The 60,948-nt window shown below is 45.0% G+C and overlaps 1 protein-coding gene and 1 pseudogene across 2 annotated transcripts; both read right to left on the reverse strand.

Annotated features, from left to right (window-relative positions):
- Positions 1-8,080: 8,080 nt before the first annotated feature.
- LOC148517860 (G protein-coupled receptor 61-like) lies at positions 8,081-12,516 on the reverse strand (annotated as a pseudogene).
- Positions 12,517-40,991: 28,475 nt separating this feature from the next.
- On the reverse strand, positions 40,992-57,713 carry LOC148517861 (mitochondrial inner membrane protease ATP23 homolog). Of its 2 annotated transcripts, XM_088478125.1 has the most exons (6): positions 57,385-57,713; positions 50,675-50,720; positions 49,693-49,774; positions 47,449-47,586; positions 44,625-44,708; positions 40,992-41,350 (listed from the first exon to the last, which is right to left on the reverse strand). In XM_088478125.1, exons 1-6 carry the CDS (start codon positions 57,533-57,535, stop codon positions 41,147-41,149), a joined length of 705 nt encoding a protein of 234 aa, XP_088334251.1. In that variant the 5' UTR covers positions 57,536-57,713; the 3' UTR covers positions 40,992-41,146. The 2 variants fall into 2 exon arrangements, with proteins under 2 accessions (XP_088334251.1, XP_088334252.1); XM_088478126.1 differs by lacking the exons at positions 49,693-49,774; positions 57,385-57,713.
- Positions 57,714-60,948: the final 3,235 nt, after the last annotated feature.

The raw sequence follows: 60,948 nt of genomic DNA on the forward strand, positions 1-60,948 counted from the left end.
CATAAAAAGCATACACGTGAATCACTGTTCTTTTCAATGAGGAGTAATAAAGCAGCAAAGTTAACTGAACTGATTACATCACCTGTGCATGATTAAAGAAATCCACAAAACCTGACCTGTTGGTGGTGCTTGAGGATTGGAGTTGAGAACCCCTAGTTTAGAACAATAATAATGACAGTCTTGCAAAACTTAGTTGGCTCTCACTTCTCTGCATCAGCCATAAACTGTGCATGCAGGGGTGCCATCACAAAATGTGGAGCCCAGTACAGATGAAACAGGCAGGGAAAGAGATATTCTCACACATCCACTTAGGCTCTCACCATTAAATAATATCTGTCATTTTTGCTCTAAAGCAATAATATATACACTGCTAACTACTAATAATTACTGGGCACTGCATTAGTGACTTAAATGTGGAAAAACAATTCAATTATCTTTGTTGCTTTATTCTCCTCATTGAAAATAGTGTTGTATATGTGTATGCTTTTATGCCCATACTTATTTAAATGTTTTTAATTTGTGTACTACTAACAAAATGTAATAATTCTGCTTTATGCTCCCCAAAACAGGAATAAGCAGGGAGCCCAGTGGACATGTGCCACGGTCCTCCCTTTTCCAGTGCCTCCACCCTGGCTTCTGGTCTCTAGAGACTTATTTCCAGCAAGGAAACAGGACCAATGTATGTAAAAAGGGGCAGAGGCTGAAGTGCATGGCCCTTCCCTCCTTTATAGGTTTTTCCCCTCACACACATGGGACCTGCTTCCTACTGTTGCTGTGGGAGCAGCATCTCGCTGTGTTGGCAGTAAATGCAAGGGAGAAAGTATGTGTCTGAGTGCTGCTGGAGTGTAGGCAGTGAAAGCAGGGGGAGGAGAGTGTGTGATTGGGTGCTGCTGGGGTGTAGGCAGTGAATGCAAGGGGAGGAGAGCAGTGCTGGATTACCAACATAGGAAGAGTAGGCACCGGTCTATGGGCCCACGCCTTTTAGGGGCCCCACAACAACGGATCAAATTAATATTGATTTATTTTTTAAAGAAAATACAATCAAGCTTTCTTAAATTGCTTCCAAATTATAGAAAAAAATAATCAACTCAAATAAACTAAAACTTGACATTAAAGACTATAGAGAAAACACTGTATTAATGTATTGTACCTATTAACTTAAAGTACATAAACCATAGACATCAGATCACAGTTTGTCTCTTAAAAGCTCATCTTCTGTCAGCTGTCATTTTGGTTTAATCCGACACTGGAGGAGAGTGTGTGTCTAGGTGCTGCTGGGGTTTTGCCAGTGAATGCAGCGGAAGGAGAGTAGATGTCTTGGTGCTGCTGGGGTGTTGGCAATGAATGCAAGGGGAGGAGAGAGTTTGTCTAGGTGCTGCTAGGGTGTTGGCAGTAAATTCAGGGAAAGAATTGTATGTGTCTGGGTGTTGGAAGTGAATGTGGAGGGGGGTGAGAGTGTTTCTGGATGCTGCTGGGGTGTTAACGGTGAATAAGGAGGATGTGGTGTGTGTCTGGGTGCTGCTGGGGTGTTGGTAGTGAATGTGAGTGGAGGGAAGCACCAACAACTATTTTGCCCCCAGGCCCTTGGTATGAGCTTACGCCATGGGCGGGCTGGGCCGGGGGACAGGGTGCCATATGCCCCCCCGGGCCGGTACACTTTTCCTTCAGTGAGGGCCGCTGTCACACACTGCACATGCAGGACTGATGGCTGGGTGACAGGCAGAAAGTGCTCTGCAGTCGCTCAGACAATAGAACCATCAGAGCGACTGGGCAGCATTCTCTGCCTGTTACCCGGCTGTCTGTCACATCCATGCACCTTGTACTCCTTCCGAAGTCCGCTCCGCAGAAGGGGCTGTGCAGTGTGCACTGGTACACTACATTCTTCCTGTCTAATACGAGTCTGTGTCAGTCCCTCCCTGCTTGAGACTCCTGAGCCTCCACCCCACCCCACTGCTATCCCCTGTCTGTCACTACTCTGACGCCACCCTCTACTCTACACCCCAATATGACAGCACTCTAAATAACACTATAAATTATTTTGTGGGTCTTCATTTGCTGCGAGTCTGACTGTTTAACTCCATTACATGTGCGTGCATAAATTAGCCATTGTGATCTCCTTCACAGCATTAGAGCTCGCAGCATGTCAGGAGAGATGCTTTGAGGCAGGGCAGACTTACTTAATGGCTATTACAGATGTTTACACTGGTGCGAGACGTCGGACTGATGTGAGAAGGCAGAGACGGCATTTCTATGCTCGGGCTTTGAAAACATTAGCATATTTTCGCTATTGCGGACCGTTCAAATTTGCAGCTGCGATTGCATTAGCATATATCATTGAATCATGCCCAATGTCTTCATAGTGCCATAGAAATGGTTGGAATGCCAGCACTTTGCAATTACCAACATAGTCACTGTCCCCTTTGCATCCAAGAGGTAGATATTAAAATTAATGATGCTGGGTTACAGTATACTACCACGATGGGTGCTGCTGAACATTACAGGGATTGAATACTCCGGAGAGAAAATGACATGGAACAATATACATCCAGTCCAACAATTAAGAGACATTTTGGAGGGCCCTTTTTGTCTAAAATCTTGTAGAGATTGTATAAAGTTTTGTAAGTAGAGTGCATTAATTTTCATGGTCTCTGAAAAAATAGAAATATCCAAATACTGTTACTGGATTTTTTTCTGTAAACTTATTCCCGTCTCTGTTCTCCTAAGTTAAACCTCATTTTTTAGAATTGGCTTTGCTGCCTTGACATGAAAGGCTCTGCAGATCCTATCATTGTAGTATCAAAGCTAGTTCCATTAGTGATTATGGGCCTGATTCAGCTTGGTACGCAGTTGCTAATGCGCACGCTATTGGTCAATTGTTGCATACTGCGCATGCATCACAGTGCGTGTGCGCGAACTCGCCATTGTGAACGCAAGGACACCACGGACCCCACACAGTGCATTAGCAGATTGATTGACAGGCAGAGAGTTTTTGGGGGTGGTGACGGGGGGTGGTCGGGGAAACACATGCGTGCCTGTGCGTTTGACCGCTGGCCACTGGTCACATGACCGCATCCCTTGTCAGGTACTATGCTATGCAGTGTACAGTGTAAAAACATTACTCTGTACATTATGCAGGAGGGAACACAGATCATGTGAAGTTAGTGAAATGTAATTTGTAAATGGATGTCTTTTTTTTCGTTTAAGCTTCTTATCATAATAATCTGTGAAATCACAATATACGTAAATTGTGTATGTGTGTAATGTACAACGTGACATGTAAATAAAATGACCAGTGATGGTTAAATTAATTATTACATAATATTGTTATTAATAACATTAAGAAGGACTTGTCCAATAATTTTACATATTAACCAGAGGTTTCTGTTGTGATTCACAATGTGCGCTGTGTCTGCAAGTGTATTCAGCTACATATTCGCTAAGTTGTTTGAAGTGCACATAGAAACAAAATCTCATAATAGTCATTATTCCTACATTGTCTTTACCTTTGTCTCTCCAGGGGACCAATTTCCATTTCTATGACTTTATATAGCCCTCTCTCAACCACTACAATGCAATTTATTGCAGAAGTGTAAAGCTGCATACACACACAATGATTTTGTAAATGAACAATTTTACTAAATGTAATGAACAATTTTTTTGAACTAGAAACAATTTTTGCATATTACTGATAATCGTTGAGTTGGTCAGTCTGACTGAACTACAAACGTGAATGCGCATGAACGATAATTGTTCATCGTTTTAACTCAGAAAGTAAACAATTTTTTCAACGATTGAACGATAAACTATATTGTTATCGATAATCGTTCAAAAAAATCATTGTGTGTGTATGCACCTTAAGTGCTCTGATCTGATCAAACCATGTAAAGGCAAGCATGGGTGGAGGGCTTAAAGGAATCACCACTGTAAACTATAAAGCCTATGGAAAATATTAAGAAAACCTGTAGCACTCCTATTTTTAGTACTGTACAATATAAACACAGACATGGGCTCATCTTCAAAGATTTGTAGACTTTTCCAGAACATAGAAATTGCACAGTGTGAAAATCCTGCAATATATCACATTTCAGTACTGGATAAACATGAAAGTATTATATTAAACTTAACAAAGCTAATATATTTTGTTGCAGTCCTTTATTGCAATTTTGTGCTTGATGTGTATTTAGAGAACGCAGAAGAGCATCCCATATACATTTCACAATTGGACAAGAGGTTCTTAATATCATACATGTAAATCCTTAGGATTGATTCATACTTTTAATGTAATTCTCAACAAATTCTAAATACTGCATTAGAATATTGATATAGAATAAAATGTATCCAGTAACAGTGATCTCTACATGAGTGTCCATGATATGAAAGCAGTACATTTTGCCATAGTCCTTGTTTGTCTGTAAAAAGTGCTTGTTATGCCTTTGTTGTAGTAATGAGCGGGTTCGGATTTCTGAAATCCGAACCCCCCGAGCACCCCCAATCCGAGTCATATCCGAGTCAGGCTCGACTTTTCCCGCCTGACTCGGATCTGAAATCGAGGCAAAACGTCATCATCCCGCCTTCCGGATCTTGCGGGTTTTGGACTCTATAAAAGGTCCCCGCGTCGGTGCCATTTCTCACTCTGGCTGTGGACAGTGAAGAGGGAGGGTGGGAGCTAGGGCTGGCTGGGCTGTGTTGTGCTGCTGTTGTCCACAGGGGCTGGCTGGGCTGTGTTGTGCTGCTGTTGTCCATAGGGGCTGGCTGGGCTGTGTTGTGCTGCTGTCATAGGGGCTGGCTGGGCTGTGTTGTGCAGTCAGTTGCAGTCATAGGGGCTTTCTCCACTCCAAAGTCTATAGGGGCTGGCTGGACTGTGTTGTGCAGTGTCCCATAAAGGCTGTAGTCCTAGAGGGGTGCTGTAGTGTTGTCCAGGGGGTGATCTGTGCATCAGGGGTGCTCCCCCAAAGTGCACTCCAAAAAATTTTTTTTTTTTCTGTGTTTGTGAATTGTGTGCGCAGTAGCCGCACGTGCATCAACAAAGTAACGCCAACCGTGCGTCTGTGTCATAAGTAAAGGGACGTCTGGCATGATCGTTAAAGGGTGCTGTAACCCCCAAAGTGCATTCCAAAAAAAAATAAAATATATATTTTTTTGTGTTTGTGAATTGTGTGCAGAGTAGCCGCACGTGCATCAACAAAGTAGCGTCAAGCTTGCGCCTGTGTCATAAGTAAAGGGCCGGCTGGCTTGACCGTTAAAGGGTGCTGTAACCCCCAAAGTGCACTCCAAACAAAATAAAAAAATATTTTCTGTGTTTGTGAATTGTGTGCACTGTGGCCGCACGTGCATCAACAAAGTAGTGCCAAGCGTGTGCCTGTGTCATAAGTAAAGGGCCGGCTGGCTCATCTGTTAAAGGGTGCTGTACCCCCAAAGTGCACTCCAAAAAAAATAAAAATATATATTTTTTTGTGTTTGTGAATTGTGTGCGCAGTAGCCGCACGTGCATCAACAAAATAGTGCCAAGCGTGCGCCTGTGTCATAAGTAAAGGGCCGGCTGGCTTGACCGTTAAAGGGTGCTGTAACCCCCAAAGTACACTCCAAACAAAATAAAAAAATATTTTCTGTGTTTGTGAATTGTGTGCGCAGTAGCCGCACGTGCATCAACAAAGTAACGCCAACTGTGCGTCTGTGTCATAAGTAAAGTGCCGGCTGGCATGATCATTAAAGGGTGCTGTAACCCCCAAAGTGCACTCCAAAAAAAATAAAAATCTATATTTTTTTGTGTTTGTGAAATGTGTGCAGAGTAGCCGCACGTGCATCAACAAAGTAGCGTCAAGCGTGCGCCTGTGTCATAAGTAAAGGGCCAGCTGGCTTGACCGTTAAAGGGTGCTGTAACCCCCAAAGTGCACTCCAAACAAAATAAAAAAATATTTTCTGTGTTTGTGAATTGTGTGCACTGTGGCCGCACGTGCATCAACAAAGTAGTGCCAAGCGTGTGCCTGTGTCATAAGTAAAGGGCCGGCTGGCTCATCTGTTAAAGGGTGCTGTAACCCCCAAAGTGCACTCCAAAAAAAATAAAAATATATATTTTTTTGTGTTTGTGAATTGTGTGCACTGTGGCCGCACGTGCATGAACAAAGTAGCGCCAAGCGTGCGCCTGTGTCATAAGTAAAAGCCGGATGGCTTGTCCGTTAAAGGGTGCTGTAACCCCAAAAGTGCGCTCCACAAAAAATAAAAAATTCTTCTTTTTTTTCTGTCTTTGAGAATTGTGTGGGCTGTAGCCACTCCTGCATCCTCAAAGCAGCAGCGACAAGCATGCGTCTGTCTGTTAAAGGGTGGTGTAACCCCCAAAGTGCGCTCCAACCAAAATAAAATAATCTTTTTTCTGTGTTTGTGTGTGAAATGTATGCGCAGTAGCCGCACCTGCATCCTCAAAGCAGCAGTGACAAGCATGCGTCTGTCTGTTTAAAGGGTGGTGTAACCCTCAAAGTGCGCTCCACAAAAAATAAAAAATTCTTCTATTTTTTTCTGTCTTTGTGAATTGTGTGGGCTGTGCCGCACCTGCATCCTCAAAGCAGCAGCGACAAGCGTGCGTCTGTCTGTTAAAGAGTGGTGTAACCCCCAAAGTGCGTTCCAACCAAAATAAAATAATCTTCTTTTTTACTGTGTTTGTGTGTGAAATGTATGCGCAGTAGCCGCACCTGCATCCTCAAAACAGCAGCGACAAGCGTGCATCTGTCTGTTAAAGGGTGGGGTAACCCTCAAAGTGCGCTCCACAAAAAATAAAAATTTTTCTGTCTTTGTGAATTGTGTGGGCTGTAGCCGCACCTGCATCCTCAAAGCAGCAGCGACAAGCGTGCGTCTGTCTGTTAAAGGATTACATCGGTGACAGCATCCAAGTAGGCATGTCAGACAGTCTGTACCTGTACTGGCAGGAAAACGAGGCAATTTGGAGGCCCCTGTACAAACTGGCTCTATTTTACCTGAGTTGCCCTCCCTCCAGTGTGTACTCCGAAAGAGTGTTTAGTGCAGCCGGGAACCTTGTCAGCGAAAGGCGTAGGAGGTTGCTTCCACAAAATGTGGAGAAGATGATGTTCATAAAAATGAATTATCAACTCTTCCAGGGAGACCAGCCTCCAGAACGTACAGAGGGACCTGTGGTGGTGGATTCCAGCGGGGACGAATTAATACTCTGTGAGGATGAGGATGTACACAACACTGAAGAGGGTGAGGAGTCGGTGGATGAGGAGGATGAGGACGACATCTTGCCTCCGTAGAGCCAGTTTGTGCAGGGACAGATTAATTGCCAGCTTGTTTGTGGGGGCCCAAACGAACCAATAATTTCAGCCACAGTCGTGTGGCAGACCCTGGCGCTGAAATAATTGGTTTGCTAAAGTGTGCATGTCCTGTTTATACAACATAAGGGTGGGTGGGAGGGCCCAAGGACAATTCCATCTTGCACCTCTTTTTTTTCTTTGCATTATGTACTGTTTGGGGCCTAGTTTTTCAAACTACCATCCTGTCTGCCACTGCAGTGTCACTCCTAGATGGGCCACGTTTTTGTGCTGCCCACTCGTGTAGCATAGGCCTCCAGCTACCTCGGTGCAACCTTTTGGACATAAAAACACTATTGTGAGGTGTGAGGTGTTCAGAATAGACTGGAAATGAGTGGAAATTAAGGTTATTGAGGTTAATAATAGCATAGGAGCAGAAAAACCCACAAATTCTGTGATTTTAGCTGTTTTTATGCTTTTTTAAAAAAAAATACAGATCCAAAACACAAAACGCAGAACCCAAAACACGGAAGGGTGGTTTTGGCAAAACCAATCCAGATCCAAAACACAAAGAAAGATCCAGATCCAAAACCAAAACATGAAAAGTGGCTGGTGCACAACCCTACTTTGTTTTAGTAAACATTTTATATTCACACTATATCCATCATCAATTCAGTATCACACATTTGTATAGATTTTTTTTTTTCCTACATTGTTTTTTTTTTTTTATTAGAGCGCTTATATAAGCTACTTTTTACATGATGCGCCCCACGCTATAATTTAACACTTGTTATTTTTAAGGAATTTGTCAGTAGATGTGTTCATTTTGGTGCTGCCAGATTGTTTCCCTGTCTAGAACACATCTCTATACTTTTAAACCCTTCTTTTAAATTATGTTCCAGTTACTCTGGGGTTTCTACCATTATTTGCCCTGGTATTCTGAAGCTCAGTGTACTTTGATTAACCAGTAGTCTAGAAGTAGAAGATGTAGGAATACTGTTCCACCTGTCCACCACGCAACTAGTTCTTTGAAGGAACTGGTGGAAGTTCTCCTCTACTGAGCCCTCATGACTGGAGAGGCCCAGCTTCTAACCTGTCCACCACGCAACTAGTTCTTTGAAGGAACTGGTGGAAGTTCTCCTCTACTGAGCCCTCATAACTGGAGAGGCCCAGCTGCTCATCCAGATACTGCTTTAGGAAACATTTTGGAATCCTGGTCAACTCAGTTCTTATTTGTCTGCTCAGACATCTATAGAAGAAGGGATTGACAGTAAATGATGAGTAGGCCAGCCATTTAACTATGCTCTCCCATTTGCCTCCTGCTGCTTTATAAGAACTGTTCTATAGAGCACTGTGCTCATGATACACAAAATAAGGAAACCAGCACATAACAAACTGCCCAGCAATGATCATCAAAGTAAAGGCTGCTTTCGCTCCCCCCAAGGTCCTGTCTGGTGATTCCCTATGAGACCTGTTCTCTGGCATAATATTGGTCTGGCCGCCGGTGGAGTTAGACCTTTGGCAAGAACTTGCTGCTGCCCAGGAGGACATTGGCCCATGTTACAGAGCAGCTATTCGTGCCACCTTGAAGACATTGCAGTACACTGTCAGTAATGATGATGAGGGGCAGCGCGAAGTACACCAAAACAAAGAAGCTGACAAAGACTTTTCTGTGGCCCCCGGCATTCCTCTGCAGCGAGTGGCATCCACCAGGCTGGCATTGCTGGGGCTGTACCAAGGTGGCGTCAGGAAGGGCACAGTGGATGTTAAGGACATCCTTGACCCAAATGAAGATGAGGACGGAGACGGCAAGACCCAAGGCCATCCTGACTTGGTAGCTCATGGGGTGCAGGATGTAGTAGTAGCACTCTATGTGGATGGTGGACACGGTGAGGATGGACGCTCTGCTGAAGCAGACCTCCAGGGAGTGGGGTGTATCTATAATGGGTGCAGGGTGTGTGGTGCACACATGCCCGCACCGCACCCATATTATCTATAACTTACCTCTCCAAGGTCCCGCGTCAGGTCTCTCAGCGCATGATCAAAACGCTGCAAAATGGCCGTGGTGGCCATTTTCCAGTGTTTTACGCATGCGTTGTGAGGAAATCACCGGGAAAATGGTGGCTGTGCCATTTCCCCGGTGATCTTTAGTGCCCGGAGTCTAAACTTGATGCAGTGGCCGGCCAGCTGTGTCAGTTGGCTGCCGGCTGGTGGGGTGAGAGGAGGGGGCCTGACGGGAAATGCGCACGGGCCCCCTCCTCTGTTAAGACGCCGCATTAGTAAACACACAAAAGACAGATTGATATCCAGATTGATATACCAGCCATTCCCAAACATCTGTGTAAATTTAAATCTCAGAGTTTATCATTTAATTTCAGTTGTTTACATTGTTGTAAATCTATGATATGTGACTGGCTCCCTCTTTAAGCAGTACAGAAATAGATTTAGTATGCATATAAGAAAATTCATTATGCTTTGACACTTCCCTTGTTTCGAAATTAACATTTGTGCCCCAGGCTATTAAACATCAATGGGCAAAATTATTCACAAAGGGTTTAAGGTTCAAGTGGTAAATTCAGTAATTTGCTAAATGTTGAACCCTGTGAGTCAGAACAGTGAGTTTGATCTTTCAATACGATGAAAATGTAATTTTATAGATGCCAAAGCAAAATTCAAAAGTGACAACGAATGTCATCCTGATTAGCAGTTTTGCCGATAGCAATGCCACACTTCATAAGCACATTTTAGGCTAATGCTACCTATCAGAGGACAGCTATCCCAAAATAAATATTTTATAAGTGGCTCTCCTTGTGGCACCCTAGTTTGCCATTACTTGCTTCATCCATCTGTCAACAGGATTATTTAAATGTTTAAAACCATGTTGATGAATTGCAATAAATTCATTTATACTTTTTCAAATTATTAAGATTTTGATTCAGTTTAATTTTTGTCATAAAAATTTTAGAAGAAATCAATTTTGACAGATAATGAAATGAAATAAAATAGAAATGATTATAAATAAATGAAATATGTTGTACATATTATAGATATTTGCTAGGGTTTTATCTAGTGTAAGTGTAACACCTTTGGTGGTTACCTACAAATTATAATACATTGAAATGTGGGGAGGCAAAGGTAGATATATAATGTAATTGGTATAGTTATGCTTCCCTGAGCAGGGAAAATGATGATTAAATGTAAATATTAAATTTAGCATGAATTACTTATATAGTAATATAGGAGTAAGTGCATTGAAATTTCCGATAATTAATGTTCTGAAAAGAGTTTTGTAGTTCATGATATGCATAACTGTATTTTATAGTATGGTAAATGTGTAGACACTGCTGTGGATATTCTACATGTGAAAAAGAATATATGTTTCATATATTTACATAACAGTTTACATTTACAGTTTATAGGGTAGTTGGGAGTTGTTTGGTTCCTGTCAGGGAAAAGAAGGTCCGGTTTGGAGATAAGGAGCAGTGCAAACAGCAGCAGGGGCTGGAAGTCAGATGATGTGGTGCCAGTGAGGGCTGTATGGGAGGGACGGAGGGTGTTCTTGGCGAGTGGTCCGCCTCATATTCTGCCTCTGCTCCACTCACAGTCTGCGGCTACTATGTGCTAGGAGACCTGCAGGTCGTGAGTGGAGCAGAGGCAGTATATGAGGCAGAAGGGAGAGGAGGTCTCCTGTGGGGGAAGGGACAGTAGCAGATAGGAGGTGGGCCTGATGACACTGAAGTAGGAAGGAGGCTGTCAGTGAATGGAGAAACACTGAACAGCCATCAGCAGTGGTGAGCCCATAATCTGCAGTGAGTGTACTGTATACACACAGCACCTGGCAGCAGTTATCAAAGAGAGAGAGAGAAGTGCAGGGAAGATAGGGAACCTAGGAGCTATTGCAGCTGACACTGGTGAAGGACTGGATGGTCTTCTAATACCCATGAACAACAGCCCTTATGTACATTCCCCTCAGTCCATAGCTGCAGAGAAAAGTTGGGGGAGGATTAATTAAGCAACTTTATGCTGAGCGACATTAACTCTTCATCTCTAATAGATAAAGATATTATTTATAACTACAGCTTAAATTGAAGTATACTAAAGTCTTATATTACACTGACACCTCGATTAAAGTAACCAGATAGTTTGTCCTCTCTTAGCAAATCCAATGGAGAGGAAGTGTGAATAATAAAAGGGCATCCCTCAACTCTGACATTTGAATCTGCCTTTCCACTAATCAGGTAGCCATTTACTACCATCTGTTATGCAAGTAGACATCAATTACAGTGTTTTTCATCTAACTCAATGAGACTAGAACGTTACTATCACATAAGATTATATAGAAGGAAGTATTCAGTACTATACCCACTATAAGTTTCCAGGAACTTTACTCATCTCTATATAAAGCACATATTACAGATAGTCTGCTAAAATCTGAGTCCTGGAGGAGGATCTGCATTAGGGTCGGCCTGGATTCCTGACTGAACCTTACACTTCATTTGGCTACGTACTTTGCTCTAATCCTAATGCTACAGAATAGGATGTATGTTATGTACTAACAGATGCATATACTGTATGTGTATATATATTAATGTCTTGTATGAGTTATAGTGTCACATTGTTCAGTTAAACTTGAATTTATCCATTGTAACCTGGATGTAAGTGTTTAAATATGGTGAGTTGAAACTATAAACCTTTGCATATTCATTCAGCTAAAGAGAAAGATTAAACGGCATGTGAAGTTATATTACTTTCCAGGGGGAGAAATTTAAGGTATCCGAAGGTGGTGGAATCTGCAAAGCATAAAGAACAGATATATTATTAAACTACTCCATCTTTATTGAGATTATTCAACCACACCCTACATTTTAAAAGTACAGTGGAATTCACCTTAAGGTTTAAGAGTCTTACCCAAGAAAGCCTCTAGGGAATATAGCTTTCCCTATGTGTTCAGCTTGGGTAGAGGCACTGGAAGAATAATAGTAGGTACACCACTTAGTAGTAGTGTAAGGGAGTGTACAATAGCTTACATTGCAGTTAGTAACCTGGTGTCCCCTTTAGAGGTTAAAGAGGGGTTACATAAGGAACGTGACTTTTGTAAAGTCAATTTAATGAATAAGGAAAGTGATTGACAGGCAGGGGCATTTTTATGGGAGATAATGGGGAGTGGGAAGAAAATCATGAAATTGTCACAACCATTTTTGGGGTGTCTACCAGCCTCCGACTGCACTTCTGTTTGCAGGAAACATTGCTCCGGCATCTCAGTTATAGTGGCAATTCTGTGTGACCATAGACTCACTCAGGAAGTCAATGTTTACATGATCTGTGTCTGACGTTGTGTATGTTTACGCAGTTGCATACAACTACAATGGCTCAGGTGGGCATCTCAGTGAGATGCCCACCTGAGCCATTGTAGCTGTACGCAACTGCGTAAACATACACCGTCAGATACAGATCATGTAAACATCGACTTCCTGTAGGTTACCACCTACAGCTTAACGACCGACCAGGTTGATGGTCGCGATGGTGATCACCATCGCGACCATCGGGGCTTACGACCATACCCTTGGGTAGGGTCTGGGCACTCGTAAGCCCTAGGGAGCTTTCTGCTCTGATGGAGCAGGAAGCTCCCCACTGACATCACTGATGATGTCAGTGTGGCCGCCCACAAAACAGCATGCGTTCGTAAAGGAAAGCCTCCGTTTTGGAAACCACCCCCCCAGCCCGCCTACCAAACAGGGGCAGCTGTCGATCAACATCGACAGCCGCCCCTTTGGTAACGAGCTCCAGAGCGACAGAGTTTATCTGTCGCTCCGGAGCTTGCGCACGCGCAGTGCGGCCGCTGTGCATGCGCAGGCCAAACCATCGAGTCAGTTACGAGCGCATCGGCGCTCGCGACCAACTCTGAATGAGGTCCCAAATCCCAATCAACTACAATTTGCTAAGAAAAAAGTAAGGGGATCAAACTCTGAGAAAATATGTGGCAAACATCTCAAAAACGTATAATATGAGAGTGGCAAAGAGGTGATTTGGATATTTTCTGGACCTTACCTGGTGGATGGTTGGTGACTCTTGGGGACGCCCGGTTTTTCACCCATGTTTCAAAAAGTAAGATCTGTCTACTTTGTCATACTAGTAGACCATTACACTTGGTAAGGGTCCATCTTAACTTGATTTTTATGTTGTATGGTGTCTGTATAAATAAAACTTTAATACACTATTGGAGCTTTTCTTTATGCTTTGTATATCCTGTGGGATGGTTTTGGAACCCTGAACCTTGGAAGTAACTACAGGAGATTGCAGTCTATGCCGTAAGGATTATCCTTGACAGTGCCTGATTGTCTACTGTAATCAGTAGACCAATTCTTGGGGTAATTGAATATCATAATTATTTTAATTAATTCATCAGTACTCTAAATATTACACTATGATTTCATTATCTGTTCTTTGAGGTGATTATCCGGGGAATAAAGAAATTCTGGCGGACGGATATACCGAGAGACATTAGAATTGAGAATCTCTCCTGGACACACTTGGTAATATCTTTTGATTGTATTTATTGTAAAGTGTATGGTGACACTTCTTTTGTTTTAAGGAGTCTGAGGGGCTGCTAATTGCGCACGTGTTATTTTCTAAAATTCTTTTGTTTAGTTTATAGCATAGCCCTTTGCGGTCTAATTATCTCTTCAAAGACTGGGGTTTGGAACATATATGAAATAAACTAATAAATAATACTTTATTCACAAAATGAGTACAATGATTAGTCTGAAAAATATGTTACAAAGAAAAATAGTTACAAAGGTACATTCATGTATAGCATTTTAAAATAAAAAAAATTACAAATTAAAACTAACTAACACTAATCTCTACTTTTCAATAATACCAGTCAGATGTGATGATCCGAAGAACAGTGTTTTTATTGTACAATAAAGGCAATTGGTAAAACATCGGATGTTGGCTGACCATGTGAGAAATTAAAATGGCTGCCTCATTATTACCCAGAATATCCTGAGAATTTAGCTAAGGTGGCCTGTGAGGTTCACAATTACACTACTTCTGTGCTGACCACTTGATGGGGCCAATAACAAATTACTGTAAAGATATACTGTCTTTTCCACCTGTCCCAAAAGGTGTTTGCAAGGCTTTTGAACTTGTCTCCTTTGACGTTTGAATAATTCCTTGGTGTTGAATTCATTGTAGGGGTGTGCACCGGCCACTTTTCGTGTTTTGGTTTTGGATCTGGATCTTTCTTCGTGTTTTGGATCTGGATTGGTTTTTCCAAAACCACCCTTCCGTGTTTTGGGTTCTGGGTTTTGTGTTTTGGATCTGTATTTTTTTTAAAAAAAGCATAAAAACAGCTAAAAATCACAGAATTTGTGGGTTTTTCTGCTCCTATGCTATTATTAACCTCAATAACCTTAATTTCCACTCATTTCCAGTCTATTCTGAACACCTCACACCTCACAATAGTGTTTTTATGTCCAAAAGGTTGCACCGAGGTAGCTGGAGGACTATGCAAAGCGCACGAGTGGGCGGAACAAACACGTGGCCCATCTAAGAGTGACACTGCAGTGGCAGACAGGATGGCAGTTTGAAAAACTAAGCCCCAAACAGTACATAATGCAAAGAAAAAAGAGAGGTGCAAGATGGAATTGTCCTTGGGCCCTCCCACCCACCCTTATGTTGTATAAACAGGACACTTTAACAAACCAATCATTTCAGCGTCAGTGTCTGCCACACGACTGGGACTGAAATGATTGGTTCGTTTGGGCCCCCACAAACAAGCTGGCAATTAATCTGTCCCTGCACAAACTGGCTCTACGGAGGTAAGATGTCCAATTATATATATATAATTGGAGGTGCTACCTGAGGAGACCATTGATATATACACAAAGAAAAAATACAGGTGCACAACTCCAAATTAACTGATTATATATAAATAAATACATTTTGCAGTAAATACAATAGAGGTTTTTGGCATAATCTTGGCCAAGCTTATGGGCCTGCCCACCATATCCGGGTAACCTCTTGTCGGCAGGTCCCTAACATACTAAGGCTCAAATCCAGAGCGCAGGACACCCCCAAACTAGCCCAGCCAATCCACCCCAAAGCACCGCTCTAATAAGAAAAGTGAAGTGTTAAGAGCAGCCACTGGCCACATATAAAGCATAAAAATAAAAAAGTGAAATACATATAAATAAAGGAAACAGACAGTAAAGTATTAAAATGTGTTAAAGGAAAATGTGTTATACTGCGGTGCCCTGAAGCAGATCAGCAAAGCAATCTAGGGGGACCCACACCCCAAAAATGAACCAAAGCTGCACTACACAGTCTAAATATCAGCAGGACTTACCTATATTGTGCCCTGACTGGTGTGCATATTACATTGCCAGACTCCATGCTGTAACCAATGTAGTAGAAGTGCTAGTCTGAGTGGGAAGTGGCTCAGGCTTCCCAGGTGTGCAAATCAATGCACTAATTAGGTTACAAAGAAAATAGATCTCAGACTGCACATTCTGGACATATATATATATAATTGGAGGTGCTACCTGAGGAGACCATTGATATATACACAAAGAAAAAATACAGGTGCACAACTCCAAATTAACTGATTATATATAAATAAATACATTTTGCAGTAAATACAATAGAGGTTTTTGGCATAATCTTGGCCAAGCTTATGGGCCTGCCCACCATATCCGGGTAACCTCTTGTCGGGCAGGTCCCTAACATACTAAGGCTCAAATCCAGAGGGCAGGACACCCCCAAACTAGCCCAGCCAATCCACCCCAAAGCACCGCTCTAATAAGAAAAGTGAAGTGTTAAGAGCAGCCACTGGCCGCATATAAAGCATAAAAATAAAAAAGTGAAATACATATAAATAAAGGAAACAGACAGTAAAGTATTAAAATGTGTTAAAGGAAAATGTGTTATACTGCGGTGCCCTGAAGCAGATCAGCAAAGCAATCTAGGGGGACCCACACCCCAAAAATGAACCAAAGCTGCACTACACAGTCTAAATATTAGCAGGACTTACCTATATTGTGCCCTGACTGGTGTGCATATTACATTGCCAGACTCCATGCTGTAACCAATGTAGTAGAAGTGCTAGTCTGAGTGGGAAGTGGCTCAGGCTTCCCAGGTGTGCAAATCAATGCACTAATTAGGTTACAAAGAAAATAGATCTCAGACTGCACATTCTGGACATATATATATATAATTGGAGGTGCTACCTGAGGAGACCATTGATATATACACAAAGAAAAAATACAGGTGCACAACTCCAAATTAACTGATTATATATAAATAAATACATTTTGCAGTAAATACAATAGAGGTTTTTGGCATAATCTTGGCCAAGCTTATGGGCCTGCCCACCATATCCGGGTAACCTCTTGTCGGGCAGGTCCCTAACATACTAAGGCTCAAATCCAGAGGGCAGGACACCCCCAAACTAGCCCAGCCAATCCACCCCAAAGCACCGCTCTAATAAGAAAAGTGAAGTGTTAAGAGCAGCCACTGGCCGCATATAAAGCATAAAAATAAAAAAGTGAAATACATATAAATAAAGGAAACAGACAGTAAAGTATTAAAATGTGTTAAAGGAAAATGTGTTATACTGCGGTGCCCTGAAGCAGATCAGCAAAGCAATCTAGGGGGACCCACACCCCAAAAATGAACCAAAGCTGCACTACACAGTCTAAATATTAGCAGGACTTACCTATATTGTGCCCTGACTGGTGTGCATATTACATTGCCAGACTCCATGCTGTAACCAATGTAGTAGAAGTGCTAGTCTGAGTGGGAAGTGGCTCAGGCTTCCCAGGTGTGCAAATCAATGCACTAATTAGGTTACAAAGAAAATAGATCTCAGACTGCACATTCTGGACATATATATATATAATTGGAGGTGCTACCTGAGGAGACCATTGATATATACACAAAGAAAAAATACAGGTGCACAACTCCAAATTAACTGATTATATATAAATAAATACATTTTGCAGTAAATACAATAGAGGTTTTTGGCATAATCTTGGCCAAGCTTATGGGCCTGCCCACCATATCCGGGTAACCTCTTGTCGGGCAGGTCCCTAACATACTAAGGCTCAAATCCAGAGGGCAGGACACCCCCAAACTAGCCCAGCCAATCCACCCCAAAGCACCGCTCTAATAAGAAAAGTGAAGTGTTAAGAGCAGCCACTTTGATGTGACATGTTACTATAGAACTTGAACAAGAAAAGGGACTATGGCCTTTACACAAAATAGACTAGTGATTGTGTTATTATATATTCCATTGTTGTTATGTAAACAGGTTCTGACAGGCCCCAATACCGATGGGAGGTGCAACTTCCCGTCTGGTACATTTTTCATAAAGGCTGATGTGGGCAATTTTGGTGGATATGTATATGCCTTCTTAGCCCGCGTAATTGGTATCCCCCCCTTCTCTTGGCACCCCTGTATGTAATAGTGTAATGGTTATTCTGACCAAGTACATTCACCTAACTCCATCCCATGCGCATAAGAGGTGCAAAGACCTGCTGGTGAAAACACTGTCAGCTGAAGCGGAACGTGACACGTCAAGAGCTCCTTATTCATTTTCTCCCGCAACTGGGGCTGCCAGGAAAAAACTTAGGTATCCTAAGCAACCCGCTGGCGGTGATGCAGGACAGGCAGGACCAAGTTTGGACATCTGGTCCGGACTGAAGGACCTGGCAACAATTTCTGACATGTCTACTGTCACTGCATATGATACTGTCACCATTGACAGAATGGTGGAGGATTACATCGGTGACAGCATCCAAGTAGGCATGTCAGACAGTCCGTACCTGTACTGGCAGGAAAAAGAGGCAATTTGGAGGCCCCTGTACAAACTGGCTCTATTTTACCTGAGTTGCCCCCCCCCCCCCTCCAGTGTGTACTCCGAAAGAGTGTTTAGTGCAGCTGGGAACCTTGTCAGCAAAAGGCGTAGGAGGTTGCTTCCACAAAATGTGGAGATGATGTTCATAAATGATCAACTCTTCCAGGGAGGCCAGCCTCCAGAACGTACAGAGGGACCTGTGGTGGTAGATTCCAGCGGGGACGAATTAATACTCTGTGAAGATGAGGATGTACACAACACTGAAGAGGGTGAGGAATCGATGGATGAGGAGGATGAGGACGACATCTTGCCTCCGTAGAGCCAGTTTGTGCAGGGACAGATTAATTGCCAGCTTGTTTTGTGGGGGCCCAAATGAACCAATCATTTCAGCCACAGTCGTGTGTCAGACCCTGGTGCTGAAATGATTGGTTTGTTAAAGTGTGCATGTCCATAAGGGTGGGTGGGAGGGCCCAAGGACAATTCCATCTTGCACCTCTTTTTTTTCTTTGCATTATGTACTGTTTGGGGCCTAGTTTTTCAAACTACCATCCTGTCTGCCACTGCAGTGTCACTCCTAGATGGGCCACGTGTTTGTGCCGCCCACTCGTGTCGCTTAGCATAGTCATCCATCTACCTCGGTGCAACCTTTTGGACATAAAAACACTATTGTGAGGTGTGAGGTGTTCAGAATAGCCTGGAAATGAGTGGAAATTAAGGTTATTGAGGTTAATAATAGCATAGGAGCAGAAAAACCCACAAATTCTGTGATTTTAGCTGTTTTTATGCTTTTTTTCACAAAAATACAGATCCAAAACACAAAACCCAGAATCCAAAACACAGAAGGGTGGTTTTGGCAAAACCAATCCAGATCCAAAACACGAAGAAAGGTCCAGATCCAAAACCTAAACACAAAACGAATGAAAAGTGGCCCGTGCACACCACTAGTAAAAATCAATTGTCTCCGGGGATGCTTCAGTGTTCCCTGGGTTTAAACATGTAATATTAAAATACTCCCCAACAGCCCGGGTATATGTGTGCTTACCGCACATCCAGCTGGTCACACATTGCACTGCCACCTTCTCACAGTCAGTCTCCATGCCATATTTGTCCACTGTGCAGTGGGTCCCTATCGTTGTGCCTAATCCGCAGGTTGTACTACATGTTGTGCTCTCTTTGAGCACCTTAGCAGAAATACCTTCAGTTTGTCAGGTACCGTCACCATCTTCAGACTATCCAGAGATCTGTCCTGGGATCTGCACATCCCAAATCTGAAGATTAAAACCATACTCACCGACGTTGCGCCCTGCCCCATGCTTTATAATGCTTATAGATATTACAGGCATTATAAAGTGGGGGCGGGGCTACACTAACGCGATTCAATGCGAATCACGTCATCGTCACCCCGAACCGCCGACTTTTGCGGGTGGTTGTGGGTGGCCGGCAGTCATTCCGGGGGACTTGCCTGCTCCTGCTGGATGCCAAGATATGCACCTGATATTCTGGAGGTTCACATAAATCCAGAGAGAGTAGGCAAATATGAATAAAACAGAAATAGACGCCAATATTTCTCTTTCTGATAAACAAAATAGTTATTACAGATATAAACAATGTAATGAGCCAAGTAACTTGTGTCTGGGTATTATATAGTGAGTCACCAGCATTGTTGTAAAGAAATCCATCTATTCCATCACAATAGCAGATATAATTTGCAGCCCAGCTTACAAGGATATCTCATGCGCATGGGATGGTGTTAGGTGAATGTACTTGGTCAGAATAACCATTACACTATTACATACAGGGGTGCCAAGAGAAGGGGGGATACCAATTACGCGGGCTAAGAAGGCAGGGCCGCAACTAGGGGGGGTTGGAGGTGCACGTGCACCGGGTGAGCCGCTGTACCTGGTGCCAGTGACCTCCAGCCCGGCGCTGCAGAGAGGCTCCAAGCCGGACGTCCGCTGGTAATATTTATTACCAGCGGGCGCCCGGCTCCTTCTCTGCAGCGACGCGGTGTAGCCGGAGCCGGAGGCTGGAGTTCTCTCCCGAACTCCAGCTTCCGGCTCTCCCCACGGGCACTATGGGGGAGACGTCATGACATCTCCCCCATAGTTCCAAGGACCAACCGGCGGACCGGACGCGACGCTGGATGCAGGAGCGGGGTTCAAGGTAAGTATTTTTTTTTTTAATAAGCTGCACTACAGGGGCATTATTATGGGGGCAGGGGCATTACCACATGGAAATTACTATGGGGGCATAGGCAATAAGGGGCATTACTAATGGGGCATGAGCACTACAGGGGCATTACTATTGGGGCATGGGCACTACAGGGGCATTACCACAGGGGCATTACTGTGGGGGCATGAGCACTACAGGGGCATTACTGTAAGGGCACTACAGGGATATTACTATGGGGGCATGGGCAATACAGGGGCATTACTATGAGAGCATGGGCACTACAGGGGCATTACTATGAAAGCATGGGCACTACAGGGGCATTAATATGGGAGCATGGGCACTACAGGGTCATTACTGTATGGTGGGCACTACAGGGGCATTACTATGGGGGTATTAACATATGGGCATTACTATGGGGGCATAACAATATGGGCACTACTGCAGGGGGAATTACATGGGGGGCGCCAAATTACTGTCTTGCCCCTGGTGACAAAAATCCTAGTTTCGGCCCTGAAGAAGGCATATACATATCCACCAAAATTGCCCACATCAGCCTTTATGAAAAATGCACCAGACGGGAAGTTGCACCTCCCATCGGTATTGGGGCCTGTCAGAACCCTGTTTACATAATAACAATGGAATATATAATAACACAATCACTAGTCTATTTGGTGTAAAGGCCACAGTCCCTCTTCTTTTTCAAGTTCTATAGTAACCTGTCACATCAAAGCCGCAGCTCAGCCATCCTGATCCAAGTTCTATAGTAACCTGTCACATCAAAGCCGCAGCTCAGCCATACTGTCCCAAGTTCTATAGTAACCTGTCACATCAAAGCCGCAGCTCAGCCATACTGTCCCAAGTTCTATAGTAACCTGTCACATCAAAGCCGCAGCTCAGCCATACTGTCCTAAGTTCTATAGTAACCTGTCACATCAAAGCCGCAGCTCAGCCATACTGACCCAAGTTCTATAGTAATAACCTGTCACATCAAAGCCGCAGCTCAGCCATACTGACCCAAGTTGACCCGAGGCTTAGTAAATAAACCTTCTAGCATGAGAAGAGAGCTTCAGCTTTACAAGGATATTCCACAATAGTAGCAAATCAAATTCAAAAGCAGAATTTTTATTTATGTTTATGTAAAATTGACATATTACATAGTAACATATATATAAAAAGAAAAATTGGGTGGAACTTAGCAAGCAGCGGTTTTCCAAGCAGGTTTGTAATAGCTGCATATCACTGGCCATCCAAACATCCGGGCTCATTATCTGCATAGGAGCAAGATAAGGAAGGTAAGTGTTAACCACTAAAAAGAGACACATATATGCATTATTATTTGAAAGGGACAAATATTAATTATTTGGCAGGGGCTTCATTTATTATTTTTTAATTGACGGACACCACGTATATTACTTATTATTTGATTGTTATCCAATTATACATTGAAAGAAACACAGATTTTATTTATACTTTCAAAAAGATAGTGAGGTTGTTTTACAATTGGTTTGCAAATGCTGCAAATACCAATCTCAGTGATCACCTTCTGGCTCCTAGCAAGTAACTTTTGTGTTGAGACTGGAAATCTTAGGATTCTACACCTTAACCCCAAAATTGACGTTTCACTAACCTGCTGTCTTGTTTATTATGCACATTGCAACGGTATGTCCCAGCATTATCCTCCTGTATGTGTGGAAACTCCACCATGTAACTCCTGGGTTTTATTGTTCTGAAGGCCTCCTACTGCATTTTCATAACCAGTAAAAATCAATTGTCTCCGGGGATGCTTCAGTGTTCCCTGGGTTTAAACTAGGGGTGAGCGGGTTCGGATTTCTGAAATCCGAACCCCTCCGAGCCCCCCCGATCCGAGTCAGGCTCGACTTTTCCCGCCTGACTCGGATCTGAAATCGAGGCAAAACGTCATCATCCCGCCTTCCGGATCTCGCGGGTTTTGGATCCTATATAAGGTACCCGCGTCGGCCCCATTTTCTCACTCGGCTGTGGACAGTGAAGAGGGTGGGTGGGAGTTAGGGCTGGCTGGGCTGTGTAATGTAGTGTAGTGCAGAGTAGTGTTGTGCTGTGCTGTGCTGCGCTGTGCTGCTGTTGTCCATAGGGGCTGTGTCCACTACTTCAAAGTCCATAGGGGCTGCCTGTGTTGTGCTGTGCTGCTGTTGTCCATAGGGGCTGTGTCCACTACTTCAAAGTCCATAGGGGCTGGCTGGACTGTGTTGTGCAGTCAGTTGTCCATAGGGGCTGTGTCCACTCCAAAGTCCTGTGCAGTGTCCCAGTCCTAAAGGGGTGCTGTAGTGTTGTCCAGGGGGTGCTCTGTCCGTCAGGGGTGCTCCCCCCAAGTGCTAAAAAATAATATATTTTTTTCTGTGTTTGTGGCTGCACGTGCATCAACAAAGGAGCAGCGCCAAGCATGCGCCTGTGTCCCATTAGTAAAGTGCCGGCTGGCTTGTCCGTTAAAGGGTGCTGTAACCCCCAAAGTACACTCCAAACAAAAAAAATATATATTTTCTGTGTTTGTGAATTGTGTGCGCAGTAGCCGCACGTGCATCAACAAAGTAGTGCCAAGCGTGCGCCTGTGTCATAAGTAAAGGGCCGGCTGGCTTGACCGTTAAAGGGTGCTGTAACCCCCAAAGTACACTCCAAACCAAATAAAAAAATATTTTCTGTGTTTGTGAATTGTGTGCGCAATAGCCGCACGTGCATCAACAAAGTAGTGCCAAGCCTGCGCCTGTGTCATAAGTAAAGGGCCGGCTGGCTTGACCGTTAAAGGGTGCTGTAATCCCCAAAGTACACTCCAAACCAAATAAAAAAATATTTTCTGTGTTTGTGAATTGTGTGCGCAGTAGCCGCACGTGCATCAACAAAGTAGTGCCAAGCGTGCGCCTGTGTCATAAGTAAAGGGCTGGCTGGCTTGACCGTTAAAGGGTGCTGTAACCCCCAAAGTACACTCCAAACAAAATAAAAAAATATTTTCTGTGTTTGTGAATTGTGTGCGCAGTAGCCGCACGTGCATCAACAAAGGAGCAGCGCCAAGCGTGCGCCTGTGTCATAAGTAAAGGGCCAGCTGGCTTGACCATTAAAGGGTGCTGTAACCCCCAAAGTACACTCCAAACAAAATAAAAAAATATTTTCTGTGTTTGTGAATTGTGTGCACTGTGGCTGCACGTGCGCCTGTGTCCCATAAGTAAAGAGCCGGCTGGCTCATTTCTTAAAGGGTGGTGTAACCCACAAAGTGCACTACTCTCCAGCAAAAATAAAAAAATATTTTCTGTGTTTGTGTGCGCCTTAGCCGCACGTATATATCAATATAACATAAATGGAGGACCAAACTTTCTCCGATAAAAATAAAATAGGGAAAGATCAAGAACCACTTCCTCCTAGTGCTGTTGCTGCTGCTGGGAGTTGTTCATCATCCCAGAGAGGAAGTAGGAACACCACTACTTTTACTAAACAATTGACCCTCCAACAGTCCCAAGCGATGAGGATGAAGTACGAAAGCAGTCATCCTGAAGCAAAACGTATAACTGAGGCCTTGACTGCTATGTTGGTGTTAGACGTGCGTCCGGTATCCGCCATTAGTGCAGTGGGATTTAGACAATTGATGGAGGTAGTGTGTCCCTGGTTCCAAATCCCGTCTAGATTCCACCTGCATCCTCAAAGCAGCAGCGACAAGCGTGCGTCTGTCTGTTAAAGGGTGGTGTAACCCTCAAAGTGCGCTCCACAAACAATAAAAAAATTCTTTCTTTTTTTTTTTTTCTGTCTTTGTGAATTGTGTGGGCTGTAGCCGCACTTGCATCCTCAAAGCAGCAGCGACAAGCGCGCGTCTGTCTGTTAAAGGGTGGTGTAACCCTCAAAGTGCTCCAAAAAATAAAAAAATATTTTTTTTATGTGTTTGTGACTTGTGTGCGATGTAGCCGCACGTGCATCAACACAGTAGCAGCGCCAAGCGTGCGCCTGTGTCATAAGTCAAGGGCCGGTTTGGACATCTGGTCCGGACTGAAGGACGTGCCAACAATTTCTGACAAGTCTACTGTCACTGCCTATGATACTGTCCTCAAAGCAGCAGCGACAAGCGTGCGTCTGTCTGTTAAAGGGTGGTGTAACCCTCAAAGTGCGCTCCACAAACAATAAAAAAATTCTTTTTTTTTTCTGTCTTTGTGAATTGTGTGGGCTGTAGCCGCACCTGCATCCTTAAAGCAGCAGCGACAAGTGTGCGTCTGTCTGTTAAAGGGTGGTGTAACCCTCAAAGTGCGCTCCACAAACAATAAAAAAATTCTTCTTTTTTTTTATGTCTTTGTGAAATGTGTGGGCTGTATCTGCACCTGCATCCTTAAAGCAGCAGCGACAAGCGTGCGTCTGTCTGTTAAAGGGTGGTGTAACCCTCAAAGTGCGCTCCACAAACAATAAAAAAATTCTTCTTTTTTTTCCTGTCTTTGTGAATTGTGCAGGCTGTAGCCGCACCTGCATCCTCAAAGCAGCAGCGACAAGTGTGCGTCTCTCTGTTAAAGGATTACATCGGTGACAGCATCCAAGTAGGCATGTCAGACAGTCCCTACATGTACTGGCAGGAAAAAGAGGCAATTTGGGGGCCCCTGTACAAACTGGCTCTATTTTACCTGAGTTGCCCCCCCTCCAGTGTGCACTCCGAAAGAGTGTTTAGTGCAGCCGGGAACCTTGTCAGCAAAAGGCGTAGGAGGTTGCTTCCACAAAATGTGGAGAAGATGATGTTCATAAAAATGAATTATCAACTTTTCCAGGGAGACCAGCCTCCAGAACATACAGAGGGACCTGTGGTGGTGGATTCCAGCGGGGACGAATTAATACTCTGTGAGGATGAGGATGTACACAACACTGAAGAGGGTGAGGAATCGGTGAATGAGGAGGATGAGGACGACATCTTGCCTCCGTAGAGCCAGTTTGTGCAGGGCCAGATTAATTGCCAGCTTGTTTTGTGGGGGCCCAAACGAACCAATCATTTCAGCCACAGTCGTGTGGCAGACCCTGGCGCTGAAATGATTGGTTTGTTAAAGTGTGCATGTCCTGTTTATACAACATAAGGGTGGGTGGGAGGGCCCAAGGACAATTCCATCTTGCACCTCTTTTTTTTCTTTGCATTATGTACTGTTTGGGGCCTAGTTTTTCAAACTGCCATCCTGTCTCCCACTGCAGTGTCACTCCTAGATGGGCCACGTGTTTGTGCCGCCCACTCGTGTCGCTTAGCATAGTCATCCATCTACCTCGGTGCAACCTTTTGGACATAAAAACACTATTGTGAGGTGTGAGGTGTTCAGAATAAACTGGAAATGAGTGGAAATTAAGGTTTTTGAGGTTAATAATAGCATAGGAGCACAAAAATATACACATTGGGCTCTATTTATTAACATTATTTTTACTAAAATAAAGTGAAAAAGGGTGTTTTCACACCCTTTTCACATTATTTTAGGTTCACCTGTAGTTACTATAGGGCAATTGGAGTAGAATTAGTAAAATTCTACTCCAACCCCCAGTATCACTTATTTTTAGTAAAGCAGATCGCATTTCCCATAATTGTAATGGGAAATGTGATCCGACCTAAGTTACTAAAAATAAATTGTAAAAAAATACCGGGGGAAGCCCTGTGATAATAACGCCACCTGGAGGTGGCGTTATCCAGGGTCTCCCCCGGTTACCGGGCTCCCTCTCTCCTCTAACGGGGAGAGCAGAGGTGGGAGCCGGTACCAGTAATCAGCTATGTGGTCTAAGCAGACCGCAAGCTGATTACTGTAAAAAAAAGAAAAAAAAAAATTAGACATTTTTTTTTTCCTTACCTGAATCCAGGGACCGGTGATCGGGCCTCCAGTGATGGCTCCTCTCCGGTCAGCTGGCCTCCCATAGTACACTGGGGCCCGGTCATCAGGTGATCGGGCCCCAGTGCAGTATGGGAGATCACCTGATCAGGAAGCCGGGAGAAGATCACCGGAGGCCAGGAGGTGCAGGTAAGTGTAATGAAGGGGGGGGGGGGGTCGCGGGGGGTCGCGATCGCGGGGGGTGGGGCTTAGCGCCGGGGGCGGGGCTTAGCGTCGGTGGGGGTGGTAGTAGCGGTGATCGGTCGGCGCATGCGTGGGCTCTTAGTCCCAACAAGGGGCTTAAGATAGGCATCGAAATACCAACACCTATCTTAATCCCGACGCCGGAATGCTGAAGGATTCCAGCCCGAACGAGGATGGTCCGGGGCGCCTTTAGCGTTAGCAACGGGGGAGGGGGGGGAGGGGGAGAGGGTTAGGTTTGGGGAGCTTAGCGGGGTTAAGTTTAGGTTTTTGAGGTGGGGAGTTAGGGTTAGGCATCCCTAGGAGGGAGGGTTAGGGCTAGGCACCACTGGGGGGGGGGGGTGTTAGGCACTAAGGGGGTAGGGTTAGGTTTAGGCATGAGGGGGGGAGGGTTAGGCTACAAGAAGAGAGGGATAGGCATCCCGACAGACGGCATTATATACCCATTCCCTCAATACAGTACTGAATACAAGAATGCTGAGTGTCTACCAAACACAAACAGCATCCAGCGAGGTGCAGGGGAGACGGGCCCCGTAGCTGTAAGCCTTCGGGTACCAAAACAACAGTATCACCTACACCAACTGTAGTTATGCCCCTGCTGGTAAGACTTTATACCACTCTGTGCAAGAGATGCACAGAATAGGGGCCTGGTGCACATGGACCTCCACAGGCGTTAATAGTTGATTGTGCATCGATGGTAAGCCATCTTTACTCCTTACCTCATGTTAAATTCTCTAATGATTTCAAGTGGAATCTTGGTATAAATCTGAAGTTTAGCTACAGTATATAACGCTGCAAATGAACTTAGATAAATTGGCAGATATCGAACTGATGCTTGATAAGACAGGCTGGTCCAGGGGATTGTTTAAGCATTTATGCAATTTTAGTATGTTCTAATATATGGGGATCATTTGACATTTTTCGTGTAAAAGTAAACAAATGTCTAACTTATAACACTTTCCTCTCTCTTTGCTGAGAAAAGTAACTGTAATAATTCATAACAAATTTTACTTTCGGGTCATTGCCCATCATTCATATATCTCCTTATCACCTAAATTCTCTTTGCTTCTTTCAGATTTTGGGCCTGATTCAGAGATGTACATTAACCCGATCAATGTTTTCTACTCTGCACAGGACCCTTTCTGCGCATGTACAGAACAGGTCCTGCGATCTCGGACACAGTTCCCCCAAGCCTCTGCCCGATTGACAGGCAGAAGTGTGTGGGGACGGGGGGCATTGTGGGGGCGAGGACGGCCTGCTTTCCGGAAACTGGGCCAGTCGCCTCCCGTTTTCTGGGAGTGCTGAGGCCAGGGTCTGCTTCCATGGATGCAGACTTCCTGGCGTCGCAAGCTGCCAGGTTGCGATAAACTTCTGCTACCACAGCCAGGCCAAAGGGGCAACCATTACGACTGCGGTAGCAACGCTGGGATCGAAGATGCAGCAATGAGGCGTCTATTTCCAAAATACCCCTCCTGCTGCATTTGCATGTGAGATAGACAGAATTGCACAGCCGTTTGTGTGCAGCTCTGCAATTCCATCCATCTCTGAATCAGGCACATTGGCCCTCATTCAGAGCCGTACGCTCTGAGCAGAGCGCACGCTCTGAATGAGGGCCGGGCTCCATTTTCATGGAGCGTCCTCCTGGACGCTCGTATAGCTGTGGGTCACCACCCACAGGCTATACGAGCGTGCTTTTTGATGGCCGCGATGGTCGAGACCATCGCAACCATCGAAATTGCGAGCCGGAGCCTGCGGTTGAGGTTTTCAACCGCAAGCTCCGGAGTGATTTTGGCTCTATCAGAGCCAAAATCACTCCCACTGACATCACTAGTGATGTCAGTGGGCCGGCTTCTGACGGGAGGCGTTCCCGCGGGAACGCCCCCGTCAGGGAGGCACGCCCCCGGCACGCCCACCAAAGGGGGCGTGCTGTCAATCAACATTGACAGCACGCCCCCTTTGATCGGACACAACGAGCGAAGGACTTTCCTTCGCTCGTCGCGTCTGGTGCATGCGCACGACGGAGCTCCCTCCGTCGTGCGCATGCTCAGTGCATAACATCGACCCACTTGCGAGCGGACAGCCGCTCGCGAGTGGGTCTGAATCAGGCCCATTGTTCTCTATATTTCAAACCTCCCACCTCTTTTGTCTGCTGCCTTATAATGATCTCATTATTGTTGGTATATTGCTCACTATTCATTTTTAAAATCAACTTATATTTTAAATTCTTATCATTCAATTTTCTAAAAAAAATTGTAACGAAGTCATTAAAAGTTGTCTAGTATATGCTACCCCTCTATTCAACTGGATAGCATTTGGTGGGGAGCTTAACTTGTGATGATTTAATTCAACTACAGCTCTGACAATAGGATTAAAAGAAATGTCTGTGTATAGTTAGTATAGTTAATGAGCCAACACTTAGTGGTCAGTCATGCACTTATGGTTCCTGCGGACTCTCATATTTTTGCTCGAAGCCCCACAGGGGCTGCATAAGCAAAAATCCGCAAATCTGGAGTGAGATTGGGGCCTAAGGGGGACGTGTAGTGGTGCCGTTGCCGGCGTTTCTAAAGCGTTGCAATGGCAACTTGACCCCTTCCCGGCTAAATGATTTGAGACCATAGAGAGGATCTATAAACAATTGAAACCTGCTACGGTAATTATAAAGAGCAAAATTCTAAACTTTGTTTAATAAATGAACTTGTTGTGTTAATGTGATCTTAGTAGTGGGATTGAAGAGTCCTGTGTTATTCTTTGTGTTGGTGGTAGAAATTTCCTTCTTTACTACATGATTTCTTTCCTCTTCCTGTTACAGGCAACTATAGCCAGAGTATTATGGTCGGCAGAAGAGCCAGAAGTTGATGTTCCTAAAAGCAATATACCAGGTTGGAGTAGCAGGCAAGGGATATCCAGAAAACGTAGTCAGCAACCATAGCAGGGGTCAAATTCACTGTAGATACTCAGGGAGCTGTAGCCAGAAAAAAAAAACAACTTGCAATAATCAAGCCCAGACTGCTGCCCAGATTCCCTTAAGAGGCTGAGACCAGAGAAGGTATTCACAGTTGCAAAGGAAAACATACCAGTGGCGTAACTATGGGGGGTTGGGAGGGGCACATTCCCTGGGCGCCTTTGGCGGGGTGGGTGGGTTATGGGCTCCGCCGTCCGCGTCAGTGGTTAGTAAAAGAAACACACCACCGCCGGGTAGTACACTCACTGATTGAGTGTACTGCCCGGCTGCGGTGTGTTTGTTTTAGCAGTCAATAAAAGTCAGACTGACTCTCATTGGCTGCTGCTTCAAGGGCTGGAGCCACCTGGAGCTCACTCATGAGCTCCGCCTCCCGGCTCCTGTAGTGGGAGAAGGGAGAGACTTCATGACGGCGGCGGGTGCAGGAGTGGGAATTCGGGGAAGTATAATGTGTGTGTTTTATGTGTAAGGGGTACTACTGGGGGCACTGTATAAGGGGCACTGTATAAGGGACACTACTGGGGGCACTGCATAAGGGGCATTACTGGGGGCACTGCATAAGGGGCACTGCAACAGGGGACATTGCATAAGGGGCCCTACTACATTCCATGAGGGGCACTACTTCTGAAGGCATTAAGGTGCATATGGAATGGAAAGGAATGTTTCCAGAATGAGGAGAAACGGTGGTGTGTCATGTTGACACAACCCCATCTTTCAGTGGATACACCCCTTGTGGCATACGGCCACGCCCACTATTTCAGATAGTGGAGGAGGGGCTCCATTTTACGCCACTGACACATACACAATGGAACCCACCAGCAAAAGAGTGGAGGGAGCTTGCGGATGCAGTGACAGACCATGGCGGTGAACTGACGCAATTTGTAATGGGCTACAAACTGAAACGAGCAGGGCAACACAGAATATGCTAAGCCACATTGGGAGCCCTCTGGCAGATGTTCCTCAAACCATCCCAGGAGACATACCGCAGTCCATTGGCTCGCTCCAGGTAAGCAAGGCTTACCTCTGACACCTCTAACTCTGTCATCTTCATGACAATACTTTGGTACCAGTAACTCACTGGCCTCCACAGGTTACTGTGTACTTACTGTTATTCAGATGATACCTTTAAACGAAGTCCAGTATCTGGAAATCTGAAAGGAAGATTGTGCATTTATAATTTAATGACTAAAAACATTCATTTTCATACACTGTCAAATGATTTAACCAGCTCCTTGTTGCACTGTACATATGTTTGCAATTATGTTTGAGTTATTAATGTAATTTCTCTTGACAAATATGCACAAAATGCAGTTATCACATGATTTATGTATCCTGCTTATATATATTATGACAAAAAACTAGAAAGGTTGTCAAGGGGAGATATATATGACCCAGGTTTTTAGCTTCTGTCTAGGAGACAAAAGCGGATTAGCAGCCTTGTTTGCCAGACCACCTATGAGAGGCTGATAAAAGGTGTGCCATTATCTGCAGTCAGTCTCTCACTGCCTGGGGAACAGGTTAGAGGCCTATTGAGAGGGTTAGGTCTAGAATAGAGGGCTGCAGGGGACCTGTGGCGTCACGTGACCTGCGATGACAGGGGGAGGGGCAAGGATGAGAACGGGGGGCCAAAGGTGTCCCCTCGTGGGCTCGCTGCACTCGCCACGCTTCGGGCATGGTGGCTCGCTAAGTTCGCCACAAATATTTATTCCCCCTCTATTCCCACGTGGATGATAACACAGGAGCGGTCTCCTGCAGCAGTCACGTGGTTGATGCGTCACAGAGGTCCTTTCTCCACTTAGGATCTAGCAGCAACCCTATTGAGAGACATTGTCATTACTGAATGTACTTGCTGTGCTAAAGGCTCCTGTTTTGTAAGAGGGAAGTTAGGTCCACTCTGAGAGAGGAAATAGTTCTGGTTAGTTAGAGCTGGATAGGCCAGGACTTACGTATATATGTATATATATATATATATATATATATATAAATATAAATATATATATATATATACACACACACACACACATACACACAGTATATATAATACACACACATATACAGTATATAAACCACAGAGTCTCTGCACTCACCATAATAAAGCATGGGGATTTAGTTGTTATGCTTATAATTCTGAGTGCTAGGGTAGGAACTTGCAGAAAATTGGGTCCCTTGATGGGGGCTACAATATTTTAATACAATGAGAGGATATTTTTTTCTTCAATCCACGAGAACATTACTCTAATCTCAACTCTTCCTCTGTGCACTTAACTAACAACTCTCCTTCTGTCTTCTCTCATTCCAAGGTACAGTATGCACAATAATCAGGAACAAGGTAGACTGGACAATAAACTAGCAAACTGCTAAATCCGGATGTCCTTTATAACCCACAGGGGCGTGACAGATGTTACAAGTAACTGCTGGCACTGTCGCACATGCGCAGTTCACGGTCACAGATGCCAGATAAATGAGCAGGTAATGTCAATATTCTTATTGGGAGCTAAATCACTTAACTAGCCTTTCATAATAGCAGGCATGAATGGCAATTGAGCGGCACAATGCCCCAGGCCAGACCAAACTTGGCATATAGTACCATTTAATCATAAATGACTGGTGTATCCAGTTATACCTCATCTGCAGCCACAGGTTATACTGAAATCCAAATCAGAATTGTTTTTATCACTGTGTTAGTAATTAGTAGATTAGGACACCATAAGCAGAGCTAAATGAAGTTAGTGATGTAAATCCAAAGTAGGGTTACAAATGTACAACTTTCATAATCCACACAGGCATACAAGTAATTTATTAATGTAGGTAACTGATGTTCTTTAAATTCAAATGTGCTGCCTTTCCAGTAACTGGTCAATTCCAACCTGTGTAAAAATCTGTACTGTACCAATTAAAGCAGTATTTCGTGTCCACAACTGTGGTCATTAAACTCTGGTCTGTGAATCACAATATCACTGACATGTGTGTCACCTGTTCTGAAGCAAATCATTAGTGGAAAATGCTTCTTCTGTAAGGCAGAGATCCCAGGGTGGAGGTAGAAATGGGAAGTGTAGAAGGCCCCTCCCAGACTGTGCAATGTCACAGTTTGCAGCATTGGCAGTATTGGATGGGGTCATGATGAAACGATATGCAGTGAACCACATCACCAAGCCACAGCCATCGATAGCAGTGATGGGCTTGGGTACTGTGGGGCATGTCTAAATTAGGGAGGCACGGCTACAAACCCTGCCTAAAAAATGTTTTTGTTAAAAAAAAGTACTATGCACGGTGTTATGTGCTGGGAAGTGGGTGGATTTGCTCACTCCTCAGGGAGGGGGGAGCAAAAGTGCTAACGCCCCTCCTATAACACTTGCTCAGTAGCAGCAGCCTCCCAGGACCCTCCGCACCCAGCACATACTATAGCGGCTCACTATCCTTGTCCAATGTTAGAATGAACTGGGCCCCTCCAACCGGCCCGGATAAGTAGTATCCGCTCACCCCCCCTCTCAGTGCTAATGCACCAAGCTTCTCGATCATCCACTTCTCTGACATACAAGCAGCTTTGCAATTTCATCCTTGCTATTATGTTAATGCAGCAGGAGACGTCATGCCTCCTGCATGCATTTATGGTCTGAACTGCGTCCATGGGCGCAGCATCGCATCATCTGTGTGATACTCGCCTGGCTGAGTGACCATGGGGTTATGCAGGCTGGTCATCGCAGTTCAGGAAAAGAGGCCGGGAAGTCTCAGTCAACCGACAGAGATCTTGACCTCTTCCGTTCCCCGCAATGGCAGCGACACGCCCCCGTTTTGAAAAATGGATGCCGTCGCCGACCCCTCCCCGCCCAAAATGGCAGCAGACTATTAAATCACTGACAGTCTTCTGCCGAACTGCGTGCAGTCACCGCAGACCCATACTGCACATGTGCAGTACGGGTCTGTCGCATGCGCAGATTCCCGTGCTGCTGAATCAGCCCCTTAGGACACTTCAAAAACTGGCACAGCTGAACAGAAATATTGTAAGGAGTCTCATGCACAACCATAAAGACTGAAACCTCACTGGTATAATATATATGTAGCAGCAAATCAATAAAACATTTTGACAGTCTTTTAAAGTGTCCCAGGCAAACTCCAAAGTAGGCATTAATCTGCAAACGATAAATATATACATGATTGTACTAACAAAATTACCAATGACATCATGTATGTGATAATAGCAGAGAAATCTACTAACTTAAGTGTAAAATACATACCTGATTTCCCATTCAACATGTTTTTGGGGGTTTTCAACAAACCTGTTAATTTTTGTAACTTTTAAAAAAAATTTTTTGATAAATATTTCATTCCAGCCCACATTACTGTACACAACTCCAGGGACATTTTCCTGCACTGGCAAAAAATATAGGAATCCACCACATGGCTGATGTACTATTTCAGTTAGTGGCTAATTCCTGTCCATCAGTGTAATTATTGTGCCCTATCCAGATAAGCAGCAGTGAAATCTAGGTAATCCCTATACAAGAGAAGTACAGGTGATAGACAATCTGTCATAATAGTGACATACTTGTCGTATAAATAGTGGAGCGAGGAGTTGCAGGCAAATCCAAGCAAAATAAAATATAAAAGAATCCAACGATCATCTTGTTTTTGACCTTCTGAAAAAAGTTTATGGAGTAAAACAACAACAAAATAAGATTCTGGGTGGGATGCACCAAGCATCGCATTTTGCATGCGATGCATCCCACCACTCATCGCATGCATACCAGCATTAAAACTCTGAAAAACATTAATTAAGTCACAAAGGACAGCTTTTATCGGGAAATGTGGTCAAACCCTCATAAACAGCATTTTGGGGGGTTTGACCGCATTATGGATGATAGTGCAGTCCCACCCTTATATGAAACCTCACACAGGTATTAGCAAAAATAGAATAAGACATTAGAATAAGACATTTACCTCATTTCAAGACTTTCAAGACTTTGTGCTGAAAAATAAAACAAATAGTAATTTAGTAACATGGGGGAGAATTAAATAGAAATTAAGGGTCTGATTCAGAGGCGCTCGCAGTTTGCGAGCGCTCGCTCGGAATCAGGGCGGATTTTTTTTTTTTAAATCAATGCCGGGTGGACTTCCTGCTATAATAGAGCAGGAAGTCCACTACTGACATCACGAGTGATATCAGTAGGGCCGCCCACAAACGGCAGGCGTTCCTTCGGGAACGCCTCCGTTTGTGCAGCCACCCCCCCAACCGCCTACAAAATGGGGCGAGCTGTCGATCAACATATATTCATGTTTACCTACCAGAGAAACTGAAACCAGACCATTCTTCTTGTACACTGAAAGAAACATATGTTATACAAGTGCAAAATCAATAATTGTATAGTGAATTCAAAACTAATAACTGTATTCTCACTGGCCAGTATGTATGCTGCCACATCATCTATCCTCCCTGTGTTATGAGTCACGTTACACAGGGTGCGTGAGAGCCGCTTGCTCCTGTGCGACTCAGTTGCGTCATGTGTCTTTTTCACCGCAAATGCGTCCTATTCACAAAATTATGCGAATAAGACACACAAGCAGCCTTTGCTGAATAAAATGATATTTTCTGTGTGCGGCCAAGTCTGTAAACGTGGTGTGGAACACAGTCGCTGACATTGTAACATAGTATTTTGTATACCTATATAGATGCAGTCAAACTCAGAAAACACACATGCTGCATATCATTTTAATCAGCTACGGCTGATTCAGATCCATACGCAATGCAAATAATTATGCAGTTTGAGCAATTGTTAGCCATTGGCATGTGTGAAAGCCGTGTGTAGCGATTGTTTTCTGATCATGCACAGAGGATTATCTCGCAAAGCGGAGGATGTGAGATGTTTTCAGAGTGCATCTCTAAGCAATGGACCGCTAGTAGGTCATTAGTATATCTTCTCTACTGCATTTCGTGAGACATCACAATTGCAATATTTGCGTGCAGATCTGAATCAGGCCCTAATTATAGCGCTGCTGCCCTGGTTTTATTTTGTTTAATGGGGGCAATACCAAAATCAGCCTTATTGCCTGGAAAGGTGACCTATTGATAAATAAGCCCATAAATCTGTTTAATCTAGTTACTAGTATAATATACAATATGAGTTTGCCATATTGTGTATATACAGTGCATCCGGAAAGTATTCACAGCGCTTCACTTTTTCCACATTTTGTTATGTTCCAGCCTTATTCCAAAATGGAATAATTAAATTTTTGTCTTCAAAATTCTACACACAATACCCCATAATGACAACGTGTAAAAAGTTTTTTGAGATTTTTTCAAATTTAATAATTAAAAAAAACCCCTAACAAATCACATGTACATAAGTATTCACAGCCTTTGCCATGAAGCTCAAAATTGAGCTCAGGTGCATCCTGTTTCCACTGATCATCCTTGAGATGACCTACAGCTTAATTGGAGTCTACCTGTGGTAAATTTAGTTGTTTGGACATGATTTTGAAAGGCATACACCTGTCTATATAAGGTCCCACACTTGTCAGAGCACAAACCAAGCATGAAGTCGAAGGAATTGTCTGTAGACCTCCAAGGCAGAATTCATTTTTGTCCTCAAAATTCTACACACAATACCCCATAATGACAACATGTAAAAAGTTTTTTTGAGATATATGCAAATTTAATAAATAAAACAAACAAACTAAGAAATCACATGTACATGTAACTGGGGTTCTAGCCGTTACTAGTATATATCATATATTACTTTAGAGTTCTGCAGTAGCCTCAGCACTGCACTGTTATCACCCAGTTGTCACTACTATGGTCAATATTCTCAATAAACACTTGAAGACCTCACATATTTGAACTGTTAAAAAACTGCAGAACACGTTAGTCGGCGCGTGCTGCTAGTCATATGGTTAATTTTCTCTAAATTTGTACGATATATAGGACTCCATACGTGGGACTATACATTAATATACAAGATAAGAATAGGGTCAATACAGAATATTAGTAATAACACATTAACCATTTTTCACGCTAAACTTCAATAGTTGTAATATTTTGCTTGCTTGAAAACATTTAGAAAAATATATAATAAAAGCTGCATTTTATATTCTATGGGCAAACTGCCTTTATTCTTGTTTCCCATATCATGATTGAATAAACAATACAACATATGAATCCGTGAGTGCCCCGAGATAGAAGAAAAAAAGGAGAACATGTGTTCCTAAGTTAAATTTGGTTTCTGGGTGCGCACCCCTTCCAATAAATTCAGAGACAGGAATTATTATATGAGAGGGACGGATCATATTAACAATTCAGAAATACAAGTATGTGCGGATACTATTTTTGTTTTGTTCGTAAGGACTACAAACATAGCAGAGAGCACGCATTAAAGGTTTCCAACAGAGAGATAGTTACAAAAAAAAAAAGAAAGAAAGCAATCCCGTATTGTAGAATGCAACAGTTAATAATTAAAACATTTTTATTGAAATAATAAAATGTGTACATGTATTTAAAATCAGTTAAATAAAAATGAAGCGAGTAGTAAAAAATATGAAAATCTTAAAACAAGTTGTACCCAATCTCATCACTACAATATAAATAAAACATGAATATAACGCCTCAATTTCTCTCTCTATATATAGAAAATAAAGTTCCCAGTTCTGGGGTCTGTATGTTTGTTCAGGCTAATCTCTTGAACCACTGGACAGATTTTGATGAGGTTTTCACTATTCTATACAACATTGGTCGAGGAAGGTTCAGGTGTATGAACCATTCGCCTGAGACAAAAGGAAGCCAAGCAGTCACTATTTTAGTGAAGCAGTCACAGAAAAAAGTGTAATCTTACACCAAGCTAAAGTAGAGTAGTGGTCCATGGTGTTGAAACAGCAGTGAGAGCCAATCAAAGCTAGCAATGTGCCCTGTTGCTTAGCAGCAGCTTAGAGAGAAGGAGTATGCTCAACCATACGCCCTTGGTGAACAGGATACACCTCCCATGGAAGTCAGCGCTGTTCTCAGATGGGCAATATGGCAAGGAAGCTCAACAGGAAGCTCAGGAAATGCAGGGTGCAAAGAGGAGATTGCACATCTCCATGTTCGGCAGCTGGGGTGGGGTGCGCATGGAGACAGCAGAAATATGCTCAGTGCCCCAGCCCCGTGAACATGCTGCTGATAATACTCAACTCATCCACACCATTATCATGTGTACCGCCTCCTCCTCTCATTGTCTACCTAATCCTCAGCTCTACCCCCTTTTTCCACCTATATCATTTCCCCCTTGTCTCCTCCCCCTCCTCTGTCTGCTGTACTCCCTCTCCTCTTCCACTACTACACTTTCATTCTCTTCTACCCCTCCTATGTCCTACTACCCCACTGATAATCCCTCTTCCAAACCTCTCCATGTCACCCCACCCCACCCCCATCATATTAATCTCTCTCCCTGCCAACCACCTACAGGTTCCCTTCCCAGCACTGGTCCCCGCATAATCTCTCCACTACATTCATCTCGGCCACCCATATGAAACTCACCTTCTCGCTACAGCAACCCAAATAATCTAATTTACATCTCTCCCACAAACACTGTCCCTCTATCCTGTGCCCTCTGGAATGCCAGATTAGTATGTAACAAACTCGTACCCACCCACGACCTTTTCATCTCAAAAAACTTGCTCTCCTAGCCATTACTGAAACCTGGATTTCACCCTGACACCACTTCCCCTGCTGCTCTCTCCTCTGGGAGCCTCATCTTCTCTCATACCCCTCGTCCTGGGTGTCGCCATGGTGGTGGGGTAGGGGTCCTTCTATCCCCCGGTTACTCCTACCCTCTGAACCATCTCTTACTTTCTCTACATTTGAGGTTCATGCTATATGCCTCTTTCAACCAGTTCACCTTAGAGTAGCTGTCATTTACAGTCCCCCCGGCCCTCCTTCCAAATTCAGTGACAACTTCGCTTCCTGGCTTCCTCACTTTCTCTCCTCTGACCTTCCCTCTATTATCCTAGGTGACTTCAATATTCCTATTGATATCCCCACAGAAGCCTCTACCTCCAAACTCCTTACCCTCACGTCTTCATTTGGTCTCTCCCAAAGGACCTCCTCACCCACCCATGTGAGTGGGCATTCACTTGACCTGGTCTTCACTCACCGGTGTGATATTTCTGATTACTCCAATTCCCCATTCCCACTCTCTGACCATCACCTTCTCTCTTTTAACCTACCTTCCTCTACCTCCTAAGGCCACCATCACTAAGCGTAACATTGACACCATTTCTTTTTCTTCCCAGCTTGACTCACTTCTTTCCCCTATCCTGTCTCTCTCCTGCCCTGAACAAGCCATTTCTCTATACAATACCTCCCTTACTTCTGCTCTGGACTCTGTTGCTCCGGCGGTCACTATTCACCCTCGCAGATTTACACCTCAGCCCTGGCATTCCAAATGCACCAGATACCTGCAAAAGTGTTCGCGAACAGCCGAGCGACAGTGGAGAAGATCACGCTCTAAGGCTGATTTTCTCCATTTCAAATTTATGCTCTCATCATTTCCCTTTCCCTTTCTAAACAGTCATATTTCAAGAACCTCATCTCCTCTCAGTCCTCAAATCCCCAACGTCTCTTCACCACCTTCAACTCCCTCCTCCGCCCACCCCCTCCTCGCTCGCTTGTGTGAGATACGGCTGTGGTGAAATATAGGAAGCTGTAGTGAAATGCAGGGGGCAGTAGTGAGAAGCAGGAGGCTGTTATGAGATGCAGGGGGCTGTGGTGACATGGTGTAGGTTATAAGATGCAGGGGGCTGTGGTGACATGGCGTAGGTTATGAGATGCAGGGGGCTGTGGTGACATGGCGTAGGTTATGAGATGCAGGGGGCTGTGGTGACATGGCGTAGGTTATGAGATGCAGGTGGCTGTGGTGACATGGTGTAGATTATGAGATGCAGGGGGCTGTGGTGACATGGTGTAGAGTATGAGATGCAGGGGGCTGTGGTGACATGGTGTAGGTTATAAGATGCAGGGGGCTGTGGTGACATGGCGTAGGTTGACATGAGATGCAGGGGGCTGTGGTGACATGGTGTAGAGTATGAAATGCAGGGGGCTGTGGTGACATGGTGTAGGTTGATACGAGATGCAGGGGGCTGTGGTGACATGGTGTAGGTTATGAGATGCGGGGGCTGTGGTGACATGGTGTAGATTATGAGATGCAGGGGGCTGTGGTGACATGGCGTAGGTTGATATGAGATGCAGGGGGCTGTGGTGACATGGTGTAGGTTAATATGAGATGCAGGAGGCTGTGGTGACATGGTGTAGGTTGATATGAGATGCAGGGGGCTGTGGTGACATGGTGTAGGTTGATATGAGATGCAGGGGGCTGTGGTGACATGGTGTAGGTTATGAGATGCGGGGGCTGTGGTGACATGGTGTAGATTATGAGATGCAGGGGGCTGTGGTGACATGGTGTAGAGTATGACATTCAGGGGGCTGTGGTGACATGGTGTAGAGTATGAGATGCGGGGGCTGTGGTTACATGGTGTAGAGTATGAAATGCAGGGGGCTGTGGTGACATGGTGTAGGTTATGAGATGCGGGGGCTGTGGTGACATGGTGTAGAGTATGAGATGCAGGGGGCTGTGGTGACATGGTGTAGAGTATGAGATGCAGGGGGCTGTGGTGACATGGTGTAGATTATGAGATGCAGGAGTCTGTGGTGACATGGTGTAGGTTATGAGATGCAGGGGGCTGTGGTGACATGGTGTAGAGTATGACATTCAGGGGGCTGTGGCATGGTGTAGAGTATGAGATGCAGGGGGCTGTGGTGACATGGTGTAGAGTATGAGATGCAGGGGGCTGTGGTGACATGGTGTAGGTTGATATGAGATGCAGGGGGCTGTGGTGACATGGTGTAGAGTATGAGATGCAGGGGTCTGTGGTGACATGTGTAGATTATGAGGTGCAGGGGTCTGTGGTGACATGTGTAGATTATGAGGTGCAGGAGTCTGTGGTGACATGGTGTAGGTTATGAGATGCAGGGTTCTGTGGTGACATGGTGTAGAGTATGAGATGCAGAGGGCTGTGGTGACATGGTGTAGAGTATGAGATGCGGGGGCTGTGGTGACATGGCGTAGGTTGTTATGAGATGCAGGGGGCTGTGGCATGGTGTAGAGTATGAGATGCAGGGGGCTGTGGAGACATGGTGTAGGTTATGAGATGCAGGGGGCTGTGGTGACATGGCGTAGGTTATGAGATGCAGGGGGTTGTGGTGACATGGCATAGGTTATGAGATGCAGGGGGCTGTGGTGACATGGCGTAGGTTGTTATGAGATGCAGGGGGCTGTGGCATGGTGTAGAGTATGAGATGCAGGGGGCTGTGGTGACATGGCGTAGATTATGAGGTGCAGGGGTCTGTGGTGACATGGTGTAGATTATGAGATGCAGGAGTCTGTGGTGACATGGTGTAGGTTATGAGATGCAGGGGTCTGTGGTGACATGGTGTAGGTTATGAGATGCAGGGGGCTGTGGTGACATGGTGTAGGTTGATATGAGATGCAGGGGGCTGTGGTGACATGGTGTAGATTATGAGATGCAGGGGGCTGTGATGAGATGAAATTGCTCCCATGTGAAGCCGGGGCGGGTCGCTAGTGAGATGATAAAAAAAAAAAGTTACATATATATAACAAACACACCTCTTGGTAACATTAAAATGCATACTCCTTCAATGTACCTCACATAAATAATCCACCAACTCAAAGAAAGGATTTATTGTCATAGTAGCTAGAAATATTACAGAAAAAACACACTCTTACATTTGAAACAAACTGTTATAAGTATGCATTGTTGATTTACAATTCCAATATTAAAATAAAAAATGACAATGTTTAGTAATATGTTACATTAAAGTTCAAATATTTGCATAATATCGTCCTCGATTTTTAAATTCTCTGTATGCCATATTTGCCTCTGTTTTATTATGAGGAATTCGTCCAAATGGTTCTCGATCATTGAAACATGAATCAAACACTTCTTCCACAGCCTTTTCCGCTGTCTCTTGACTGACTTTTCTTGCAGCTATAATGGATTGAACAGCTCGGTCCCGTACACAAGTCTAGTAAATAAAATATGGCAAGAGATGAAAGTCACAGACCTATGTACAATAGATAGTAAAATGTTGAAACTTCATTGACTGTTAAAATGAGGAATAGAAAAAAGTATTCCTAGTTGCATCTAAATTCTCCATATAAACACAGGCAAAGTGCCATTTAAAAAAAAAAAAAAACTCCAGATTTTATAGATAAAGGGTCTGATTTGCTGTCCCACCGCAGGGCCCGCAAGTGTGGAAGGCTGCAGCAGCCAGATTTACTACCTTATGCGAGTATCCGACCGGCCTCATGCCTATAGTCGCACTGCCCATTGTTATCATTAGTATCAGCTCTTGCACCTACCCCGGGCTGTGTGCAAAAGATCCATCAGAAACAGACGTTACTTTGTCATATGCATGACTAAGCTGGGTACACACTAGACCAGGCATGTCAAACTCACAATATCAACCGGGCCGAATATTCAAGGTCTAAGAGTGCGTGGGCCGCACGTAAATAAAAAAAAGTCTGATAATTTTTAAAGGATTATTATTCATAAAAACCAATGCAGTGCCCCCTGTAGTAGTGCCCCTTATGCAATGCCCCCTGTATTAGAGCCCCTTACACAATGCCACTGTAGTTGTGCCCATTATGCAATGCCTCCTGTATTAGAGCCTCTTAAGCAATGCCCCCTGTATTAGAGCCCCTTACGCAGTGCCCCCAGTAATGCCCCTTATGCAGTGCCCCCTATAGTAGTGCCCCTTATTCAATGCCCCCTGTATTAGAGCCCCTTACTTACCTATCTCTTACTTACCTCTCTTCACGCTGGTCACTGGCCACCACTCTCGTGTAGATGCTGCCGCTGACTGGATCTAACTAGATCCAGCAGGGCAAGCTACTCTCATTGCGGGTGACGTCATGACATCACCCATGCACCAGCGACCTGCATCACTGGGAACGCTGGCCTCTGAAACGACCAGAGGCTTCTTTAGTCTCTGATCACTTCAGAGACCAGCGTTCCAAGTTTTAAATAGAGTAAACACAAATATTATGTGGCCCAGTCACCCCTGCCACGATCGGCGATCAGCTCCAATCGCTGCAGGGGTGACTGTGCCACATAGTATATGTATGTTGGGCCGCATTAAAAAATGTTTATTTGGGCCACATGCGGCCCGCGAGTTTGACATGCCTGCACTAGACGATTACTCGGATGATATGGCAAATTGGACAGACATATCGTCTGATTCGTCTAGTGCAGGCATGTCAAACTCGTCGCACAAATAAACATTTTATGCAGCCAGACAGTGTGGGCCCAAATACATATATGATGCGGCCCACACCCCTGCCGCGATCGGAGCTCAGTTCCGATCGGGCAGTGTTTAATGCATTTAAACTGGGAATGCTGGTCTCTGAAGCGATTAGAGACTAAAAAAGCCTCTGATCACTTCAGAGGCCAGCGTTCCCAGTGATGCAGTGCGTGGGTGACGTCATGGCGTCACCCGCGATGAGAGGAGCCTGCGCCTGCTAGTCTGGATCTAGTTAGATCCAGGTCAGCGGCTGTGTCTACCGTGGACTTGGGCGGTGCCCAGTGGCCAGCGTGAAGAAAGGTAAGCATAAGCACTGCATAGGGGAGTGGGGCACAGCATATGGAGCACTACTAGGGGCATTACTGGGGGCACAGCATAAGGGGCACTACTGGGGCCACAACATAAGGGACTCTATTACAGGAGGCATTGCATAATGGGCACAACCACAGTGGGCATTGCATATGGGGCACAACTACAGGGGACGCTACATAATGGGCACAACTACAGGGTGCACTGCATAATGGGCAGAACTAGAGGGGCACTGTATAGGTAGACCTAAGAAGGCCCCGAGGAAATTTTGCTATGGGGCCCCCATAGTCACTTGCCATCCACACACTCTTAAGCTGGCCACACATCTAAATATTATCTGTCCAACCAGCCAACTAGTTGATTGGTACAATGAAAATCTGGTAAAGTATGGGAGTAACTGATGATCAGCAATTTGCTCCTAAATGCCAGAAAACAGATGAAAATGGACGGTCAGACAAGTTTGTTAAATGTTTGATCTAAATAATTTGATCAAACAACAGTTTTTGTCCATTTTCCAGCGTTTGGGAGCAAATTGCTGATTGTCATTTGCTTTCATACATTACCAGATTTTCATTCCAACCAATCAACTAGTTGGCTGGTTGGACAGATAATTTTTAGGTGTGTACCCAGCTTTAGTCCTTCAATATTCGGCGCGATTGGTATTTTGAGTTTGACATGCCTGGTCTAGTGTGTATGCACGCTCACGCGCAGTGTCATCGGGGTCGCGCATGCCTGGCTGATGGAGCGACCCAGCTGCCGATGCCAGGAAGGTAAATGGTGCAGGTGAATGATATATCGGGCGGTCGGACATCAGATCGTGCGGTGTGTACGTACCGCCAGATAATTTGTGCCGTCCCTTTCTAAACACACATTGCCTAGTTTGTACCCAGCTTTATAGTAGCACGGAAGCCTAGCTACACGCTCATGACATTCCTATAATCTTGTGTGTGTACAGAGAGCTAATTTTGCTGTTTTTTTTTTATTGTTTTGTTTTTAAATATATCTGGATGCGTCCACTTTTGGACTAGCATGACACTCAGAATCAGGCCCAAAATAATCATTAACATACTATAAGAAGATTAAGCCCAGATATAAATATGTTAACCCTTTGCTATCTGGTAAATTAATCACCATGCTGCACATCACCCCGATTAGAATGTACACTCATTTCACATGAATTGCTGAAGAGTCACTGGGAGCATTTCTGGTCATTCACCACTGAGGGACTCGTAAGTATATTAACCCTCCCCTCTCCCTACCCTAATCCTCCCTTAGTGGTACCTAACCCTGACCCTCCCTCCCCGGAGCCTAACCCTAATCTTGCCCCGGGGATGCCTTAACCCAACTCCCCCCCCCATGCGTCTAACGTTAACCTGTCCCGGCTTACTTTCATACAGGGTGCCGGCTGTTGGGATTTTGGTGTCGAACTAAAGATAGACGTCAAAATATCGATGCCTATCTTAAATCCAGAGTCGGGCTTTCGACATTGGAATACCGATGGCCAGCATCCTGGCCATCGGTAAATTCACTACATCCCGTACACTGGAAGCTCAAAAATAAAATTTAGGATAATCTTGACTATGCTCATTATTAGTGGTGACAAAAATACAAATTAAAAGTACAAATTAAGTTAACAAGCTTTTAACATGTGTTTACACTAGACTAATGCTCATCTTGTTTTACATACCTGATGATGGTGCTTAACACCAAATTTCAACCGCAAAATTTCATTAGTAAGGGAGCAATCGCCACTAAGACTAGCAGCTCTAATCTATATAAAATAAAAAAATTGTCAAATTATAACATATAATTTGCAATACAAATAAATTTTTTTATCTATACAGTCATCTTCTGCTAGCAAAAAAACTGTATGATATAATACATATTATTATGCTCGAAAGAGAATCCTACATGTTTCTATTATTTCCTTTAAATGGAGCAGTACAGATGTGCTTGTTGCAGATAAACAATATAGGGCCAGATCCAATTACCAGCGATGATATCACTGATTTTTCATTGAAAAATAGAGAAAACTTTTTTTCCATTTTGAGAAATGGGGAAAAATTTGCAAAATCCCTATTTTTGGATAAAACTGTGGGGATTTCTTTCAGAACCCTTTTGATAGCCCCACTAATGATACTTTAGCAAAAACAATTTTGTAAGTTGCGCACTTTGGCGAAAATTTCGTTAAAAAATTATTTTTTCGTGACAAATGCGTTTAATGTATTGGGTCTGGTATTTCGGGGGGCCATTAGGATGTGTCAAGTGTTTTAAACGCGATGTTTTAAACATCGCACCTGGCTGACACAGGCGATTTTTTAGCGGTTTCAAAAAACTACCTGCGCAGCCATGTGCGATGAATAAAACACTCGACGCATCCTTGCGGCCCTCTGAAATACCAGACCCAATATGTTAGACGCATTTTTCACACAAAAAAAAAAAGTTTGCTACTAAAGTATCATTAGGGGGGCTGTCCAAAGGGTTCTGAAAGAAATCCCCACATTTGTACCCCAAAATAGGGTTTTTCACTTTTTTTTCGCCTGCCTTACACAGGAGAAAACTTTTCTCCACTTCTTAGGCGAAAATCGTCCGTTTTTCCGCCTTCGTTGGCTAAATCGGGCGCAAAATCGTCCGTCCGATTTCGCCTCTAATTGAATTCCCCCCATAGTTTTAAAAGACAGAAAAGCTGGTCTTAAGCCGCGTATTCACTACGCGATGTTACTGAGCAATTCCATGATAACATCGTAATTGTGCAATCGCTCAGTAATCATGCACAAATCAGGCACTATTATGTCGGTAACGACCAGCGATGCGCGCTCCCGCTAGTCGTTTTCGACATCAATCATCTACTGAACATGCTGGTCAATCTGCTGATAGCGATAGATTGCCCATGTTCAGAGATGATTGATGTGCCTACACTGAACGATCAATCACTCAGTGTAGGCACTGCAGGGTGAAGGGGAACGACTGTAATATTACGATGTTGTAATCATACTGTCGTGCTGGTATCTGCTAGTGGATACGCAGTTTTAAACTACTACAATATTACTATCTTTGGGCCTCATTCAGTATGGATCGTAACTGCGATTGCAACAGCGATTACCCACGCAGTCTCACTGCGATAGTATGCTAATCCTCTGCGGTCGCTATGCCGTCTCAGCACAACATAAGGACGCCCACCTTACCTTACACACATCCGTAATGTTTAGCAACACTGCGAATCCATCCAGGGCCGGTGCTACCACTAGGCAAACTGAGGGAGCTGGCTAAGAGCGCCAGCCAGTGCAGGGCGGTAGTGTGGATCGCACATAAGTGAAGTCCGCACTACACTAGGAACAAACACACAGCCCCCGGCAGCTGTGTGTTTGTTTTAGCAGCCGATGAGAGTCAGACAGATTCTCATCGGCTGCCGCTCCCACTGCCGGAGCCGGGCTGGAGCTCACTCATGAGCTCCATTTTCCGGCTCCCGCAGTGAGTGATGGGAGAGATGTCATGATGTCTCTCCCATCATGCAGAGAGGGCCGGCCCGGGGGACAGGGGAGCGGACGTCGGAGAGGGGATTAAGGTAAGTGTTTTCGACTGTGTGTGTCTGTCTGGGATTACTGCTGGGTGGCGGTATCACTACTGGGGGCACGATTACTACTGGGGGGATTGCTGGGGGAAGGCTACTACTGAGAGCACTGCTGGGGGGGCGGGGGGGACTACTACTGGGGGCACTGCACTGGTGGGACCACTACAGGGGGCACTGCAATGGTGGGGATTACTTCTGGGGGCACTGCATAGGTGGGGGACTACTACTGGAGGCACTGCTGGGGGGGGGGCTACTACTGGGAGCACTGCATTGGGAGGGTTAGTACTGGGGGCACTATATAAGGGGCACTGCATAGGGGGCCACTACTGGGGGCACTGTATAAGGGCTTGTGTAGCAATCCGAGGGTGGGTGGGGGGTGAAAGGCTGAAGAAGGGGTGCCAAGAAACGTTGCACCAGCCCTGAAACCATCGGTAACATTGAGTACCATCGCTGCCTCACGCACACTTGCACAAGCTCTGACCTTACTCAGGAATTGCTAACCTTGTCACATGCAGTGAGTAAACAAGCTACGTATGGCATCAGTGGCTAATTTATGCATGCCGTTGCAATGATGTTCAAACGGATATGCACACTTGCGTTTCGCCGACCACCCGCCCGTCACCACCTACAAACGGTACTTCCTGTCAATCACTCTGCGATGGGTCTGCGTAGTCACTGCAATCACAGTCCCGATCGCAGTGGAGTGTTCGCACACATGCACTGCGATGCATACACATAACACAACAATGGGCTGTTTGCGGGCATAATCGCAATAGCGATCCTTGCTGAATCAGGCCCTTACACCAAAGGTCTCTGGTTCAATGTAGCATTAACTACAGAGCACATGATAACACTTTAAACATAGTAAATATAAACGTCTGCAGACTTTTACCCTAAAAGATTTTTCTGTCAAACATTTTTGCTTGGAAAGCATACGTACCTCAGAGCAGGCTAAATGGTGAACATTGTTTAAAAAATCAACGTGTGCACGGCAGTGATCAAATGCATGAATCAGCTCATGTGTGACCACTCGGTTCATATGTCGTTGATCATTAATGTTATTCTGACATAATACAATCTGTAATAAAAACATACAGAATAGCAAACTGTAAACAAGTATTCAGAGGAAATCCAACAAAAGTGAAAAGAGATGCACAGCACCTGAAGGCACTTTATGCTAATAGCATTATCCTTCACACTACCAGATATGCAGCTGGTCATGGAATCTTACTAAGGACATGTCCTATAATCATTTTCTAATAACCAGTGATACAGTCAATTCCATCAACAGAGTGCAAGTTGGTGAAGAAATGTGGCCAGGGTAACAATGCTATTGGAAGCTCATTAGCAGGGCTGCCAAGAGAAATCCTGGGCCCGGGTACAGCAACATCCTGGGGGCCACAGCATGTGGGGCATGGCTGCACCTCTTTATGGGTGGGTCTAGCATGTGAGAATCACCCACTCACAGGAGCATGGGATATCACCCAGCAGCTGGGACAAAAGTAGTCACTATTAGAATGCTAGCTAGTACCATGATATCTGCATTTTTAGCTCAATGTATTTAGATGCTATAATGTAACAGACAAAAATGAAAGTGCAGCAACGTTATTTTGTACATTGCTTATGTAAATAACACAAATAAAATCTATATTTTGTTCTAGAGATAGATGAACAAAGAATTTAATTTTGACATAACATCAGGTCATCTTAAAACACACACATTCCGCAGCACATATCCTAATCCACTGCTCCATGCTCCTTCCTCACTACTGTATCTGCCCCACCTGTGTCGCCCCCTGTCTGCCCCTCCCCTTTAGAGTGTAAGCTCTCGTGAGCAGGGCCCTCGTCCCTCACATGCTTTTCCTTCTCCCACTTATACTATCATGTACTCCTAATTGCCCAATTGGCACCTAACATTTAGTTGCTGAGGCCCTGCTGCTTGTGTTATGCAGCTATGTAAATAAATCATGTCATTGTCCTGCATTGTTTTGTATTACTATTAACTGTTTTCTTGTGTGCTCATTTATGTACTGTGTAAAGCTCTGCAGAACCTTTGTGGCACCATGAAAATAAAGGATAATAATAATATAAACACAGTAGCATGGCAGCACTCCAGATTAGAAATAAAGATTCATTGCAGCGTTACAAGATTTCAACGTTTCAGCGCTTTATTGCGCCTTTGTCAGGAACAGCATTACTAATCTAATCCGGAGTGCCGCCATCCCACTGTATTTATCTATCTCAGCAGCATGGTGGGCACCCAGTAAGCAGCAGCTTTATTGAGAACAGTGAGTGCCCCGAACCTTGCACTATATATACACACACATATATAAATATATATAATTACACTTGTTTAAAGATATATACATTTTATATATAAAGACAACCAAGTCACAGTCAAGCACACAGTGACAGACTCACAGCAGAGCAGTCAGTGGTGCACTCGGGCTCTTCCCTTCACAGTGCGCCCACGGTCACCTGCCTTTCTGTAATCCCTCCCTAGTCCTCGCCCGCCACCTGGAACTGGTGCCTGCTGGTGATGGTGGAGAGCCACGCGAATTGATGTCATCATGTCGCGAGATCATCCGCTCCACAGCAGCGCGGCTGCAGCCTGCAAGTGTGTGACACTAATACCAAGAGAGTGCGGCCAGTGACAGAGACTTCCCCCCCCCCCCCCTGACCTGCCGCCCCCTGTGGTTTAGAAGGGGCAAATTAAAAAATCAAAAAATGGTGGTGTGCTGCGGGCGGCCCGGGCCCCCTGCAATTTATTTTTAAAATCAGCAGGTGGGAATATTAGTAAGGGTGGGGGGATGCTGGCAGATCAATATGTCAAAAGAAGTATCAAGTCTAGCTAGGGGTTGAAAGGGAGGCGGCCGCCAGGATCCCGAAGGTAAGTAGTGGGGTTAGGCACTAGGAAGGTTAGCACTAAGAGGGGAGGAGGTTAGGGTTAGGCACTAAGGGGGGAGGTTAGGCACTGGGAAGGGAGGGTTAAGGGCAGCGTTAGAGGTTAGGTTAGTATAGTCACCTCTCCTCGTCGGGATTCTAACTTGGTCGGGATACCGGCGTCTGAATTCTGACCGCCAGGATCCTGAGCACAAGTATCCCGTACCCATTGCTTCATTCTGTCGCTGAGTGCACACATCGTATAGTGTGTAACCACCTTGACATTTATAGTTTGTTTTACCTCAGAGGTAGCTGAATCAAATCCTCCGCCCACTGATCCATCACAATCTTCACAACAAAAATGTCTATCCTTGAAAACTGCACTGAAAATAACAATTCATTTACATGTTACCCTCTTTTAGTAACATATAGTCTACTGCCAAATAAGCATAACAATTGGCAACATCTTTAGCATGTTATTTACACTAAAGCTGGGTACACACTACACCCACCTATTGGCCGATTTGGTAAGATATACACACTTACCAATCAACCACTCGATATGTCTGGCCAGACATCAAACTGGGCATGCGTTTAAATTTTCCCGCCCAGTTGAGATGTCAGTGACAGCGGTCCCTGCATCAAGTGTACGGGCGGTTGGCGGGTTGCCTGTACACACAGCCAGATGTACCGATTACCTTTCAGATATATTGGCATCGGCTGTGCTCCAGGGCTGTCCTGATATTCTGTGAATGTCATCGTCCACAGACATATCGGATGTACACACCCGGATGTACACATTCGAACTGACAATATATCTACAAGTGTGTACCCAACTTTATGTTCGTATTTAAAGGACAAACACTTATGGTCTAATAAATAAAATATATATACACACGCACACACAAACTCTGTTGCTCGGCACTCTGGATGAAGAAGTACAGCAGGGTGCCCTCCTAAGAAAAAAATTTATGATTTGTTACTATAGTGTGGTATGGTAACCACACACAATAAGGAAAGAGGCGGCACTCCTGAATCCAGTGAAGAAAAGTGTATCATAGGGGACGTTTTGAATACACTTTCTTCTTCAATGGATTCAAGAGTGCAGCCTCTTTCCTTATTGTGTGTGGTTGTCATACCACACTATATAAACAAATCATTATATATATATATATGTATAAAATAAGAAACTCCTCAAAATCAATATGATTTCAATAATATTGACAACATGGTGTCAAAATATATAACCATGGCAGTATATTTAGAATTATTAGAACACTTACCAACCAGACAGTTTCATGGCATCTAAAAGTAACTTGATTTGTGGATCTAATAATGAACAAAAAAAAATAATAGCTAGCATCAAGGATAATGTGCAGTTTTAATGTCAAATGTGCATTTCTAGAATTGGAAACAAAAATTAACATCTGAATAGAGTGATCATGCTTCCTGCCCTACTGCATTTCTGTTTTCTGTTTTACCGCAACACACCACCCGGAATCGGTATGATTCCCGACAGCGGCTGCCCGACATGGGTGAAAATCCCGATCGTCCCTACGGTAAGTATAGACTAACCTAATTCCCTCCCCTAAGCCTAACCCTCGTTAGGGGTGGCTAAACCTAACCCCCCCTTCCCCGCCGCCTAAACCGAAAATCCCCCGGGGGGGTGCCTAACCCTAACGTTCCCTCCCCCTAGCATAACCCTAATCTCCCGGGGGGGTGCCTAACCCTAAGTCCCCCCCGGGAGCCCTAAACCTAACCCTCCCCGTGCAGCATCCCTTCGATCGGGATGCCGGTAAAATTACAAGCGTCTAGATTTAGACGCCTGTCATTTAACCCTCGCCGGGATAAGGCAGTCGGGAAGCCCTCCACCCAGTCCTCCACTGAGCTCTCAATACTCTTCTGCTGCATTTTATGTTCAGGAATTGGTTTTATTTGGAAGCAAAAAAGATAGGGTATGGGTAGATTCAACCAATGCTAAATCTAATGCCTGTTCATTTAATTAATGCATTGATCTCCCCAGAAATATTGCCAGCCAAGTGGCATCAAGAAGTAGCCGAGTGGGGGCCTTCGCAATAATGAAATGTTGAATGCTGACCTTATATTGATTTAAACTCGAGATTAACATTTTATATAATAATTCTCCTTAGTCTTAGAGGCCCAGTTGTCTGCAGCTTTTTCATAACCAAAGTCTGTAGGATCTAGTTCCTCTAGTGAAATTAGCATCAGATTATTTGTACTCTGCTATATCCCATTCCTTAAATAGGTTTTAATTTGTTTTAGAGTACAAAATCTTTACAGCTGCCCAGATACTGCACAGTTGCTTTTTTGACACAAGTACATTTTTAAAGAGCTCCACTTGCTATCTGGACACAGATAGCTATCCCCACTTGCTGGCTGGACTAATAGCCAGTCTAAACACTAGCCCACTTGCTGGCCCCCAGAACAAACACTCAGCCGCTGAAACCTAGCGAGTGGATGCAGACAGCCCACTCACTTAACGGTTCATCGGCAACTACTCTCTTACATTTACACTGGGGGAGGGATTTTCCGCTGCCCTCCATTATGATTCTGCCTGGCATTGTGATGAAGCTAATAAGTCATGCTGTGCTGACATTCTATATAAAGCGTCAATGCTGCGCGACTTTCAGCCACCTCACAATGCCAGGCGGCAGGGGGATTTTGCCGGGCAGATTGCATGAAATCTAAAGCATGGGGTGAACACTAAAATAAAAACTGATGGATAGGCCCCTTTAGTACTTGGTCATTAGGCGACCTGAAAAACTGAACGACTAGCGTTCTGTCCTTCAAGTAGCCTAGGTGCGGTGCCCGCACTGAACGTCATTCAGTGCAGGAGACCAACCTCCTATCTGCAGACGATCGCTGTCAGGTTGACGAGCATGTTCCACAGATAGTCGGCAAGGACCCAGCGTGCACGCGCATCGCTGGTCCTTGACGGCTATCCATTGGACGGCTATCCATTGGATGACTATCTGAACGTTCCGACCAAAACCTCCTGGTTTTGGTTGGATCGTTCAAAAAGTCATCTAATGGATAGGCCCATTTAGATGGGTGTGACTACGCAAACATCAGTACATGTAATAATATATATTTGTAGCTTTCACATTATGTGTCATCTTTTCCAGACATAGGCTATTTCGTCCAATATAACTTTTGTAGATTGCCCAAGATAGCTGCCTCGCCTGGTACTTTTGTGGGTAGGATAATTAATGCTTGGAATTTATGATCCAAAATGGCTGCATCAACCCCTGTATTATGTTCATTGTTTTCTGCAAATCGAAACCTCTAAGTTTATAGTTTCTCGATTTTCTGCAAATCTGAACATCTGTATTCAATTCAACGTGATACTGAAAACCCCCGGAAGGGAGCTCCCGAAGCTATTCGATTCTGTGCAATGTTTGGTCCGACTATAGCGGTGCTAACAGCCTCGCAGCCGGCACTTTAGTCAGAGAATGTCCGTTCTCGCAACTAAACACCCAGGTAACCACTTAACTGAGGAATTCTTTTTCCAAAAACCGCTGAGAAATTGTCGTTTTTTTTTTATGACTGAATTAGGTCAAGAACATCTATTTAAGATGTATCCGACACAATTTTCTAAAAAAAAAAAAAAAAAATCAATATGCACATACATACATACATTATATATATATATATATATATATATATATATATATATATATATACATACATACATACATACACACACACCTTACGATTTCACATGTCCCATTAAGGCTGCTATATACATTTAACTCACCCTGTGCAGTTAACCACAGGGTGTGATGGCATACCATATCTGCATTGCGCAAGAAACACGTCCATTAAGGAGTCAGCCTTAATGATCGTAATTTCATTGCTTTTTGAAGTTTGAGTGGCAGAAAATCAATAGGTTTTGTGAAATATCAGATCATGTCTAAGCAGCCTTAATGGGACATGTGAAACAGTAAGGTTTTGGAGCCCAGTACTGGCTGTGCTAAATATAGGGGACAAACGACGTGGGGTCCCCCGTATTAAGCACAACCAGCACCAGGCTTTTCAGAACCAGTCCTGGTTGCCAAAATATGGGTGAAAAATTACGTAGGGGTCCCCCGTATTTAGTGCAACCAGCACAGGGCTCTGAGCCAGTCCTGGAAATACAGGGGGGGAAAATGTGTAGGGTCCCCCTGTATTTACCAAAACCAGCACCAGACTCCTCCAAGCAGGTGGGGTGATGCCACAGCCAGGGGAGCCCTTTCACTAGGCCCCCCCCAGCCGCAGCATTACCCCTGACCGCTAGTCAGCCCAGGCCGGGGATCCCTGGGGAATTGGGGACCCCCCCAATAAAGGGGTCCCCCTCCTCAGGGTACCCCAGGCCCAGGCTGATAGCCCGGGGCTATCCCCAGCACCCCTGGGCGGTGTGTCCCGGGTTATGTAAAGTGTGGTGCATATGAAAATATAAATATTGTCTTTTGCAGTAGTACTAAAGGTCCCAGCAGGCATCCCCGCATACTGGTACTTTGAGAAGAAGTACCAGCAGGGGTATTAAGGGCCTGCTGGCACCTATAGTACCCCTGCAAAAGAAATATTAAAATAAAATAGACACCGTTTTTTAAAGTATTTTATTATGCCGCACCTTAACCTGGGGGGCGGCAGCCTTTAAGCTCTTATACATGGCTGCCGCTCCCCCAGGACTTCTACGGCGTTTTCACCTGGAGTGCAGCGGCCATTAAGCTCCTTTGCGCTGCCGCCGCCCATCCAGGGCTTCCGAGGCATCTTCTTTCGTCAGCTGGTCTCTCCAGCTCCCCGGCCGTCGACTGAATGGTCGGGGCCTCGCGCTGGCTATATTTAAGCCAGCCGAGGGGGCCGGGTGATGACGTCGCGAGCCGTGATTGACTCGCGGTAGCCATCTTTGAATTTCAAAAATGGCGCTGAGGCGCCATTTTTAATAAGAGCATGCTCGGTTCTCACCATTGAAGTCAATGGTGAGAACAGCTCATTGGCTGAGAGGCGGAAGGCTCGCCTCTCTCAGCCAAGGAGCGCTCCGCACCGGGATTTCTGTATGGAGCTGTCATTCGGTTAGTAGTGTTCTTAGAGAGCACTACTGTGTGAGGGTCCGGGTATCTCGGTTTTTTTTTGCCAAGACCCTGGATTGTGTGAAGAGGACCTGATCTACGCATAGGAGGAGGTGAGTATGGTATTTTCATTACAGGTACTCCCCATTGCATTATCTACTGGAGAATAGGACAGAATGGCTTCAGGGATACATAGGCGAACATGTCAGATAGTGTGTGCATGTGTGAGTACATGTATGTTTTAATAAAATTGTACATTTCTACGGTGTTTTTTTTTTTTTTAATATTGCTTTTGCTGTGGAACTAAAAGTACCAGCAAGCCCGTAATGCCCTGCATGCTGATACTTGTGGTTTTCCAAATACCAGCATGCAGGGGAAGCTTGCTGAGAACTATAGTTCCACAGCAAAAGACAATATTTATATTTTCATATGCACCACACTGCTGGGGATAGCCCCGAGCTATCAGCCTGGGGTGCACTGAGGAGGGGGACCCCTTTATTGGGGGTTCCCCAACTCCCCAAGGATCCTCGGTCTGGGCTGACTAGCGGTCAGGGGTGATGCTGCGGCTGGGGGGCCCCTGGCTGTGGCATTACCCCCCCCCCCCCCTGCTAGAAGGAGTCCGGTGCTGGTTCTGGTAAATACAGGAGGACTCTACGCATTTTTCCCCCTGTATTTCCAGGGCCAGGACCGGCTCAGAGCCCTGTGCTGGTTGCGCTAAATACGGGGGACCCCTACGTCATTTGCCCCCCGTATTTTGGCAACCAGGACAGGTTTTGAAAAGCCTGGTGCTGGTTGTGCTTAATACGGGGGACCCCTACGTCGTTTGTCCCCTGTATTTAGCACAACCAGTACTGGGGCTCCAAAGCCCGGTGCTGGTTGCTTTCTGGGGGGCGGGGCTACTCCATTTTTAAAAAAAAATTAAACACAGAACCAGATCCGAGCCTGCATCCTGTGTGATGCTACCTCCCCTGGGTCCTAACGTCTGCACTACCACCGCCCGCACTGCCGCCGCAAACGCCCGCTACCATCCCCGGTTCCCAGCCACAGCAAATGCCCGCTAACCCCTACCCCCTCTCCCCTGCCGCAGCAAACGCCGGCTTCCTGCCCCCCGGCCCCCGCTACCGACCGCAAACGACGGCCATATTGCTGCACCCAAGTGGAGCCACTGTGACTACACCTGCTGGAGGCTCCTACTGAGGCTGCGCAACAAGTTGAAAAGTCCTATCTCTGCAATGGTGCAATTCTTGAGGTAATAGTTTAAAAACTGTAACTTTCTAATTTACCTGAACCCCAAAGCACGTACCCTGACACAATAGCTACCTAATAAAACAAACCCCAAGTCTAAATTCGCCACCTACCCTGAGTTTTGCCTTTGTAAAAATCCCTCATAGATTACAGCAGAAAAGTTGTCCTAATTGAGACTGTCAGAAAAATGTGACAGTTGGAGCTTTAGATTACTCCCAAATCCTCATTTTTTATGTTTATGCTCTGAAATTTGGCATGCAGCACCCAGTGAAAGTTCCACCAGGCCATGCCAAATTTCAGATCCGTACCTCCTATAGCTTTTTGAGGTATAGCCCCTTCAACACCCTGCCCCCCCCCCCTTGGAATTCTCTATAGAGAAATCCATTTTTTTTAGATGCAGACTTAATATAAGGGCGCAACTGTGCCATATATTTATATATATATATTTTATTACTGTACATATTTTCAGATTTTGCCCGATCACTGTGGCCAGCAGTGATCGGGAAAATGGGGACTTGGGGAGGCGGAGCTGAGGCCAGAAAGGAGTAGGCGGGGTTGCAGAGGTACATAGCAGTAGCTGCGGCTACCAGTGATCTCACTGATCAATGTGTCCCGCTAGCGGCCCAGATACATAGCCGCTGCTGCTCGTACACAGTGATCTCACTGATTACTGTGTTCCGGAGCCGCAGCGGGACACCAGGTACATAGCAGCAGCGGCTACCAGAGCTGCCGCTACTGCTTCTTACTGAAGTGGCTGCCCGATCACTGCTGGCCACAGCAGCAGCTACATGAGCCGTGGCTGGTGCTTCTAGGGGGGTGCCGCCGGTGCCCGATTACTGTGCCCAGCAGTGATCGGAACACAAAGGAGGAGGAGGCGCAGGTGTAGAGGGACCAGCAGGTCCCTCTGAGATGGGCGGCTGCTGCAAGTTAACTTCAGGCAAGCCGCCCACTGTGTGTTTCTGACTGGTCGTATCAGATACGACCATGTCAGGGAAAACCCAGTCTGAACGCGAGAACCGTCATTCTCTGACTTAACAGCACGCTGTATTGAATAGCTCTGGAAGGTCTCTCCCAGGACTATTCAGCATCACGTTTAATTGAATCACGGCCCTTGAGTCCTTCTGGAGAAAAGTGCTATATAAATATTATTATTATATAGTGGCCCACACTAGATTGGCTGCCAATCTTAACTCGTTTGCATTGGGGTTACTGCATAGTTGGGCCTTTTTTTATTATTGTTAACCACAAAGCATAAGTCCTACTATACTACAAAAAAGTTGAAAACATAGCTATAATATAATTAAGGCACAAAAATAATAACTGTATATTACATGGGCAAATATCTTTTTTTTTTAAAAGTAGCAATGATGGCAGGTTATCGATGCCACACCATCAATTGCAGTACCCCAATGTTGAAAGACATCAGCAGCAGCAGCCTGTCTTAGGTCTACATATGCGCAGTACTCAACCATCAATCGTTTTTGGTCAATGGATTAAAATCATCTACCATCGATGGTATAGCCTTCAGTGTCTATCTCTCAGTCCCAGCACATAGATTTATCAGAGCTTTTAAATAGAAACCATTGTCTAGCTATCGTTTATGGACAACAGTTTCCACCTGACCTCTTAAAAAAAAGTCTGATAAATCTCCTGGTTTACATGCTCATAACACCTACTATGGTCCATAGCAATCCCCAGCTTCGCCTTGCACCTGTACTTTAAGCCGTATAGTTTGGATAACATAGACTCCTGCTTCGGCTGCCGGGGGTCCCGCTGCGGGAAAAGGTGATAGCCATACTTCTCATCTGGTGTTTTATTCTCCCCCATGTATCCACTGTCTTTGCTGTCACCCAACTCTATGGTAGTGACTAGATCCTGTACGTGTCGTGTACGGCCTTGAGCTTCAGGCGCTGATACATGACGTCACGGCTAGGGTCAACTGCATCCATTTTAAATTTGGGCACACAGCAAAAACTTAATGATTAGATTGCGCCTAGTCATCTGTCGACGGTCCCCTTCGCCGGAAGGACCTTTTTGACGTCAGGCGGTGGGCGGGACTATAGGCAGTGGCGGGAGTCATAGTGAATGTCAGCGTCTGTGTCAACGTGCTGTAAGGCTAGCGGCTATCGGCCAGGAGAGGATGCGGCCGCAGAGCAGCGGGACTCTAGGAGAGGATGCGGCCGCAGAGCAGCGGGACTCTAGGAGAGGATGCGGCCAGTGGCTCTCCGGCTGGCTGCTTGGCTGCCTGGCTGGGGGCGGAGGTGTGCTACATCTGCCTGACAGGGGGGCGGAGGTGTGCTACATCTGCCTGGCAGGGGGGCGGAGGGGTACTAGGGTTGGAAGTGGGATGGAGGGTACTATATCTGCCTGGCAGTGGGGTGGTGGGTGCTAGGTCTGTTTGGCAAGGGGGCGATAAATGGGCCTAGTAATGGAGTGCCAAGTTTGGGAGGAGGGTGTGTGTCAACTGTGCCTAGTAAGGTGAGAGGGTGTGCTTGTGCCCAGTAAGGGTGGGGGGAAGGTAAGTGTGCACAGTAAGGGAGGAGGGGGTATGCCAAATTCGACCAGGAAGGCTGTGCCCAGGATGGCAGATCATTGCTATATATTTATATAAAATGCCCCGTCACGCTGGGCACACAGCACCAGCGTGATGGGTCATGTCACGCTGGTGCTGTGCCCAGTAAGGGATTAACTGAGTGCCAAGTGTGCCCAGTTAAGGTAGAAGAGGGGGGGGGGGGGGGGGGGGGTGTTGCTGTGTGCCTAGTAGGGGAGGGCAAGTATGCTTGGTAAGGGAGGAGCGGGTATGCCAAGGTCGCCCAGTGAAGGGATGTGCTAAGTGGGCCCATGGAAGGGGTGCGCTAAATGTGCACAGGGGGGGGGGTGTTCAGTTGCTAAGAGTGCTCATTAAGGGGGTGTGTGCCCAGTAAGGGGGGGGGATGCAAAGAGAGGCCATTAGGAGAGGAGTTCCAAGTGTGCAGATTTATAGTGGGGGAGAGGTTGCAGGTTCTGTCTACCCATTCAAGGGTGTGTTTTGCCTGTACTGGGTAGTGATGGGTAGTTCACGAATGATCAGTTCAGAATGAACTGATCCTCAAAATGAACTAGTTCACAGCTCTGGCAAAGATCAGTTCATCAGGATCTAAAACAAGTGGGAGGAGTTAGACACAGTGACAGAGAGAGCACAGCAGCTCCATTAGGCATGAGTCAGTACTGCTGAACGACCACTGGTGGCACTGCTATGCTCAGACTGTGCAGCTCATTGAACTAGATTCAGGCATACTAGTTCGAATAGGTCAGTGACTCATGTGGAGCTGATTGAAATATATTGTCATGATGACTCATTGAGTAGTTCAAAAGTCACATGATACATTCCCCATTAGCTCTCACATACAGTTATGAGTCAATACTGCTAAACGACCACAGGTGGCACTGCTGTGATCAGACATATGCATTGTATGCATCTGATGTATATTGTCAGGATTCATTCTAGTATATTAATTCACTAGATACACTCCTAATCATCTTAAGACACAGTGCTGAGTGCTGCATGCTACTGTGTGTATATACTGTACTTCTGTTTACAAGATATAGGGGGAGATGTATCAAACCTTCAAGAGAGATAAAATGGAACCTATCAGCTTCTGTCATTTTATAGACTATGCTTTGCATAACTTCAGGTTTGATCCATCTTCATCCTATCTTTACTGTACTGATCTCAATTTTATAGGTGTGATGTATAAAACATTCTAAAGAGGACAGGTAGAGAACTTGCCCATATTGAGACCATCACCCGCCTTATTGTTAATCTACAGTAGCTCTGGTGTGCATTAAGTGACATTAATGGGTGCAATTAAAAAATGAGGCAAAGATTTGTTTCTTGCAATTACTGAATTTTAAAAGAAAAAAAAAAGTGACACGTTACAATACTCTGAATTTGGGTCTTTCTCACTTGTATATTATGGAAATAAAAAATATAACAACAATTAAATTAACATTGCAGAGCTAAACATGTCACTACTCCTAGTAGTTTGTTATATATTGCTTTTTTAAAATATTAAAAGACCAGACATATTAAACATAGTTGACCATTTGAACAAGACTATAACTCGCCTAATGAGCTAGTAGTTGAAATCCCTACTGTTTGTGTAATAGACTAGTTCTAGGTTTCCAATCATTTCTCTCAGCAGTGTTTCAGAGTCAGTGATGTAGTAATGACCTAAATGAACTACATGAACTGATCATTTGAACTATTTTTTTCAGTGAACCAGATCATAATTAACTGATCACCAAAATGAACTACATTTCCCATCACTAGTACTGGGTGCCCTGTAAGGTGTGTGTTTTGCTGGTGCTGTGTGCTCAGTAAGGGGTTGGGTTTGCTGGTGCTGTGTGACCAACGGGGAGGGTTGCTGGTGCTTTGTGTCCACTAAGGAGGGTGGTGTGCTTGTGCCCAGTAAGGGAGGAAGGGGGTACCAAGTGTGCTTGGTAAGGGAGGAGGCGGTATGCCTAGAGAAGGGGTGCACCAAGTGTGCCCAGGAAGGTGGCTCTTTGGTGCCAAGTGTGCCCAGGAAGGGGGGGGGGTTTGCTGGTGCCAAGTGTGCCCAGTAAGAGGTGGAATGCAAAGTCTTCCCATTCAAAGGGAGGTGCCAGGTGTGCACATTAATAGGGGTTGCTAGTGCCTGTGTGCACAGTAGGGAGGGTTGCTGGTGCAGTGTGACCAGTAACAATGAGGTGGTTTGCTGGTGCTGTGTGACCAGTAAGGCAGTGGTTGGTGGTGCTGTATAACCAGTAAGGGGGGGAGGGGCAGGTTACTGGTGATATCTGTGCCCATTAGTGGGGATGGTATGTGTGCCTATTAGGAACATACATGGGGTAAGTCTGATTGGTGTAGTAGGGGAATGGGTATATGCCCCTACAAAATGGATGGTGGATGCGTTTATTAGGTACATGTTTGTTTGCTCAGTAGGTGTATGTAAATTAGAGGTGGGGGGGTACTGTCTAGTAGGTATATTGGTATATTCCCAGCGGGCACTTGGGGGATAAGTGTGTCTGTACACAAATGCATAGTAGAGGCTTGGTAAGGGTGCCTAGTAGGCATATGAACAGTGGATGGTGGGTAATTAATATTAGTAGGCACAGATAGGAGTAAGTGTTCATGTACACACATGCATTGTGGTGGGTGGGTGATGTGCTCAGTAGGTTAAGGCATGTATTCCTATTAGGCACATACATGGGTAGTGTTC

Source organism: Taudactylus pleione, unplaced genomic scaffold (assembly GCF_031769625.1).
Source record: "Taudactylus pleione unplaced genomic scaffold, aTauple2 ptg000207l, whole genome shotgun sequence".
Lineage (NCBI taxonomy): Eukaryota > Metazoa > Chordata > Amphibia > Anura > Myobatrachidae > Taudactylus > Taudactylus pleione.

Coding starts and splice junctions, on each gene's coding strand:
- LOC148517861 (XM_088478125.1), bottom strand. CDS start 57,535: ATGGGGGAGAATAAAACACCAGATGAGAAGTATGGCTATCACCTTTTC. Junction 47,587..49,692: donor TTGATTCAGCTACCTCTGAG/GTAAAACAAACT, acceptor TTTTTATTACAG/ATTGTATTATGTCAGAATAA. Junction 44,709..47,448: donor ACCATTTAGCCTGCTCTGAG/GTACGTATGCTT, acceptor TATTTTATATAG/ATTAGAGCTGCTAGTCTTAG.